Source organism: Thamnophis elegans, chromosome 15 (genome assembly GCF_009769535.1).
Source record: "Thamnophis elegans isolate rThaEle1 chromosome 15, rThaEle1.pri, whole genome shotgun sequence".
Classification (NCBI taxonomy): domain Eukaryota; kingdom Metazoa; phylum Chordata; class Lepidosauria; order Squamata; family Colubridae; genus Thamnophis; species Thamnophis elegans.
The window spans coordinates 45,269,375-45,341,463 of NC_045555.1; the positions used below are offsets into that span (position 1 = coordinate 45,269,375).

At 40.1% G+C, this 72,089-nt stretch overlaps 1 protein-coding gene across 1 annotated transcript; it reads left to right on the top strand.

The window, feature by feature from the left end:
* The first annotated feature begins 1,016 nt into the window (after positions 1–1,016).
* On the top strand, positions 1,017–53,023 carry HECTD2 (HECT domain E3 ubiquitin protein ligase 2). Its single transcript, XM_032231496.1, has 21 exons — positions 1,017–1,660; positions 14,002–14,131; positions 17,152–17,287; positions 20,127–20,229; positions 21,765–21,854; positions 27,337–27,401; positions 28,084–28,129; positions 30,318–30,427; positions 35,466–35,614; positions 37,273–37,396; positions 40,375–40,471; positions 41,440–41,547; positions 42,513–42,645; positions 43,613–43,701; positions 44,987–45,145; positions 46,532–46,606; positions 48,471–48,558; positions 48,735–48,841; positions 49,592–49,707; positions 49,790–49,933; positions 51,925–53,023. The coding sequence occupies exons 1-21, from the start codon at positions 1,400–1,402 to the stop codon at positions 52,043–52,045; spliced, it is 2,451 nt and encodes an 816-aa protein (XP_032087387.1). The 5' UTR covers positions 1,017–1,399; the 3' UTR covers positions 52,046–53,023.
* The last annotated feature ends 19,066 nt before the right edge of the window (positions 53,024–72,089 follow it).

Consider the following 72,089-nt stretch of genomic DNA (forward strand, 5'->3'; position numbering starts at 1 on the left):
GACGGACAAATGAGCGCCATCAAAATCGCTAATTGGTTTTCGACAATAGCGCGGCGACAAATGCGCGACGACAAAATCGCGTCATCAACAAACTATAGACAGCCCAGTGCGTGTGCTGGGCCTTTAACATAGTGGGACGCGTATACGTACGTTATAACCCTAACCCTAAAAAAATTTCGATGTTATTGTGCTTGTCATCGCGCTTTTGTCGACGCGAATTTGTCGTCACGATTTTGTCGTCGTGAATTTGTCGTCACGATTTTGACGTCGCAAATTTGTCGTCACGATTTTGTCATCGTGAATTTGTCGTCACGATTTTGTCATCGTGAATTTGTCGTCACGATTTTGTCATCGTGAATTTGTCGTCACGATTTTGTCATCGTGAATTTGTCGTCACGATTTTGTCATCGTGAATTTGTCATCGCGAATTTGTAGGCGCGATTTTGACGTCGCATTTTAGTCATCGCGCATATGTCTATCGTGCAATTGTCGGGTCACGAAGCCAAAGCAGGTCCCCTATTAAAACCTATGGGGAGAGGATAAAGAAAGAAGAAGAGAAAAGGCAGAAGGATAACTGGTGACCTTATTTAGGTTTCACCTCAGCTGAGGAACCGCGCGCAATCCTCCCTGCTGGAACTAGCAACCTGCCGCCCGCCTTCGCTCCGCGTGACGTCAAACGGTGCCATTCAAATAAAAAATAATAATAATAACCCCTGAATTGCGGCAGTTGCGTAACGAGAGCTCCCTTCCTCTGGCTCCAGCTCGGGAAGCCTCCCCGACAACACGGGGGCGACTCTTTCCCTCACGCCTTTCTCGCCGGCACTCTTTGCCTCACAGAACAACATGGCGGGCTGGGTTTTGGAAGCCCGTTGAAGCGGGGACGGACGCGGGTGAGAGGAACCGCCGCAGCCTGGCAATTCGGCTGGCGGGTCCTCCTCCTCCTCCTCTTCCCTCACCGCCCGGCGGGGGAAGCAATGAGAGAGGGCGGCAAGCGCTCCCCGCCGCTGCCACGTCCCTCCGCTGCTTGACCGCGGCCGCCTCCCCTCAGGGCAGGGAGCGCTTCAGACTGAGGAGAAGAGAGAGAGCGAGGCGCTGAGGGCATCTCCGGGGCGGTTGGGACGGAGCGGCGGCGTCCTCCACTCGGGCGCTTTTGGCGGGGCGGGGAAGAATAAGTGAGGGGGCGTTAAAGCCCCACTCCAGTGGCCGCCGCCTCAGGGCGAGCGCGGAAGGGTTGCCTGAGGTAACCGCCTTCCTGAGGTAACCGCGGCTGAGGGAGGCGGAGGCGAGCTGAGCAGAGACGGTGCCGGAGCGAGGGAGAGGATGGCAGGCAGCCCCAGAGCCGGCTGAGGAGAGAGAGAGAGAGAGAGAAGCCGTGAGGGGAAGAAACCAGAAGGGAACCATGGAGCTTCCCAACCCGCCGCCAACCGCCGCCGCTTCGGATCCCCTGCCCGCGGTGGGCGACAAACGCCTCATGCTGGGTTGCGACGTCAAAGTGGGGAGCGCGGATCCCCCGCCGGCGGAGGAGGCGAAGGGATCCCGGCTGCCGGAAGAAGGGGTAGCAGTTGCGGAGGAGGAGGAGAAAGAAGAAGAAGGGAAGCTCGGAGTGGGAGAAGGCGAGGAACTGCTTCCCCCCCTGCCTGAGTCGAGGTCGGCTTCTGGGGTAAGCATCAGCCCCTGCACCACGAAGGGACCGGAATAGGAGGCTTCCCTCTTTATGTCCCATTATTTGATGAGGGGTGGTGGTGGTGGAGGGAATTATCCTGTTTAAGGGCATTTGGGGGATTGAACCTAAAAGTATCTTTATTAAACCTTGCCGTGAATCCAGTATGATATCATATTCACCCATAAAGTGGCTATACTACTGGGAGGGAAATGGGGTTGTTTTTCCTGACAAGGGGGATGGAGCCAAGTTGGGTCTTTTGCTTGGCAGAGAGTTGAGTCCTTCCTGAGATTTGGATCTCCTGGTCTCTTGCCTTAAGTTTTCCAGTTGACATTAGAAAGGAAGTCTTCCATCACATTCATTTTTTTAAAGGTTGTTGATTAGGCTAGCTTGATTACCGCTTGTGATATTTATGTGGATTTCTCCTATTCATTCTCCCCCCCTCCCCGCCATGGATAAATATCAAGGAAAAGTTATGTAGAAGGGTTGGAGTGAGAGGTTTGATTGATTGATTGATTATATTTCTATGCCGCCCTTTTCCCCGACGGGACTCAGGGCGGCTTACAATCCAAGTGGGGGGGGGGGGTACAAGGTAAGTTGCAGGAATACTTCAAAAACCTACTTAACCATCAAAACTGCTAAACAAGTCTTGGATATTAAATAGGCACCCGTTTATTCCTGATGCAGAGCACACCATGATTCCCATCCGTTTATTCCTGATGCAGAGCACACAATGATTCCCATCACTTCTCCAACAAACAAATGTAACCCGATTCCACAAGTTTATGGGGGTTTGGGGGATTGAACCTAAAAGTATGTTTATTAAACCTTGCCGTGAATTGAGTATGATAACATATTCACTCATAAAGTGGCTATACTACTGGGAAGGAAATGGGGTTGTTTTTCCTGACAAGGGGGATGGAGCCAAGTTGGGGCTTTCGCTTGGCAGAGAGTTGAGTCCTTCCTGAGATTTGGATCTCCTGGTCTCTTGCCTTAAGTTTTCCAGTCCCTTCAGCTGACATTAGAAACAAAGTCTTCCATCACATTTATTTTTTAAAAGGTTGTGGATTAGGCTAGCTTGAGTACCTCTTGTGATATTTATGTGGATTTCTCCTATTCATTCTTTCCCCCCCCCCTCCCATGGATAAATATCAAGGAAAAGTTATGTAGAAGGGTTGGAGTGGGAGGTAAATTGCAGGAATACTTCAAAAACCTACTTAACCATCAAAACTGCTAAACAAGTCTTGGATATTAAATAGGCACCCGTTTATTCCTGATGCAGAGCACACCATGATTCCCATCCGTTTATTCCTGATGCAGAGCATACAACGTTTCCCATCACTTCCCCAACAAACAAATGTAATCCGATTCCACAAGTTTATGGGGGTTTGGAGGATTGAACCTAAAAGTATGTTTATTAAACCTTGCCGTGAATCACGTATGATATCATATTCACCCATAAAGTGGCTATACTGCTGGGAAGGAAATGGGGTTTTTTTTCCTGACAAGTGGATGGGGCCAAGTTGGGCAGAGAGTTGAGTCCTTCCTGAGATTTGGATCTCCTGGTCTCTTGCCTTAAGTTTTCCAGTCCCTTCAGCTGACATTAGAAACGAAGTCTTCCATCACATTCATTTTTTTAAAGGTTGTGGATTACCTCTTGTGATTACCTCTTATCCATTTATGTGGATTTCTCCTATTCATTCTTTTTTTCCCCCCTCCCATGGATAAATATCAAGGAAAAGTTATGTAGAAGGGTTGGAGTGAGAGGTAAATTGCAGGAATACTTCAAAAACCTACTTAACCATCAAAACTGCTAAACAAGTCTTGGATATTAAATAGGCACCCGTTTATTCCTGATGCAGAGCACACCATGATTCCCATCACTTCCCCAACAAACAAATGTAACCCAATTCCACAGGTTTATCTAAATTAGTTTATGGCACCAAACATGGAAGACTGCTATGAAACAAATATTTGCATAAATAACTTATAATTTATGTCTTCTTTTGCAACCTGGTGTCTTCCAGATTTGTGAGTTGAGAACTGTCATCTGCAAGTCACCATAGCAAGTGCCAGGCTAGTGATAGTTCGCTACTATTATGGTGTTAAAAATAATCAGTTTATAATATCCCACGTTGCTTCCTTCAAAATTAATCTAGCCCATTAACAAATCAGTATCCTTTCCGAACTTGCTTTTTGTTCTTTTAATGCAGACCGCAGAAGGTCATGCAAGAATAGGAAACTAGCTTCTGGAACTACTGTGTGTTGCATCATGTGTTAGTTTGATAGTGTATTTGTTTACTTCCCATGGGAAGATTCATGCCTGTCATGAAAAACAGCAGGGGAATTATTACTGCGCTAAAAAAAGTTGAACATGGGCGGTTATTTTCCACCATAATCACTTGTTCTGATTTCTAGCCTGCATTTTTAAAAATAATTTCTCCAAATCAACCAGTCTCTTGCCCAACTATCTCCTTTCTTACAAAAAAAAAGCTACAGCCGAAATAGAAAATTGGAGGGGTACATTATTAATTCCCACCTATTTCCACTTCCATCTGAATTATTCTGAGAAGAAATAGGAAGTATTCAAATTATCAGTGAGGCAACTGCTCAGCAGTTCCTCAGAATAATAACTGTTTGCTGCTCACTGAGGCTTGGATTTAGAAGAGCATTTTTCCTGCTTAACATGATTTGCAGTTGTATTTTCCCTTGGAAAATGTCAGTAAACCATTATAGCTCTTATTTTGAAAAGGAATAGAGGTCCAGGTTACTTCGTTCCATCTCCACAACTGCTGCTCTGATGCCAAGCATCTGTGCTACCTTTTGAACCATAACTGAAAAATTGTTAACAAAATTAAGAATTATAGTAAGAAATGTATGGGAAAGGGAATCCAGGGGTTTCCCTATAACTTGAATGAATCTAGGGGCAAATTGTATTTTGAACACTTATCATATCAGGGCAGGATAGTTACAAACACATATGGTATACATCTGTAATTAAAAATGTTTTAATTTAATTGATGTAATTAAAGTAATCTTATCATATGACTTTAATTTCTCAGCTGCATTTGCTCCTTCAGATTAATTTAAATAACTTTTATTTTTATATGGTCAGATTTTAAGAGTAACTTTTATGAAAAGAATGAGGAATTGGAACTGTTTGCTTATTATTTAAACTGATAATCCACAAATCTCTGTTAGTTATGATGTAAAAGATCCGTTGGACATTTATGGCATCCCTGCCACATTTTAGTGCACACTGTCTTGATTATGGTATATAACAGAAACAGAAAGGGAAATATATATATAGTGTTTTTTTATTTGTACTGATAAATAAATAAAGGGAGACTAGTATAGATCTATTTCAAGCTATTTAGCTCTCATCAGCTAGCCATACCCTTACTGGGATTTGAACTAATGAAATCTAATATATATAATATATATACACACACACACACACACACACACACACATACATACATACATACATACACACATATACATACATACATACACACACATACATACACACACACATACATACATATACTATTGAATACATAGGCTTCAAAAATCTACATTTAGGATACAAAAAATGGAAAACAAGCAATGATGTACAAGGAACATTGTTACAGATGGAAGGAAGAAAGGTACTTACTGTTACTTTTTTAAAAAGATTGCATAAGCATCTCCACAGTGAAAAAAAAAACATTTATACTATAGTGAGGAAAAGCATTCATTCTGTATTCTATGTTAAATGATTAAAAAAACACTTAAGAAGATGAAATTATCAAGTAGAGATCTTCACTAACAGTGTCATAGTCCCTCATATTCACTGTACTGAATATTACAGGCATAGCATAATGGAAAAGCCCTTCAATTATCAGTAATTTAATGTGGTGCTATATTACTAAGAACAAGTAGTTTCTTTATAACAGATGGAAGGTAGAAAGGCATTTTGAACATGCATGATGTATTTGCAAACTCTATTTGCCAGTTCCAACTAGCACAGAAATAAAAGGAAAAAAAACCCCGCTATATTTTAATGGCTATATTAGTTCATGTGTGAGGTTGAATATTTAAAACAACTATCTTCCTTTTTTCTAGATTTGTATGTGAACTGCTTTTTACTTTAAGCCTTTCTCCCAGAAAAATACTCAGTTTGCTATCTGTAAAGGCAGCAGAGAAAGAGAATCACTAGTTATTATTTTATCAAATACTGAACATCCTCAGATGAACTAATATTTCTAACTAATACTAAATCAATTATACTGTGTTTAGAAAATTCCTGAATAAAAAAAAATGTAGACAAAAGTATAGATTTTCTAAATACTGTCTTTTTTCTTTTCTTTTCTTATTCTATATTACTTTTTATTAGGCTTATTTTTCTTGTTAAAACTTTTAATAACATTAAAGTATAATTCGTGTTGAGATAATACGGTTGATATATAACTAATTCAGTGATAAAGTTAGTTGCGCCATTCCAAATTCCAGTATGAAAATCAAATATCAAAGACTAACAGAAACCAATAAACCTAAAATACATGTAAAAAATGTAAAATTCTAAGGGCCAGCTTTGAAAAGACATCAAGATCAGTTCATGGGAGACATTTGTTACACTACATTATGTATTTTTCCATATTCTTTTGGTAGTCACTATTGATATATTGAAATGCAGCATTACATATATGGTACTTCATTTACAGTATTTGCTTCAATATCATGGGATTTCAACAATTTCAGATAGGTGCTTATCCCTACACAAGCATGTTTGATTAGAAAACTTTCTGGTTAGTAAACTATAGGCCAGATCTAAGAGACTGGAATGGGAGGTATATTCTATCTAAACTATTAATTCAGCGCTCCAGCATATGAAAAATTATGAAAGAAAAGGGTCCCATCAAAGCTGATAGTATTGTTCATTAACATTATGAAGAATCAGCCAGCTCTGTTTTCACTAAGAAAGCCAGATTTCATTTAAATAATTTAATTTTGAAGGGAAATGTGCCTATTGGTTAGAAAAGGTAATAAATTAGCAAACAAAAATTGTTTATTTTTCTCTTCACTACATCAGAGAAATGGCTACATGGCTTTTGATAGGAATGCAATTAATAGTTATGGTAGGGTTGTTCTAGTTAAATATTGTGGCAGAATGCACCTACTAGAGGTGATGGCAAGCTTCAACTGGTCCAGAATGCGGCTGCGTGGGTTGTCATGGGGGCACCCAGGTACTCCCATGTTACACCCCTTTTAGGTGGCCTGCACTGGTTGCCGGTTATCTTCCGGGTGCGATTCAAGGTATTAATTATGACCTTTAAAGCGCTCCATGGCTTAGGCCCAGGGTACCTGCGAGACCACCTACTGCCACCGGTAGCCTCCCATCGTCCAGTGCGATCCTACAGAGTCGGCCTCCTCAGGGTGCTGTCGGCCAGACAGTGTTGCCTAGTGACCCCCAGGGGGAGAGCCTTCTCTGTGGGAGCGCCTTCCCTCTGGAATGAGATGCCCCCGGAACTTTGTATAATCCCCGACCTCCGGTCCTTCCGATGCGCCCTAAAAAGTTGGCTTTTCCAGCAAGCCAGCCTGGCCTGAACAAAACAAATCAAATTATTGATTACTGCTAATTTGAATTTGAATTCTTTTTTAAAAAATGTGTCATTGTCAATTTTAATTGGGTTTGGGATATCCTGTTTAATTTCTTCTTAACTTTTGTATTATATGTTTCTTTTAATGTTGTACGCCGCCCTGAGTCCTTGGGAGAAGGGCGGCATATAAATCGAATAAACCTAAACCTAATAAGGCCAGACTGATCAGAATAATAGAAATAACCATGGCAGTGATAATAGTAGTAATAGTAGTAATGCAACATCTTCAATCCTATCCTAGCATTTTTGCACATGAAAAGATTCCAGATTAACCTTCCCTCCAATAGTAAAAAAAGGAAAGCAAGGAAATAATTTCCTCTGTGAGTCCATTCTCTGCCTTATTTAGACAAAAATAGTGTTTTACCAATATCAGAAACTAATAGTGTATATTTGATAGCAATCATTTATTTAATGCTGGTTTGAAGTTATGACGGTGTCAGCACCTCTTCATTGAGTAATTAGGAAAGAAGACCACGAGACTCCATAGGTAGAAATCAAGTGTACTTTTACTAATTATAAATGATTAGAAGCGTAGCAAAGCGAAGACTGATTATTTAGGCGCGAAAGCGATTGATATATAAAATAACCCATTCCCCACCCCTTGGCATCCCAGTTACAGTCCAATCATAATTCTCCTAAGTGTCAGGTGTGAGATAACTTCGAAAGGCATCACCAAGATGGAATGTCGGTGCCGTTAGCCTTGGCAGGAACCTCCTCTGCATGCGTAGTCCGACAGGCAGCAGAACTCCAGAATCTTCCTCCAGCACAATTAGTAACCCCTCCCAAATACCATGCCCTCCCTCCCCGTTTCAATGGCAGCCGAAGCAGCAGCAAAGCAGAGGCTGACAGACGGTGTTGAAAAACTTGTGATCTGTCCTCAAATTTACGACTTGCACCACCTCCAGAACCACATAATCACAATTTGGGTTCTCATTTACACCACTTGCAGAATCCTGTGGTCATGTGATGGCAATTCCTGGTTTTCCCAGCTGATTTCTGACAAGTAAAGTCAGTGGGGGAAGTTGGATTCATTTAATGACCACAGTAAAAATTGTGGTAAAGTCAGATGTGACGACTCACTTAACAATTGCTTAGTGATTGAAGATCTGGCTCCAACTGTGTTTGTAAGTCAAGGACTATCTGTATTGGACAGACTTCTTATTTAAATGCCATCAATTTGATTCAATGCATATTTCAATTTTTATACCGCTTTTCATTTTGCAAATCGTATATCAAGTCAGTAGTCACTTCTTTGGTAAATGCTCAGAAATATATTTGTAACATGAAGAGATACGACACACCAATTTTAAGAGAAGTCTGTTGAAATACTCATCCATACTAAACTTATTTTCTTGAATGGTTTGAGTAGAATTATCAAAAGCAAAAACCATAAAATGTGTAAAAAATTACAACTATGTTAAATAAATGCCTTAGCGTATCCAGGGAGAGGAACAGATGGAGATTCAAGAACACAATGATATTTTGGTAACAAGCGTCAATGCTTATAAAACATATTAAACAAATATAAAAAAAGGAAGTATCGCATCTCATTTACTTCAAATAATTTCTAAAATTCTAAAAATGGAAAAATATTCACTCCGCTACCTTGGCATTCTGCAAGTGGGAGTACTAGCTCAAACAAGTATGATACATGTCCATTACAGTCCATTACAGTCGTAAGTCATCACAGTCACAAAGGGGGTCACACCGTGATTGATCTGATTTTACAACCTTTTTTTGTGGAAGTCATTAAGTGAATACCATGGTAATAAAAAAATGACTTTCTGGTGGTAAAACAAACATTGTAGTCATAAAGTCATGTCCATTGTTTACTATGAGTCATTTTTGCCCAAAACTGCAAAAAGTTCTCGACAATAATGTTGTAAAATATTGTCATGTAAATGCTGGATGCTGCGAACAACTGTAGACGCAGGAACAGTGCCAAGAGTTTAGCATGTGGTCACCTGACTGTTGCAGGGAGCAACCTTTGGTACTTCAGAACCGTGTAATAAGTAGCACAGGAGAGATTCATCATAACTTCAAATGGTCACTAAGTGACCAATCGTAGGTCAAGGACTACCTGTAGGCTTGTATGGGACCAGAGCAGGGGTGGGTTTCAACCGGTTCGCGGCGGTCCCTGCGAACCGGTTGGTCGCCGAACCCAGAAGTAAGTAACTTCCGGGAACGGCGAAGGGCGCGCCCGCCTGCCCGCGGTCCTTACCCAGTTTTGATGAGTTCTGCGCTTCCATGCATGCGCAGGACGCATACAGCACCTGCGCGATCGTCCAGGAGCAGCTGGAGCGTCGCGCAGATGCTAGTACGCATGCGTGCACCACGCGCGTGCACGAGGACGCCGCCGGCCCCGTTCCAACCGAACCGGTTGGAACAGGGCGAGAAACCCACCCCTGGACCACAGGAACAGTGTGGAGTGTTGTGCTATAGTTCTCAGTGAATCTCAGATTTAAGTTCTCTAAGGGGAGATTTCTAGACCTTACTCAAGTTAATTCTTGCTCAAGGTAATTTTTGCCATATTTGGGGCAGTAAAGATAACCAAATCAAAGTTTTTAGTGGCTTAGGAGTTAAAATTGTCCATACTATAACTAGAAAAATCAAAACCTGTTATATAAATAAAAATAAAAATAAATGTTAATAAAACTATTAAATGTTTTTATAATGTAGGTTTTTGTGCCACGAATGTCTGCATTTTATTTTACTTTATTAGGTGTATTTATACAATACTTAGATATAGCTTTTGATCATTTAAACTTATCATTTGTTATAAAAATAGTACTTCCTTGCCCTAGGAATTCATGTCTTCCTAGGGCTGGGTCAATGAATTTTCTATCTCAATTTAATTATGCCAATGTTCAGAGTACTAGGAATTTTTAAACTTTTTCAGGATGTGGAATCCAGAACGCCCTGAATGGGAAGAAAAGCTCTATAGTTTAGTTGTGTTTAAGTGACATTTTAGATTCTCTTACATTTTCATGTATTCCTCGAGTTCCACATATAGTAAAGTTTGAAAATCCCTTGTTAAGAGTGTCTGAATGGTTTCATATTAAACTTTATATTACATATTTATATACGTAATGCCTTATTATGTTTTGGCTAGTCATTGGGGTTCCCAAACTGTAGTTTTTAACATAGTGCAGTATGTGAAGCCAGTAGCAATAGCAATAGCAGTTAGACTTATATACCGCTTCATAGGGCTTTCAGCCCTCTCTAAGCGGTTTACAGAGTCAGCATATCGCCCCCACAGTCTGGGTCCTCATTTCACCCACCTCGGAAGGATGGAAGGCTGAGTCAACCTTGAGCCGGTGAGATTAGAACTGCTGAACTGCAGATAACAGTCAGCTGAAGTGGCCTGCAGTACAGCACCCTAACCACTGCGCGACCTCGGTTCTTGACATAAGTAAAATGTGGCTTATTCAATAAACCATTGTTAACATTTTTTTTATGCAGGTGCTAAGTGAATCATTGCAGTTGTTAAGTTAGTAACACAGTTGTTAGTTAATTTGGATTCCCCATGGAACTTGCTTGTCAGAAAGTCACAAAAGGTGATCGCATAAGTCTGGACACTTGTAGTTCATTCATTATGACTTAAACTGTCATTGGCTGTGTCCCACAGTTACATGATCATGCTTTACAATAGTTTTGCCAAAAACCAATACTTCTTTCTTCCGGTTTTCAGCAATACCAAACAAACCAATGGTTCACTTAATGGCCATGATGATTCACCCAATAACCACAAAAAAAGGTTGTACAATCAAATGGGTCATATGACTTGTTTTACAACCGTTACAACATAAAACGGTAATGGGCAAGTTCCATTACTGTCATATGTTGAGAACTACCTGTATAGCAATAGCAGTTAGACTTATATACCGCTTCACAGGGCTTTCAGCCCTCTCTAAGCGGTTTACAGAGTCAGCATATTGCCCCCAACAACAATCCGGGTCCTCATTTTACCCACCTCAGAAGGATGGAAGGCTGAGTCAACCTTGAGCCAGTGAGATTTGAACCACTGAACTGCAGATAACAGTCAGCTGAAGTGGCCTGCATATGCTAGCCAGATGAATACTGATGGGTGCTGGTAGGCAGAGGCAGAATTTTCTTTCCTTATTTTCCTCCCCCAAAACTAAGGTGCATCTTATACTCCGGAACGTCTTATACTCTGAAAAATGTGATACTTACATCTCCACAATTTTTTATATTTTGCACCAAAGGAATGCGACCCACAACAAAGCTAGACTGTATGCGTAAGGCAACTGTGCCAAATGCAGTATGCTTGGAAAAATGCTTGGAGGAATTTTCATGTCACTGTTTTCCTTTTTAATATAGCATCTGTTTACCATGCCCAGCAATCCTTTGTCCTTCTAATATGAATACAACTATCATCTATGTTTCCTTAACTTTGCAACATACAGACACACACACACACACACACACACACACACACACACACACCTCATCAACAGGACTAAAGGGATCAGGAGTAATGCTTATGAAGATTTGTGGCACGACAAAACCGCGCTCGTCAAAATAGCGGTGATAAAACCACGTCGCTAAAGCCACGACGTCATCACCGCGCGTCATCACCGCCGCGACAACAGCGCGGCAACAGAAGGGCGCTTTAAAACAGCGCGGCGGCAGAAAGCCGATTTAAATTAAGGTTAGGATTAGGTTTAGGGGTTTGCTTTAGGGTTAGGGTTAGGGTTAGGGTTAGGGTTGGGTTTAGGGTGCTGAGTGCTTCGGAAGGCGCGGATTTGCCCTCTGCCCTTATGTCAGAGCGGTAAAGGTCGCATTTGCTTTAGCGATTCGGATGGCGCGGATTAGGGTTCGCGCTTATGTCTCCGTGGATAAGGGCTTCGCGGTATTGTGGTGGAACCATGAAGATTGAGGATCAGGAAGGAAAGAGGGGAAGAATGGATAGCCAATTGACTTTGCTTGTCAGAAGGTTGCGAAAGGTGACCATATGACCCCAGGATACTGCAACTATCATAAATATGAGTCAGTTGCCAAGCATCTGAATTAGAATCACATGACCATGGGGTTGTTGCAACAGTCATAAATGTGAAAAAAATGATCATAAGCCACTTTTTTCAATGCCATTGTAAGCTCGAATGGCCACTAAACCGTTGTAAATTGAAGACTACCTGTATAATGTTCCATATGATGGAATCATTGAGAGACCTCCTGCTGCCAATTACCTCCCACAGACCCATTAGATCTCACAGGGTTGGCCTCCTCCGGGTGCCATCTACCAGCCAATGCCACCTGGCTATTACCCGGGGGAGGGCCTTCTCCGTGGCAGCTCCGGCCTTCTGGAATGAACTCCCCGCAGGGATTCGGACCCTCACCTCTCTCCAGGCCTTCCGAAAAGCCGTCAAAACCTGGCTTTGCCGGCAGGCCTGGGGGTGATGAGTTCCCTCCCCTCTCGACATGTATGGTTGTGCGACTGTTGTTTACTTTTATTATTTGTATTTTGTTTTTTATGTTCCCCTTCTTCCCCCTTGAATTGTTCGCTGCACTGAGTCCTCCCGGAGAAGGGCGGCATACAAATAATAAAATTCTATTCTATTCTATTCTATTCCTTATTCTCTATATTCTGTAAAGAAACAAAGGGAACATGGTATGGGAAATGAGAGAGGTGGAAAATTGGATAAATTTGATAAATGTATTGATGGATGTTACAATGTGTGTGAAAATAATAATGTATATTGATACAGTCTTTGTGTTCACCCTTCACAGTTTTAACATTTATTCAAAAGGCTGCAGACAAAGCAACCTATTACTGTCTCTCCGTTATTTTTCCTATCAGAAACTCTGAAAAATGTTGTTTAAAAATGTATACCTCTTTTTGGCAGGTGGTGTGTAACTCTGCCTTTCCATCATTCATTTCATTCAGTGGAATTTATATGCCATTCCAATCGAGAAGGTCTCCTAACAGTTTACATTTATTTCTCAGAATAATAGAATTAGAATTAAGTCTCCATTCCACCCCATTTCACATTAACTTTAAAACAACCTTCATCATGCATTCTAGTTTTGGATTTATGGCAAGTAACAATAGAGCCCTGGCTCCATATTCATTTTGAAATCAATCAACATTAAATATATAGCACTGACTTACATTTGAATTCTCATTCATCAATGAAATATAGATCCCCTCCTCCTGTATTGTATTCCAAGTTGTATTATTTTTAGGTTCCACCACAAATGTGCGAACGACAAAAGCACGCCTGACTAAACCGCGCCGACAAAACCGCGCCGACAAAACCGCGCCGACGAATGAGTGCTGAAGCACGCCGACAGAAGCTCGCCGACAGAAGGGTGCTGTAACCTAACCCTAAAAATAACCCTAAACCTAACCCTAAACGTAACCCTAAACCTAACCCTAAACCTTACCTTAACTTAAATCGCGCTTCTGTCGGCGCGCTGTTGTCGGCGTGCTGTTGTCGGCGTGCTGTTGTCGGCGCGCTTTTGACATCGCGGTTTTAGCGCCGCGGTTTTGTTGGCGCGCTTTTGACATTCGTGCTTTTGTCAGGTCACGTTATTTTTAAATATGGAAGTTTTTAATGTGTACCTTTTTTCTAAACCATTGCCACTGTGTTACTAATAAGAAAAAGTAATGTTCTATGAACTGGAACCTTGTCAAAGTACAGCGTCAAGCACTTTTTCTTCTTCTTCTAATTTCAGGGAATGGAGAGAGGACACAAACATGATTTTTCTCCTTTCAACAGTTTCATTTCAACTATCAGCCAAAAGAAAGAAGATTCTGTCAACGAAAATTCATCTGAACAATTAGTTATTACTGATATAAAAAATGGTGAGAAAATAAAAGATTTAATTTTTTAGTCATTTCTAGCTGGTATTTGAAGATGTTCTTTTTATTTGTTTTATGACAATGCTTTCGGTACTTTTTGTAGAACTCTCTGTGTGAAGAATTAACATGACACACAGCACAGTAAGAAACAACCTTCTAGTAAGTAGAGTTATAATAGATCAGTAGGGATTATAGGATGCAATAACTGAAATGAATTTTAATACAGATGGTATTCAGTTTGCACATGTAAGTTAATGAATAGTAATAATAGTAACCTGCCATCTGCTTAATTATGTTTTTCAGACAGCATTTGTTCTTCCAAAGATTTTCTAAAACTTTGATTGCAAAAAAGATTTCATAATTGTTAGTATGTTTAGGAAAGTCTTTTCAAAATTACATATAAGAATAACTGGAATTGAATCTGTCTTTATAAGAAGAAGAATTATGAATGAATAAGCAAACATCCGAATATGCCAAATGTTGGAAATTTGTAGTATTTTATTTTATTATTTTATAGCCCATTTACAATGTGGTTTCAGATTCTTATCCTTCGTATACCCTCCTTTAAAGGATTTAACGTTTTATTAAATGGGGACTTTAGTTGCATAGGCTAAATAGGTGAAGCAAAATGTAATCAAAGCAAGTATGAAAGAGCAAAATCGCATCATGACATTGTGAAACATGTTTCATCCATATGGATGCCTATGTTTAACTGCAGAATAGAAATGATCTGAATTCTATATTTGAGGTTGAATATTTAGGCCTTCCTATACATACTGCCACAGTGGTGCAGTGGTTAGAGTGCAGTACTGCAGGCTGCTTCTGCTAATCACTGGCTGCCAGCAGTTCGTCAGATCGAATCTCACCGGCTCAAGGTTGACTCAGTCTTCCATCCTTCCGAGGTGGGTAAAATGAGGACCCGGATTGTTGGGGGCAATAGGATGACTCTGTAAACCGCTTAGAGAGGGCTGCAAAGACTGTGAAGCGGTATAAAAGTCTTAAGTGCTATTGCTACTCCATACACACATCCAAACTGTCTCTGTCAAGACCACGCACTTGTAGTAAAATGAATTCTCTTAGAATCTCTTGAGGAATGTAGGAGGAAAAGTGAGTCTTAAAGCTTATTACAAGTGACAAGTAATTTAAATATTATATATGAAACTCATCACAAAGTTAATGGCTGGAATTAAACATACAATTTTCCTATTTGTAAAGAGAATTAGAAAAAAAATGACAGTTGAGTTTTCACTACACAAAATCTGCTTTTTAAAGTTAGCTGTTTTCCAATCATCTTGTATTTTTACCAGCTTTCCAGGTACATTAGCTGTTTTTGTCAGTAATGTATAGAAATCAAATCATCAGAGTTAGCAGCTACAGGTAGTTCTAGATTAATGACCATTTATAACATTCAAAGTTACGATGTCCTTGGAAAAAGTGATTTATGGCATGTACTCACATTTATGGCCAGCACATCATCCCCATGATCACATAATTATAATTCAGGCATCTAGCAACTGACTTGCATGTATGACCTATTGTAGCATCCTATGCTGATGTGGTATTTGCAGCCTTTTTTTGTTGATTTCAGGAAAAGAATGCACACTGGGAAATCTGGACTTGCTTACCAACATAAAATTGGGTTTGACTCAAATTATAACCACATCTTATGACAGAAATTCCTGTCCATTATAGCTTGTGTGTCAGCACCTCTTCATTGAGTAATTAGGAAAGAAGACCACGAGACTCCATAGGTAGAAATCAAGTGTACTTTTACTAATTATAAATGATTAGAAGCGTAGCAAAGCGAAGACTGATTATTTAGGCGCGGAAGCGATTGATATATAAAATAACCCATTCCCCACCCCTTGGCATCCCAGTCACAGTCCAGTCATAATTCTCCTAAGTGTCAGATGTGAGATAACTTCGAAAGGCATCACCAAGATGGAATGTCGGTGCCGTTAACCTTGGCGGGAACCTCCTCCGCATGCGTAGTCCGACAGGCAGCAGAACTCCAGAACCTTCCTCCAGCACAATTAGTAACCCCTCCCAAATACCATGCCCTCCCTCCCCGTTTCAATGGCAGCCGAAGCAGCAGCAAAGCAGAGGCTGACATTGTGATTCAAGGATTACCTGTGCAGACTCTATTTTGCTATAATGGATTTTTACATTTTGTGTGTGTGTGTGTTGCATTTGTGCTGATAAATAAATAAAGGGAAACTAGTATAGATCTGTTTCAAGCTATTTAGCTCTCATCAGCTAGCCATGCCCTTACTGGGAATTGAATGAGAGCTAAATAATCAGCTTAATCTCAAATTCTACAGAAATTAAATTTTCCTAACAATTCTACAAGGAATTGTGATTAGTTTAAAATTGGGGAAAGTTGCATATTATTGCTCTCTTCTAGTTCTTATTTAAATATAAATAGTTCAATTAGATCTCTAGGCAGCTCAACTCTAAATCATATTGTCTTCTTTCTGCAATGCCAATAAAAATTATTAGAACATTTGTGAATGTATTATTTTAATTAAATGGTATTCCTATAATGGCTTTTTAACAGAGAACTGTTTTGACTTTTAAAACTCTATTAACTTTTTAAACTGTTTATTATGTAAAGATGCTGGTTTTCTTCCCCAGCAGAGTTCTAAACCCATTTCAAAGAAGTTCTGGAATGAAAAAGAATTATGAGGTCACTTAGAGGCTAGGATTAGAAGCAACATCCTCTCATAAGTATCTTTCAGAAGTAAATTTTATAACCTCTTTTTCCTGCCATTCTTCAAATTCAATATGGGTGCAGAAAAATTATCTTTTATGACTTGTAGAAATATGTGGTTTTTTTCCCATCATAATGTAGTTGTAAAATCTTAAATAAGAATTCCAATTTAAAATACATATTTATCTTAATAATATTTACTCAAGTTTGCGCTATTTTGGATAGCTGCATTCACGTGCTATTTACCCGAGTATTGTAATATTGATTTTTGTTTTTTGTTTTGTTTCATTTTTCTCTTTTATTTTTAAATTAGCAAAAGAACAGTCCCTTGGCCTTGGTGTTAGGCAAAAGCAGCGTAATTCAGTGGATATACTTCCAGTAGAAATGAAAGTTTCAATCCCACTGGAACCCTCCCGTCTCACCCAAACAAAACCTATGAAGGAGTTTTGGTAAGTAACGTTGCTACATATTTGCTACAACTAAGTTCAACTTATCAGTGTATGGTCCGCTCAAGGTAATTATTGTTATTATTACTTGGTGACGACTTTGTGAGTAAGAGACCAATTATCGCAGAAATTACTGTAATTTATTTTCACTTTAAAAATATTACATAAAATTTCTGACTAAACCAGTGCTTACTTTTTTCACTTAGGCCCAGAGGGCTTTTAAAAATACTGTACATATTCATGCAAGGCTTGTGGTAAAGAAAGGTGTTTAAAAGTCATTTTTTTCTCAAGGATAAACATATCTAGTTTCCTTAATTCTCATGAGACATAGTTTCCTTTTATTCTTCTTAACTTCTGCATCTGTTTTGTTTCCTCTGAATCCTTTATAAAAACAAATGCCCAGAAACTCAAAATAAGGATTCACCAATACAGAATGCTGTACAGTAGAAGTATTTATGTGTATCCTGCTTTTATTAGTTTTACAAATAATTCAAGGCGGGGAACATACCAAATACACTTTTCTCCTCCCGGTTTCATCAAAACGAGAAAGAGTTTTGGTTTAGGACCTGGCTACCTGAGAGACCGCCTCCTGCCACTTACCTCCCAACGACCAACAAGATCACACAGGTTGGGCCTCCTCCGGGTGCCGTCAGCCGGACAATGCCGGCTGGCGACTCCCTTGGGGGAGGGCCTTCTCTGTTGCTGCGCCGGCCTTGTGGAACGATCTACCTGCAGAGATCCGGACCCTTACCACTCTCCCGGCCTTCCGTAAAGCCGTCAAGACCTGGCGGTTCCGGCAGGCCTGGGGCTGTTGACTGATATCCAGCCCCGCTTAGATGGAATGGGTGACGTGAATTTTAATACTGTATTTTTATTTTTATTTTTATCTCTATTTTTTAAAATTAAATGTTTCTTGTCTGTTGTGAGCCGCCCAGAGTCCCTATGGGAGTGGGCGGCATACACATTCTAATAAACTTGAAACTAGATTGGCCCAAAGTCATTCAGCTGGCTTTCATGGCTGTAGCAGACCTGAAATCACAATCTCCTGCTTTCCAGCCAGGTGCCTTAACCACTAGACTAGATTGGGTTTCTGTGGTTTGCAAGCTAAACTTCTGTCGATACAATCAAAATTGCATCTGCCTTTAGCAATCACATTGGGCTGCTAACTCATATCAGCAGAGTGATCATCTATTGTTCCCATGTGGATACCTGGAGTAATATCGTCAGTTATTTAATCTCATCCCTACAAGATAGTAAGCTTCATAAGCCAGTTAATCTTGCCAAACATTTGTTTTTTGTTTTTTTTTAATCTTCACAGGAGGAAATCATCAACCATTATTTCTCTCCACTTTGTCCTTTGCAGATAATAGTTGCATCCATTCTGTTGTTCAGGGTTTTTGCAGTTGCTATTACTGAAGGTGCGGCTATTCATCCTAGTCACTTATTCCTTTTCCGAAGATTTACAGTCTTCTGCAAAGGCCTAAAAACTATTGTAGAGCTTCAAGGCTGAAGAATATGTATTTACATACCTTGTTTTTGGTCCACTGTTGTTTAAATTTTTTTTCTTTGATTCCCTTATGAAGAACGGCTTTCTCTGACAGCTTCAGTTACAGAGCTTTATTTGGTCGGCTTGAAAACCCGTCTCTCTATCTGTTATAGTTCTTTTAATTAAGAACCACAAAAAGCTTACATTTGCCACAAATTTATGCTAGATTTTTAGGCAGCTGCAAAAACACATCACAGGTATTGTAACTCATAATAACTTCCTGGTTCATGTCAGTGGTGGGTTTCCAAAAATTTTGGAACCTACTCTGTAGGTGTGGCCTCCTTTGTGGGAGTGGCTTGCCAACCATGTGACCTGGTGGGAGTGGCTTCCCGGCCATGTGTTTTCTTTCTCTCTCTCTCCCTCCCTCCCTCTCTCTCCCTCTCTCTCTCTCTCTCTCCTTCCTTTTGTCTCTCTGTCCCTTCTTTTTTTCTTTCAACTCTCTCTCACTCTTTTTCTTTCTTTTTTCTTTTTTTCTTTATTTATTTCTTCCTTTCTCTCTCTGTGTGTGTCAGTCTGTCTGTCTGTCTGCGTGTGTGTGTGTGTGTTTGTGTCAGTGGTGGGTTTCAAAAAATTTTGGAACCTCTTCTGTAGGTGTGGCCTGCTTTCCGGGTCCACTGGTGGGACCTCTTCTAACCGGTTCGGTAGATTTGACGAACCGGTTCTACCGAATAGTTGCGAACTGGTAGGAACCCACCTCTCGTTCATGTCCATTTATCTTCATCTTTACTTCTTACCCTTAGAAAGGTTTTTTATTTCTTTTTGTCCCCATCTCAAGCTCTCAGATTAGCCAAGAGTTCAATTTCATCTTACAGGAACAGTTTTCCAGATTCTTGAACTCCATTGACAAACTATTTTTTAGTTTTTGCTCAGTGAACTTGTCTTTCTGCAATATTTGCTGCAGCCTGTACTTACGAAGAAGCAATCATTCACAATAAGCAATGTGCCATTTTCTGGCTATGCATCTTGCAGGAAAATTGCTGATCATAATCCTTCAAATCCATGCTCAGATTCTGTTTGCTCACCTATCTAATACTAAGCTAATCAACTTCTGTTGTTGTTCCTGGTCATTTGTTTTTGAACAAATTATTTGGAAAGTATTGTATGTTATTCAGCGTTAATAAAAAATGGATACAGGTCTTTGAGGTTAAGGCTTTGTTTGTATTAATGTGATATAAACATAAGGCTTATTGTGTGTGTGTACTTATTGTGTGTCTATGTGTGTATGTGTGTGTGTGTGTGTATATGAAATTCAATAAGAGATTAATTTATAACATGTTGCATTTTGGACTTTCTTAGGGATGACATAGAAAAAGCTAAGTTAACAGGAGATTGGAAGGAAATCTATGACTTTTATTCAAAAACATTTGATTCTTTTCTGGAAGTTAACACTGCATTTAAGGTAAAAACAGCTACGTTTTCACTGCTTTTTCCTTTCTTTTTTCAGTTTGTGACTTTAAAACAGTAATTACCAATAGTGTAAAATATAGGTCGCCAGTAATAATATTATGTAATTAAAACCAAATAAACTAAAGTAGAAAATGGATAGATTAAAGAAAAATATTCTTATTATTTTTATATTGCTTCAGTCATTTTCTCAACTGAAGTTTTGTGTTTTTTGGAAATGTATATTTTGTAAATATTATGAAAACTACAACTGTATCTGTAAATAAATTAAAACCAGAAAGTATGAACTCCAGAAAGAAAAAAACATAGGGAGACTTCCTGCTTAAAGAATAGGTAGAAATTTTGACTGGTGGGACGTCGCCCTGAACTGGTGCACTTCAGAACTGGTCATCCAATTTCTGAAGTGCACCAGTTGCAGTCCTACCTGGACCTTACACATCTCCGTAACTTACACGTCAAGTGAAACTATTGCAACACGCTTTATGCGGGGCTGTCTTTAGACACAACCCTGAATTTTGTACAGCTGGTACAAAATGCAGAATGTAGCACTGACTGTTCAGTTCCACCGTAACGAGTGACACCCATTTTGAGATTGCTGTAGATTTCCAGGCAAAATTCAAAGTGCTGATCATTACATTTAAAGCCCTACATGGCCCAGCACTGGATTATATCAGGCAAGCCTTACCAGAATGGGATCTGCCTTCCCAAAGTGATGATCAAAAAAGAATCCATTGGAGTCCCCTCTATCATCTGAGGTATGTGATATGGACAAGATGGCAGGAGTTCTTGGTTTACCACCAGTTTAGAACAACCATTTTTCCCAGAAACACACATAACTCCCCTTCTTCAGTCTTACTTGAGAGACCGCCTCCTGCCAATTACCTCCCTAAAACCGATCAGATCCCACAGATTAGGCCTCCTCCGAATTCCATCTGCCAGCCAGTGCCGACTGGCAAATCCCCGGGGGAGGGCCTTCTCTGTGGCTGCTCCGGCCCTCTGGAACGATCTCCCCGTGGAGATCCGGACCCTCACCACCCTCCAGGCTTTCCGCAAAGCCACGAAGACCTGGTTGTTCCGGCAGGCCTGGGGCTGATGAATTTCCAGTCCCACTTGAAATGTTGTGACTGTTGTTGTCCTATTTGTATTCCCTCCTCCCCCCCTTTTGGTTGTTAGCCGCCCTGAGTCCCTCGGGAGTAGGGCGGCATACAAATTAAATAAACATTCAAACATTCAACATACATTCAAACATTTTCACAAACACAGGAATTTTATTTCATCGTACCTTTGGCCAAAGCTGAATTGAGGTGCTATGACGCTGTTGTTCATTTGTTTTTCCAATGTAAACTTTTATTATATTAGTTTTTAAGTGTATCATCTCATTGCTGCCCAAAATTCCATTAAGTGAATAAAAACATTTAATTATAATGTTTTTTAAAAAAATAAATAATACTATTCCAAGAATTATAGTCGTGACACAATTTGAAAATACATTAGAGAAGGTTATCTCATGTTTATTATTTCAATTTGCAGAAATGTACTGACACTCCTTATAATTCCATTGAAGATTGTGGAATTGATGCTAAATATGTGAATGAAGTTTATGACACCTTACTTCAAGCTGTAAGTCAATTGTTTGCTTTCTGCTTTCTAATCTTGTACAGAATACTATAATATCTTTATATTACAGTTCAATTTTTTCCCAATTATTATTTTAGATATTGGGTAGCTTCTGGGTTTATACAGTTGTTGTAAGTGTCAATATTTCTGAAGTACACTTTAATAATCATCAGGATTTATAATCTCTTTGAATTTGTCTAATATGTTTTTAAATTATAACTGAAAAGATGGTTGTATGATGCTGTAAACAGCAGAAGGTTTTTTTTAATGGTTATTAAATCTAAACTTACGGTATACAGATAAATATTACATGAATATCCCCACTTGGTCTGAAATATCTTTTTGCCTTTGAAGTAATCACTGTAGAACACTATAAATAATAAATGCTAATTTTATTTTTATATATCATAGTGTAAATTTTCAAAAATAAATTATTTAACTTAGTTGCATAATTTAATCTGTCCACATAAACCTGAACTGAACCATGAAATAAGTTTATATGAGAAAGATAGTGACAATATGAATTTGAACATATATTCATTTTAAACAGAGAACAGATCTAAATAACTTTCCAATAACATTGTATCATAACTAACATATCTAAATAATATTTTCAAACTGAAATGTTTCTGGATTTTAATTAATTTCCACATCCCAAAAATGTTATAGATACTACTGGTTTTAATTGCAGACTATTTATCTGTAAGGGCTGGAAAAAGAATATTGCTTGCTTTTGGGTCTGTGAAATTCTGCATAAATGGACAGAGATATAGATGTTTTACTTGAGATAAAATCATTTCTATAAAAAATTGTATGGGAAAATGAAAAATTATCATCTCTTGGAAGTGGTTGGTAGGGATTATATGTTTTATGTATTTATTTTAAAAAGATTTCAGATTTCAGATTTAGTTTATTTGTATGCCGCCCTTCTCCGGGAGGGACTCAGGGCGGCGAACAACTCAGAAGGGGAAAAGGGGACACAGACACAATACACGTAATTAAAATACACAAGAGTCATACAGCCATACAAGTCGAGAGGGGAGGGGAACTCATCAACCCCAGGCCTGCCGGCACAGCCAGGTTTTGACGGCTTTCCGGAAGGCCTGGAGAGAGGTGAGGGTCCGAATCTCCGCGGGGAGTTCGTTCCAAAGGGCCGGAGCTGCTACAGAGAAGGCCCTCCCCCGGGTGTTACCCAGATGGCATTGGCTGGTAGACAGAACCCGGAGGAGGCCGACCCTGTGCGATCTAACGGGTCTATGGGAGGTAATCGGCAGCAGGCGGTCTCTCAAAAAGAACTGTACGTGCTAATTCACAGTGCTTTGTGAATTCTCTCCCTCTTTCAGCTTCTTTCCAAATACTCCCATGACTACAGAACCTGATCAATGTTGGATGGTTGGCAGCTCTTTTCTAAAAAGGAGCTGCAAAATAAGAGAAGGGAAAAATGCTATGTTAATATAACATATTGAATGAAAATATCAACTGTTGGCTTAAGTTATTTGCTAGCACAGAAAAACAGAGAAAGAAAAACATTTTATATGCAAGAATAAAAATCACATATACTATATATAAATACTCATATGGAAACAGTGCACTGTGTACATATTGAATAATTTCTGAGAAAATACTCATCTGTTTACATGACAAAATAAACCACACACTGTTTTCTTCAGCACTAAATTATTGTTCATAAGTTAGACCCTGAAAATTAGTTGCGGCCGTTTTTACAATGCTCTCTGTACTGTGAGAGAAAAAGAAGCAAGGGGAAAAAAAGATTTCTAGCACATGAATACCAAGCAGGCAAAATTCTTTTGAAATATTCAATGAGATTTCTATTTATTTATAGTAAAATCAAATCTTTGGATTGAGCCAGTTTGATTTTAAAAAGAACATTGTGCACCTCGACGAAAAAGCCAAATAAATTCGGTCTCCATTTTTGTATTTGACACCATAATGCAACTTAGAAAGACAGTTTTGAAATCTGATTTAATTTGGAGATTCAATCTAGTTATACCCCCAAATATCTGAATCACATATTTGTATAGCCCTAAACTCTAGACCCAATAATATAACTAACACAAAAATAATAAAAAGTGTTATCATGCATGAAAATAAAAATGATCTATCTTATAGATACTCAAGGGTAAGACCTAATTTTTGTGGAGCAAAACAGGGTATATAAAAATCTAGAAACATAGTAATTAGTTTGAGAGGAAGATGCTGAAGTGATCAACAAATGCATTGTTGAGTTACAGCCATTTATCTATCTATATAAGAATGGAGAAATTTTGAGTACTCGCTGCCATCCAGCTTCAAAAGTAGATACTATTAGAATGTAACATTTGAAATTATTCTCTTAGGATATTAAATACTTCAGTGATTTATAAATAGGAACATTTAAAAGTAAACTTCCACTAACAATTGTTTACTCCTTAAGAGTGTGTAGAAATCTATGATTATTTTTAAATTACCTCCACTCGACCAATTAGATCCCATAGATTAGGCCTCCTCCGAGTCCCATCTGCCGGTCAATGTCGACTGGCAACCACGCGGAGGAGAGCCTTCTCGGTGGCAGCTCCGACCCTATGGAACGAACTCCCCGTGGAGATTCGTACCCTCACCACCCTCCAGACCTTCCGCACAGCCCTTAAAACCTGGCTGTCCCGACAGGCCTGGGGTTAAAGATATTGACCCCACCCGAATTGTATGAATGTTGTGCTTTTAACGATGTATTGTTTTATGTGTTTAACATGGTTTGTCCTCCCTCCCCCTGAACTGTGAGCCGCCCTGAGTCCCCCCAGGGAAAAGGGCGGCATACAAATAAAATATCTATCTATCTATCTATCTATCTATCTATCTATCTATCTATCTATCTATCTATCTAAATTGCAATATTTAATAGCTCAGTAAGAACATTTCAAAGAAATAGGTATGACTAAAGCCCTATTCATCTATATCATGGAATAAAGTAAAATATATGACTAAATGTGCAGAGGTTGTGCTTCCCGTTGCTCACAATCCATTAATTTAAATGTCATTTAGTCTTACATGCTCTAGCTTTGCCACCAAAAACATAAACAGTCAGAAAAAACATCGGATAATTCTGAAAAGATAAATTACTCTCTTTCTCCATTAGAGGAAAATACACTTTTCCTTTAGTCGTAACTTTCGGTATTATGATTTAGTACAGGGGTGTACTAAAAACTCAAGACCCATTGGGTTGCATCCGGCCCACGGGGGTGCTTAGCCCTGGCCCGCAGAGCCGCCCTGGAAACAGTGGAGGACCGGCTTGTGGTTGTCTCTTCCAGCGAAAATGGAGCTCGGGAGGGCCTTATACCCACCCTGGCCATATCCCCACACTCGCCAAGGTCAAACACATCCCTGATACAGCCCTCAATGAAATTGAGTTTGACACTCCTGATTTAGTATGTTATTGGCTGTTGTGTAGTTAAGTGATACCATAATGAAATTGGTGTTTTACAATGAAATATTGTTCCTAAAATAAATCTAGAAATGGGAAATAGACATTTTGTAAAGTTTTAGATACAAGGGGATTTTTCCATTACAATAAAAGCTGTTATTTTTAAAAAAACTGGAATTGATCATCCATCCACCCACCCATCCATCTATTTATCTATCTAGCTATCTAGCTATTTATTAATCAATCAATCAATCAGTCAATCATCTTTTTTTTCATACTGACCTACCTAACTACCTACCGTATATACTCGAGTATAAGCCGAGTTTTTCAGCCCACTTTTTGGGCTGAAAAAAGCCGCCTCGGCTTATACTCGAGTCTACAACTGGATCCGGCAGTGCTGTTGCCTGTTGGAGGAGGAGGAGGCGAACCAGCCTGCCATCGCCAGCCACCGCTAGCCCTGCTGCTCTTCCCACCCCCTTCCAAGCCCCACAGTCCAGCGGATGGAGCAGCGAAGCCCCGGGGCTTCGCTGCTGCTCCCCGCATTTGCTGCACGGGGATCCCTTGGAGAGGGGATTCCAGCCTGCCATCGCCAGCCACCGCTAGCCCTGCCGCTCTTCCCACCCCCTTCCAAGCCCCACAGTCCAGCGGACGGAGCAGAAGCAGCTCCGGGGCTTCGCTGCTCCATCCGCTGGACTGTGGGGCTTGGAAGGGGGTGGGAAGAGCGGCGGGGCTAGCGGTGGCTGGCGATGGCAGGCTGGAATCCCCTCTCCAAGGGATCCCCGTGCAGCAAATGCGGGGAGCAGCAGCGAAGCCCCCGAGCTGCTTCTGCTCCATCCGCTGGACTGTGGGGCTTGGAAGGGGGTGGGAAGAGCGGCGGGGCTAGCGGTGGCCGGCGATGGCAGGCTGGTACGCCTCCTCCTCCTCCAACAGCACTGCCGGATATCCGCCCAACGCTGCGGGGGCGCCAGCGGGAGCTTTGGCGGCTTCACCTCAGCCGCAGCGCTGGGCAGCAAATGTGCTGGTGCTGTTGGAGGAGGAGGAGGCGGCGGCAGCAATAGCACCTGAGGACAGGACAAGAAGCAATGGAAACTTGTCAGAAGGAGACTCAAGCTGGAAATAACGAGAAATCTGACAGTAAGAACAATTAAAATCCTAGGAAAATGTCCTTTCATGAAAAATTACTTTTTCAGTTAACGCTGCCTGACATTAGTTGGGTGAACAGAAATATTAGTTGGCCAATTCTAAAAGGGAGCACCAGAAAGAACTTAAAATATTTTTTAAGAGAGCTGGGTTTTTCATTTATATTATATGTATGAACAGAATTAACACAAATTGCAGATACCAATCAAACATAAAGAAAAAAAGGATGAAATAATGCTCATTTTAAAAAACTCAGTGAAAATAAAAACAATATACCAAGAAGGTGGCATACTGGTTGTGATTTGATCTCTTCGGGGGATCCCGGGGATCCCCTATACAAGTATTTTAATATTGCAGACTTGCAGTATTATAAGTCATACTGATATTATAGAACACTTTAATTAAGCGGGTCCCTTGAATAAACATAACTTTGAGTTTCAAATAACACTGATTTTTTATTTTTGAAATTTACCGTAGCTGCTGCATTTCCCACCCTAGGCTTATACTCGAGTCAATAACTTTTCCAGCTTTTTGGGGTAAAATTAGGTGCCTCGGCTTATATTCGGGTCGGCTTATACTCGAGTATATACGGTACCTACCTATCTTTATACATATGTGTGGTTGTGTGTGTGGGTGTGTGTATTATCATCATCAGTCTCAGAAGTAACCTTTGAAAATGGTCCTAGCTATTTAAACAATTGCATGAAAGATCACCAATTGATAATTTTGAAAAAAAGTTACACTTTGAGATTCCTTCTGCATTTCAGAATTATGCTTTAAAAATATATATTGTATTTTATGTAAACGTTTTTAAATTCTCATTTTTACAATTGTGATCTGACCACTTCGTAATAATAATTGTTTCAACTGGGCTATTGATAAAAATCTATTTGGGTTGTTATTTCACTCCTTTTTCATTTGTTCTAGCCTCAAGATATCCAGAAGTGTGTCCTAAAAGGAATAATTAATGGTTTATTGCATGAATGGAAAGGGTAAATACAACTAATTTTTATATATGTCTATAACATATGACATTTCAATTTCCACAGAATTTGCATTTTAAATACATAACTTATTAGACATTCGAGCCAGTTTAATGCAGTAGTTAAGGTGTTGGCCTAAGGAGAATGTGAGTTCTACACAATCCCGCCTTAGGCATGAAAACCCTCTAGGTAACTGTGGGCTAGTCTTAGCAAAACCCTGCTTGTGGGGTTGTTGTGGGACAAGAAGAGGAAGGACTGAGTTGAATTGAGTAGTTACATTGTTGATCTTTACATTTTTTGCAATGTCTATTAGCAGAGATCAATATTAGGTCTCTGTACAAAATTGTGGCATATTTCTATTCTCTGCATTTCACAATTTACAAGTTTATTAATATATAATTTTAACACGTGAGTTTGATAAATAAGAACTCACATGAACAAATGCAAAACATCTTTTTCTGATGAAAAATCTCATTCTATTTTATGGCTCCAAAGTGTTACCCATAACTAGGGATAATTTTGTCATACAATCGGAGATTATTAATGTCTATACGGTATGTCTTTATAGTTATTCTTAAACATTTATGCACAGTCTAGCTAGTATAAAATAGCTGTAATTCCTTACAGTTGAGCATGCATTCACACACTTAAGATTGTGCCTTTCATTTTTCACGTATTAATGTTCTTTCAGGCCACAAACAAAAGATGATCTCAGAGCATATTTTGTTCTTCTACAGGTAAGAAGGGGGGGGGGGAGTATTTATATGCCAATTTGTCTTTGTATGCCAATTACTGTTGCAAGTAATGTTATTTTACCTAACACTCATTATGCCAGTCATTGTCACACACTGAGGAAATCAGGAGATTCAGGCGGTTCAAATGAGTATAAAGATGTATTGCAAACTTAAGGTCCCTACAAGAATCTGACCTACTACCAGTGGAAATTAGTGAGAAGTAGAAATAGAAAGGAATTCAGGGTGGGCTGGACTTAGATATTTTGTGGGAGCACAGGGTCTCATGACTGATGATGTGTTTGACCCCTCCCTTGAGCTCAGCCTGGTCATTTCCTACAGGCCTGCCTTTACCATCTTTACCATCCTTATGCACAAAGAGAATTATAACAATAATGAGCATCAAATGCAAAAAAGATCAGTCTCATAGTTTGAAACATCCTAGTACATGTGTTCCCATTTATTTGTGAATGATAATTTATGATTGCAGTTAGCACTTCAGTCTATCTTCCAAAGTGAAATTTATTGAAGGAAGCTTTTATCTTGACGGGATTTTGTTCAGGTACAAAACAAACTTTCTGGCGCAGCTGTGTTTAAAAGATTATTGCTGTGCTGTAATAGTTCACTTCTGAAATCAGTGGATTGGCTTAATGTATGCTTTTATCCCAGTGATATGATTGGAAGAGGGATAGCCTCATCTTATCATGTTTCTAGCTTAATTCCATCATTACTTAACAGCACTGTTGGGCAAGGTTGCTTGTAGAGCCGAGGTGGCGCAGTGGTTAAATGCAGCACTGCAGGCTACTTCAGCTGACTGCAGTTCTGCAGTTCGGCTGTTCAAATCTCACCGGCTCAGGGTTGACTCAGCCTTCCATCCTTCCGAGGTGGATAAAATGAGGACCCGGATTGTTGTTGGGGTCAATATGCTGACTCTGTAAACCGCTTAGAGAGGGCTGAAAGCCCTATGAAGCGGTATATAAGTCTAACTACTATTGCTAAAGCAATTACCGTATTTTTCGGAGTATAAGATGCACCAAGATTTTGAAGAAGCAAATTAAAAAAAAGTTTTTGCACTTTGCAGACCTCCCAAAAATGACCTCTTTTTCGTGAAAACGGGCCCGTTTTTTTGTCAAAAAAAAAGGGCATGCATAACCTTTAGGAGGCTTATAGAGTGCTCCTGGGGGCTGGGGGGGGCAAAAACGAGCAAAAAACAGCATTTTGCCCTCCCCGGCCCACAGGAGCACTCGGGAAACCTCCTAAAAGCTATGCATGGCCATTTTTGCAAAGGGGACAGGGTTTTCGGCAGGCAAAAAATGCTATATTAAGTGTATAAGACGCACCCAGATTTTCACCCTCTTTTTTGAGGGAAAAAGGTGTGTCTTATACTCCGAAAAATACAGTAATCACTGACAGAATCATACAATACTCCATCTATTTTCAATGCAAAGGAAAAGGCAGTCTTTTCACTTCTAGGTGTCTTGCATGGTTACTTCTCTAAATTGAACTCATTGATTCGTGACCCGTCAAAACCGCGGTCCACAAAAGCGCGCTCGCCGAAAGCGCACATTTGACATCATCACAGCGCGAAGAAAAAAATTAAAAATTGAAATAAAAATAAAATTAAAGCAAGCCGATTCACATAAAGGTAAGGGTTAGGTTTAGGGTTAGGGTTAGGTTAAGGGTTAGGGTTAGGTTTAGAGCGTTAGGGTTACGTTTAGCGTTAGGTTAAGGGTTAGCGTTAGGTTTAGCGTTAGGTTAACAGTTAGGTTTATGGTTAGATTTAGGGTTAGGTTAAGGGTTAGGTTTAGGGTTAGGTTTAGGGTTAGGTTTGGGGGGGTTAGGGTAAGGTTTTCGCTTTATTTTTACATTTATTGATCACAGCGCGATGTTTTCATCGCGCTGTGATGATGTCACGTACGCGCTTTCGTCGAGCATGCTTTTGTCTACTGCGGTTTTGTGGTTGAACCCATTGATTAAGTCACCAGGAACTGAGGAAATGTTACTTTTTAAAAGAATCATAAAGCAATCCCTGTGTTGCTCCATAATGAGAAAAATCCACAGTTGGGGTATACTTTATCGGAACCAATCAAAATACCTTACACTTATTTCAGTAATATTATTATAATTTGGAGATAGATAGTTTATTTTGGTTTTTTTTACAATATACTAATGAAGTGTTTTTAATCTTTTTCAGAATCCTCTGTTTAGTAGCACAACAACGTATGTTATTTTTGCTCACTTGCTAAGACAGATTGCTGCCTTACCCGAAGAGGATCATCACTACCTAATTCACTGGTTTAAGAAGTAAGGCTATTTTCTGTTTAAAATTATGGGGTTTATGTTTTCAGTTATTATAAGTGGTTTTTATTTATGTAGGGTAGTCGAAATACCCTGAAGTACTCACAACTATTGAACAAAATCTTGCTAAGACTTATAAACTCCTATGTTTTATATTAAATTAAACTTTATTCATTATTACAACAAAAACTGCCCTGAATGACCCTGACTTTCTCAAACTTCTGGACAAGGAAATTCTGTGCCTAAACCAAAATGTGAAACCCACTGATTTCAATGACATTAATTCACCGATTTATAGTCATAGTTATCTAGTTGCAACTACATGCAGAATTGGCAACAATAAGTTAGAAAAAGTAACTGTTATCTTTCATAGAAAGGGTTAATAATACTGCTGAATGCATTTTCTCTAGAATATTTATTTCTCTTAGTAGGTGGTGGAGACATCATCCAGGTATGGGTGTGACTCCGTCAGGATCCAATACAACTGGGTCTACAAATATTAAAGACACGTCCGCGAGGTTCCTCCCCAGAAATAGACTCAATCGATCCTTCGATTAGCCGTGTCTCCGCATCTCTCCTTGCTAACTAATTCATTTTTCCCTAAAACTTCTCCAAATTTCTACTAAAAAATCTCTAATTGGCCCTCTTTCAAATTGTATTCGATTGGCGCTACTTTTTCGCTCCTATTAAGGCGTTGCAGCCTCTAGGAGGCTCTTGCCTCTCTCCGACTTGGCTGTTTAGGCAGTGGAGAACGTTGGCGGCCAGCCTATGAGGGTTTCCCTCAGGCTCCTTTCATTGCCTCTCTCTGCTGCCGCGCCACTCGAAAGGCTGATCTCTGCAGCCGCGCCACCAAAGGAGCTGATTGCTGCAGCCGCGCCGCCCAACAAGACGATCGCTGCAGCTGTGCTGCAGAGAAGCCGATTCCAATCGCTGAAGCCGCTGGAGCACTGAGCGTTTTGCTCACTGCCGCCTTCTCCTGCCGCCTCAGCAGCGTCCTTCGTACGGCTTCAAATTCCATTCCAGATGCCGGAGCGTTTGGCGGGCAGCTAATTCGCTAGCAATAAGCCACCTGGTCGGCTTGCTACCTCAGCTCTTCCTCAGAGCCCTATCTACCCAGGTAGCCGTTTGATTTAAGCACAAAATCTGTGGTGGCCATTTTGTTTAGGCGGGAAGCCTTCAACGATAACTGTGAGTAATGGCGACCAACGAGACCACGGTTTCTCAGGGGGATGATTCATCCACTCCAGCTGTCCCTTCTATTCCGGTTCCCTCTGAAACTAGAAGCAAAAAGAGAGCCTATAGCTCCAAGTCTTCTACTGCCAAGCCTGCTAAGGCCTCTAGGCCGGCCCCTCCTCAGGAGGCCCAAAATGTGACTACCCCGAGTGCAGTTCTTGACAAGGCCTCTGACCCTGCTCCACAAAAGGCCACTTCTAAGACCAATCATTGTTCTACTCCCATCCCTGCTCCTTGGGTTTCTCCCCCAACAAATTTCAATCCCATGGAGGATCTCTCCGCTGATACCGATGGGGATGTTCCCCCCCCCCATGGCTTCTCCCTTAAACCCAGAGGATGGGATTGGATTTCAAGGGGATTCTGACTCTGAAGGGGATGGTAGCGTCGCCCTGGACATAGACATGGATTCTCCTGCCCCCAGGGCTGTCTCCGTCAACCCTAATGATATGGCTGACATAGCAGCTGCCATCGAATGGGGCATTGCTGCAGGCCTCCAACATCGGCCTCCTGCTGCTGCCACCCCTCATTGCTCCACTTCTAACAAACCAAAGAGGGGGCATTCTAACCATTCTCAAAGGGCAGTTTCTGCAAATGCCTCTCAGCCTTCTGCTTTTGACCCTGAGGAACAGGTCACTCATGATTCCGACCTGTCAGAGGACGAGGACTTGACAACTGCTCCTTCTGCCTTATTGGGCTTATTCAAACCTGCCTGGTTAGAATTCTCTGTTATCTTGATGATATTTTGTTACTATCCAGGTTGCCACATCAGGCCCACCGGGACGTCCAGCTCACCCTTCAGACCCTAGAGGACCATGGCTTTCTGGTCAACTTGAAGAAGAGTCATCTACAACCCACGACTCGTCTCACACACTTGGGGGCAGTGATAGATACTTCTCTGGAACAGGTCTTCTTATCTCCAGAAAGTCAGGTGAGCATTTGCGACCAGGTTTCATCCATCTGCGGCCAGCAAGCAGTTCCTCTCATTCAACTGTCCCAACTACTGGGAAATATGGTGTTGGCTTTCCACATCATTCCGTGGGCCAGATTCCACAGTCGCCAGCTCCAATGGCTGTTGCTCCCGTATCAGAAGACAGACTGCAGTTGCTCGAAACACAGAATTCGCTTGATCTCGGAAGTAAGGCGATCCCTACGCTGGTGGCTCTCCCCTGCTGTGGAACAGGGACCTCTATTTCGCGACCCCCCATGCATCACTCTAACGATGGATGCAAGTCTGCAAGACTGGGGAGTTCACATTCTGTCGCACACAGCCCAAGGCCTTTGGTCATGCTCCGACCAGAGGAACAGTATCAACTGGTTGGAACTAAGAGCCGTGTTTCTCGCCCTGCTTTGGTTTGAATCTCTTGTGGCCAATGAGCACGGGCTCGTCCTTACGGACAATACCACCACCAAAGCACACATAAACCAGCAGGGGGGGACAAAATCTAATGACTCTGTCTTTCCAACTGATATCTTGGGTGGAAACCCACCTGTTGTCTCTCCGGGCCGAGCACATATCAGGGGTCCAAAACACTCAGGCAGACTACCTCAGCCGCATGCACACCGATTCAGTAGAGTGGAGCTTAACATCAGCACATCTTCCAGCAACTGACGGTCAGGTTCGGACTTCTAGTTCTCGACCTCTTTGCCTGTCAGGACAATACTGCGGCTCCAGGGGCAGAGGGCATGGATGCTCTGAGGAGCGAGTGGCCTCTGGGACTTCTGTATGCCTTTCCCCCTACCCCTCTCATTCAATGAGTGGTGCGAAAACTGCTGGTGGAAAGGGCAGAACTAATCTTAATTGCACCCCGGTGGTCCCGCAGGCCCTAATTTGCTGACTTCATGAACCTCTCTGTAGCGCCACCGTGGCAACTGCCTCAATTCCCCTCGCTGCTCCTCCAGGAGTCATTCCAACATCCCGACCTTCCTTGGTTGCGTCTCACCGCTTGGAGGCTGAGCGGGAAGCTCTAAGGACTGCCAACCTGTCCGCCAAGGTCATTCATACAATTCAAGCCTCCAGGCGCTCTTCTACTAACCGCATTTACGATGCCACTTGGAATCAATTCTCTGCTGCCATACAAAGGGCATTGTTCTTCTACAGGCTTCTATTCCTTATATTCTCCAGTTTCTCCAACAGGGGCTGGATCTAGGACTCTCGCCAAATACTCTTCGTCGCCAGGTGGCGGCCCTGTCCTCAGTTCTCTCTCTGACTTCTGCTCAGCCCCTTTCTCATGAACCTCTTATTCGTCGTTTCTCGAGAGGTGCCACAAACATCAAGCCGCCGACAATACACAGATTCCCGACCTGGGATGTCTCCAAAGTCCTGGAATCCTTAACTCAGTCTCCCTTTGAGCCTTTGCATTCTGTGTCTTTACATGATTTGACATTAAAAGTGGTTTTGATTGTAGCCATTAGCTCTGCAAGGCGAGTTTCCAAGTTGGCAGCCTTGTCCGACAAGATTTAGACAAGATTTATGCATCTTTCACCCGGATAAGGTAGTCCTTCGGCTTGATCCGGCCTTTGTACCGAAGGTAAATTCTGTATTCCATAGAACCCAGGAATTGGTGCTTCCCGACTTCTCTCCTCAGCCATCACACAGGCTGGAACGTAAGTGGCACTACCTTGATGTACGACGTGCTTTACGTGTTTATAGTAAATGAACTGCTACTTTCAGGCGATCTGAGGCTCTTTGCGTCAAGTTCCAGCCAGGAGGTAAGAGAGGCTCAAAGGCCTCCTCTTCGGACATTGGTCATCGGGTACGGGCAGCTATTTCTAGGGCATATTCTGCACTGTCTCTGCTTGTTCCACCTCATATCACGGTGCACTCCACACACGGCCACCTCTGCAGCCTGGTCGTCTCAAGCTTCATCGGAGGAGATATGCCGAGCAGCCACATGGACCTCAATTTCTCCGTTCATCCGCCACTACAAGCTCAATAGATACGCCTCAGCAGACGCTTCTTTCAGACGGCGCGTGTTGCAGCATGTGGTTTCTACTTAAGCTTTCTTCTCTTATTTCATTCCCTCCCGATGGGACTATTGGGCTTCGGTATGTCCCATGCCTGGATGATGTCTCCACCTACTAGGAGAATGGGCGTTGGTTCCTACCTGATACGCCCTTTCTCAGGATGGTGGAGACATCATCCAGCCCCACCCCGTTACTTTGACGTCGATTCGATTTTTGATTTTATTGTATTTCTATGCCGCCCTATTCCCAGAGGCACTCAGGGCAGCTCGCAAACCAAGTCGGGGGGGGGGGGGGGGATACAAACAGGAAAAAAAATAACACGGACAAAACAATACCACAATTTAAAAACAGTCAACAGCCACACCATTCGAGCGGGGACAAGAACTCATCAGCCCCAGGCCTGTCGGAACAGCCAGGTTTTAAGGGCTTTGCGGAAAGCCTGGAGGGTAGTGAGGGTCCGAATCTCTACGGGGAGCTCGTTCCAGAGGGACTTACTCCTGGTTTTTCTTCTCTGTTGTTTTCCTTGGGGAGAGATAACATTTATCGTTTCAGATTGCTTACACGGCAGTCTACAAGTCACTCCTTCATCTATTTCTGGGGAGGAGCCTCGTGGGTGTGTCTTTAATACTTGTCGACCCAGTCGTATTGGATCCTAACGGAGTCATACCCATCCCTAGATGATGTCTCCACCGTCCTGAAAAAGGGCGTATCAGGTAGGAACCAACGCCAAATTCCTCATGAAATATTTTGTAGAAACATTTTGTGGAACTGTTATTAAGATGTACGAACTATGAATTCTGTTAGCGCTCATGCTATATTATAAAAACAATATTAATATATTTTATAGGATGTCACTGAAGCGAATCAAGCAAATTATAGATAGAATCTTACAATTTATTTCTTTGCGCCTGTTTCCGGCAAAACTTGAAGATTTGCCTCCTATGGAGAAGTGCACCTGGTGGATTCCATCAGCAACCAAAGTTTTGTCTTTATTTAGTAAGTTTGTTTAGTTGCAATTACTATTTTATGAGTTCTCATAGCTGTAAGGCGTTAAATCATCACAAATTATGTCAGTATGAAATTAGCCTTTTTCTCTTTAAACCAACATATCACATAATAGCAGAAAACTTTCAAATAGAACATGTATGTAACAGTCTTTATATGGTACAGTACTTTATAATTATTTTTAGCCACTTTTAAGAGAAAATATTTAAAGGTTTCCACGTTATAATAGTAGTAGTAATATTTCTAATGGCTTGGAAGATTTGTGATTACAGCTGTTATAAAGAATGTCATTGCACGTTAATATATTGCAGCTATGATATTGTTGCAGTTATCCAAATATATAAAAGTGAGACTTAAAGAATGCTGCGGTAGCTTAAGTGTTCATCTTTACTAACATTTTTAAAAGATCAGAATCACGTATAGTAGTATTTGACATACAACCATTTATCTATCTATCTATCTATCTATCTATCTATCTATCTATCTATCTATCTATCTATCTATCTATCTATTAGACTTATATACCGCTTCATAGTGTTCATCTTTACTAACATTTTAAAAAGATCAGAATCACGTATAGTAGTCTTTGACATACAACCATTTATCTATCTATCTATCTATCTATCTATCTATCTATCTATCTATCTATCTATCTATTTATTTATTAGACTTATATACCGCTTCATAGTGTTCATCTTTACTAACATTTTAAAAAGATCAGAATCACGTATAGTAATCTTTGACATACAACCATTTATTTATTTATTTATCTATCTATCTATCTATCTATCTATCTATCTATTTATTTATTTATTTATTTATTAGACTTATATACCGCTTCATAGTGTTCATCTTTACTAACATTTTAAAAAAGATCAGAATCACGTATAGTAGTCTTTGACATACAACCATTTATTTATTTATTTATTTATTTATTTATTAGACTTATATACCGCTTCATAGGGCTTTCAGCCCTCTCTAAGCGGTTTACAGATTTTTTTAGCAAGTTGAGTCAGCAAATTGCCCCCACAGTCCGGGTCCTCATTTCACCCACCTCGGAAGGATGGAAGGCTGAGTCAACCTTGAGCCGGTGAGATTTGAACCGCTGAACTGCAGATAACAGTCAGCTGAAGTGGCCTGCAGTACTGCACCCTAACCACTGCGCCACCTCGGCTCCTTTGTTTAGTGACTGTTTTGAAGTTACAACATTGCAACATCCCCGTGATCAAAATTCAGCTGCTTGGCAATTACAATATATTTATGACAGTTGCAATGTCCCAGGGTCATGGCACCACTATTTGTAACCTTGTCGTCTGGCTTCCAACAAACAAAATCAGTGTGGGAAATTCTTAACAGCTATGGCAAAAAAAAAGTCATAAAATAAGGCCGCCTCCTAACAACTTAGCAACAGAAATTTTGGGCTCAGATGTGATTGCAAACTGAGGACTACCTTTATGTTACCACCAAAAACTATGTAAAGCTTTCTTGTTCCACTCATACTTTTAAAAGTCTAAACTTATCCCTTCTGTTAGAGAATATTGTTGCATCAAAGAATATTATTGGTTGTTTTTTTTTTGACAAGTCTTAATTTCATTGTTTAAAACAAGGTTGCCAAACAATCTTACTAATAACTAAATATGTCATTGCAGATGCTTCAAATATTCTAGCTAATTCTACTCTTATTCCATATACGGATTTTTATAATTCTACGCTAGATCATATTGATCTCATGGAAGATTATCATAACTGGCAGTGTTATGGAAATTCTCATAGGTAAGTGATTATTTTTTTAAAAAAATAGAGGTTTAGTAGTAATTTTTATTCATAAAATAGCTTTATTAGTGTTGCACAGGTTATCAACCTGGACCAGATTATAGTTTCCTTACAATTTTTCTTCAGTTTTTGGTTCGCAAAAAAATCAGTGTGACATTTCTGACAGCTAAAATGTGCTTTGTTCAAAAAAAATTGCATATCCATTCACAACACAGCTGTAAATGTTTTTTTTCCCAGTATTCAGAATCAGTTTATTCTTAGTATTTGGCACAATCTGAACAATTTTGAAATACAAATGATAAAAGGATTTTTTTCAAAACAACTTTCCAAAAAACTTGGTGTAAAAGCAATATAGACTTTCTTGACATTTCAAATTGTCCTCTTTTTGTGTGTAGCTCGCTAAACATTGAAAGGAGAGAATTAAATGTTAACAATAATGTAATGTTCTTAACACTTCAAAGTGCTGTGTGGAATGTAAAAAGTATTTCAATTTTTGAGTCGAGGTTAGTTGAAGATCAAATATCCAGGATCATTTTTGTGTGTCATTTATAGCAGTTATAGCTGCCTGTAATGCCCTTAAGGCTGACTTATTCTCTATATGGTGTTCTATCAGTAGCTCCTTCAGTGCTCTTTATTAGTCATATCAAGTTATTCTTTAGGCTCTAGATTTTCTCTGTCTAATTTGCTTAATATGTCCTGGTCTACATCATTTATATTTTTCAATGACCATAATTCTGAAACCTCAGTCCGATACACATGGAAGGTACTAAGCCCTGCATGGCTTAGGACCAGCATACCTGCGAGACCGCCTACTGCCACACTCCTCCCAGCGGCCGGTGAGATCCCACAAGGTGGGCCTCCTTCGGATACCGTCAGCCAGACAATGTCGGCTGGCGGGTCCCCGGAGGAGAGCCTTCTCTATGGCTGCTCTGACCCTTTGGAACGAACTACCCCCAGAAATCCGGACCTTACCCACTCTCATGGCCTTCAGAAAAGCTGTCAAGACCTAGCTATTCCGGCAGGCTGTTGACCTCATTGTTGAGGTCCAGCCCCGACTGAAATGAATGTATCTGTGTTGTTTTTAACTTGTCTATTTTATTTTTATTTTCTTTTATTGTTCTTTTCTTTCCCCTCTCTGTAAGCCGCCCGGAGTCCTCCGGGATTGGGCGGCCTATAAATAAAATTAAACTTGAAACTTGAAAAGCTGGTTTAATAATTCTTTTTCATCTCCAGAATATCAATATTCATTTAAGGGAGATTTTATTTTATTTTTGTAGCAGTTAGACTTATATACCGCTTCATAGGGCTTTCAGCCCTCGCTAAGCGGTTTACAGAGTCAGCATATCGCCCCCAACAACAATCCAGGTCCTCATTTTACCCACCTCGGAAGGATGGAAGGCTGAGTCAACCTTGAGCCGGTGAGATTAGAACCGCTGAACTGCAGATAACAGTCAGCTGAAGTGGCCTGCAGTACTGCACCCTAACCACTGCGCCACCTCGGCTCTTGTATAATTTATAGAGTTATGTTCTCTAAGAGGAGGAGGAGGACAAAGATTGCCAGGATCTCTATCATAATTATTAAGTGTTTCTTTGATTGATTTGATTTTGATTTGATTTGATTATATTTATATGCCGCCCTTTTCCCCCGAAGGGGACTCAGGGCGGCTCACAATTCAAATCAGGGAAGAGGGGTATAGACAAAATATAAAAACGAAACATAACAATGCATAAATTTAAAAACACACAACAGTCATACCATTCGAGATGGGGTCAACAGCTCTTTAGCCCCAGGCCTGTTGGAACAGCCAGGTTTTAAGGGCTTTGCGGAAGGCCTGGAGGGTGGTGAGGGTTCGAATCTCCACGGGGAGCTCGTTCCAGAGGGTCGGAGCAACCACAGAGAAGGCTCATAGGTAAACATACAGAGATTCCCCAGATATCCATTTTCTTCTTCATGGCTTCCAACACATTTTCAGTGGTTTTTCAATAGGATATAAGTAAGTTGCCTCTTAACTAGTGTTATTTCAAGTTTCCAAAGTGCAAATGAAGATAAACAGAGACAAAAACAGACAGAGGAATAAGCTGTAGAGGGATAGCAACAGCGATAACAAGATTTCCTATGAAAATGAAATGGAAGACTACATTACTCAGTAAATACAGCACTGGAAATCCGTGTCCCTTGAATTAGCTAAACATGCATACGTTATGAATTGCTAAGCAATTAACTTCTTTTGTAAGTTGCTTTTTTAACACAGGTAATCCTCAACTTAACAACAGTTCATTTAGTAACCATTAGAAATTACAATGGCACTGAAAAAAGTGACTTTTTTTGCACACTTACGACCATTGCAGCATCCCTATGGTCATGTGATCAAAATTCATATGCTTGGCAGCTAATGCATATTTATGATAGCTGCAGTGTCCTGGGGGGTCATGTGATCACCTTCTGTGACCTTCTGACATGCAAAGTCAATGGGCAAGCCAGATTAAGAGCCGAGGTGGCGCAGTGGTTAGGGTGCAGTACTGCAGGCCACTTCAGCTGACTGTTATCTGCAGTTCGGCGGTTCTAATCTCACCGGCTCAAGGTTGACTCAGCCTTCCATCCTTCCAAGGTGGGTGAAATGAGGACCCAGACTGTGGGGGCGATATGCTGACTCTGTAAACCGCTTAGAGAGGGCTGAGAGCCCTATGAAGCGGTATATAAGTCTAACTGCTATTGCTATTGCTATTGCTATTGACTTAACTGTGCTACTAACAACTGCAGTAATTCAATTAACAGCTGTGGCAATAAAGGTCATAAAATGGGGCAAAACTCACTTAACTGTCTGGCTTAGCAACAGAATCAATTAGCAATTATGATCGTAAGTCAAGGATGACCTATATTTACCTACCGTGATTCAGTTTATTGTCTTTATATATTACTTCCATTAGTTTCTTTCAGTATAAATATATACACATGCATGTAATATTTTGTCATTTAGGTTTTCCTTCTGTCAATATCCATTCATTATGTCTATAGCAGCAAAAAAAATTATAATTCAAAAAGATTCAGAACAACAAATGATAAATATTGCACGGGTAAGCATTCTTATCTATTAAATCAATTGCGTATTAAAATTGAAATAATGTCATTTTAGATATTTTGTATTCAATCTCTTCTTTTTTAACTATATTTAGATTTCTGTTATGACACAGTTTAAGTTATGCTTTAAGTTAACTGCAGAATTGCTAGGAGTTGCAATATATCTGATATATATTTAATAAATTATTATCTACAAAAATGTATTAGGGACGGTTTACTCTCTGTATAGAGGGGTGGGAACTCTTCCAGGTATCTTGCAATTCGAAATAATATCTGCTGCTTATTTGCTGACCTAATTCCTACTAAAGCCAACAAGTATGATGAAACACTTGTAATATCAAAGAGGGAAGATATTTATCTAAAATAATTATGGAACAAACTGTAAATGATTATGTTCTTTTTAAATGTCAGGGTTGAATGACTTTACAGGTACTAGAATTGACTTTTACATGTACAGCTAGATGTAACTATTCTTCACTTCACTGTCCCTCTTTCCTACAGTGTATTATAAGATAGGTGGGCGTAAGGATTGTAAGGAGAAGTTAATTGCTAGCAGATTCTGTAAGCTAAGTGTGGAGCATATTTTTAATATCTGTATCAGTATTATAATTGCTGTCAAAACTATCCACAGAAGAAAGATGCCTATGTCACTAAATGCATACATTTATAGTTATTTGGTAATATTTATGTTTCTGTATCAAAAATTATTCCAATCAAAACCTATTGCTTAACCTAACATTGCATTTGATATACCTTTTCTATATGATTGTTAACTATGTAGATTTGATAGAGTATTAGCAATCCATATTTAAGGTCAGGTAGAAACATGTATGATTGGCATTCATATTAGATATTTAGGTTGCAAAAATTAGTTTACAGTATCATAGTATCTTTCATAATTCATAGAGGACTGTATATAACCATTATTTTTTTTCCTTCCACAACCTCTTCGGATTTGGAGTAGCAAAGCCTTGTTGATAAAGTATCTCGGAGGCAGAGACCTGATATGAATATGCTATTCCTAAATGTAAAAGTGAGAAGAATGCACCTAGTTAGTGATTCATTGGATGAGGTATGCAAAATGGTTTCTGTAAGATCTGTTGAAAGAAACAGTCTGATGGGTTCAGATTGATATCCTTGCCATATCCAAGTCATAAATCATTTTGATTTGTCCATAGATCCTAGTTCAGATGAATTGGTCAATTATGCTGAGGACAGAAAATAAATGATGGAGAAGAGACCATGTAAATCACAGTGTCATAGAATCCAAAGGGCACTTCAGGACCTCTTCAGGACATAATGTTTAATGTTTAATAAATTTATATGCCGCCCAATCCCGAAGGACTCCGGGCGGCTTACATAAAAATAATATCCAACTATGTCAAATGCAGAGTTCCAAATTAAAGCATCCTCAGGAAATGGCTGTCTGGCCTCTGTTTGACCAGATCCAGGGAAGGGGAAATCATTACCTTCTCTGGGACCTGTTCCACTTTCTTTAAATCAGATTAGGATTTAAAGATTTTTAGGATTTTTTATCTTAAAGTTTAACTAAAATCTTCCTTCCAATAATATTATGTCACAGACAAAATAATGGAGAACAAGCTTTTTTTTTTGCATGATATTTGTTCAAGCACTTGATGAGCGCAAATATACCCATGCTATCTTTCTCAAAGTTGAACATGCCCCATTCCATTTTTCTCTTTGTAAGGTTATTTTCAATCTATTAAACATATATCCAATTTCTCTGCATTATTTTTATAATATATGTAAAAGGGGTGGTATATGAGCTATGCTGAATTAAGTAAAACTCTTATTTCTACTAATAGAAATAGAAATTGTATAGAAAGGTTAATGACATCCCTAATAGCTGAATCTTCTAAGACAAAAATGTGCTTGTCTTTACATTTGAGTGTTAGTTTGTATTATAAATGTTGGATTCATATTCCCTGTTCTCCAAATGTTCAAATTGTGTTATTATCTTATTTCGTTTTATAAGACAATAGTTTTTTTAACTGTTCACCGTTTTGTTTTCAATAGCTCACAAGGAAGCGAGCAGATTTAAAAAAGAAATTAAAAGTTACATTTGTAGGAGAAGCTGGTCTTGACATGGGTGGCCTAACGAAAGAATGGTTTCTTCTTTTAATTAGGCAAATTTTTCAGCCAGACTATGGTGAGTTTTTAAGTTCTACTTAGTGTTTCACCAAATAAGATAAAAATGAATCCAAACTTGTTTGTTTGTGACGAAGTTTTAAACAAAGACCTTTAAGCAGTGGTGATTTTTTTTTTTACTACCAGTTCTGTGGGTGTGGCTTGGTGGGCGTGGCAGAGGAAGGATACTGCAAAATCCCCATTCCCTCCCCCACTCTGGGGCCAGCCAGATGCGGTATTTGCCAGTTCTCCAAACTACTCAGAATTTCCGCTACCGGTTCTCTGAGTTACTCAAAGTTTCCGCTACCGGTTCTCCAGAACCTGTTAGAACCTGTTAGATTACCTAATTGCTTGTCAATTTTTTGCATTCTTGGATCATTTGTGATAGGCTTAACCTGTATTCTCCCAATAGCAGAGCCTTTTAGTGTCATACAAAGGATATCAGATTCTCTTTCTGGGTAGAGAACTAATTGAAAATTTCTCCTCAATTAATAGGGAGGCTAAAAGAAATTAAGAAATCCAGGAGAGAGTATCTAAAGTATGAAATAGTATTAGTGGGTAATGCTTCTTTGGAATGTTTTAAAGAATTATTACTATACCTATCATTATCCTGGTATGCTTTACATTTAAGGAAATATACTGTATACATCGTATTTTATTCAATATTGATGTTACATTTCAATTTTTTTTAACTATTTTACAAAACTGATATAAGCTCTCAAATAAAAATGAAATTAGAATATGTTTTGTTTCCTCCAGCTGATCTTCCAGTTTTGTTGTATTTCAGTATTTGAAATAAAACCACTAATGCAATTTATGAATAGAGAAATTATTCTCTTACTGTAATGATATAGGTATATATATATTTATTTAAAACCATTACTTGAACATCTTTGAGAGATGAGAATGAAAAATTTAAACATAGTTAACAGTATCTTTTGAGAACATTAATATAATTTCATTACAGAAACATTTATTCTCTCCTACAGGGATGTTTACATACCACAAAGATTCTTACTGTCATTGGTTTAGTAGTTTGAACTGTGATAATTACTCTGAATTCCGATTGGTTGGAGCTGTATCCTTTTCTGTCCACTAGAAGGTGCTGTATACACAACCGATGCCCCATAATAAGACATTTTTACATTTTTAATGTATTTTTTATTTTCATAGCATACATTTGACTATATTTATAGATTTATGTACAGTGGAGACGAACAGTAGTTATGATAGAAAGATTATGTTCATATTTGACAGAATGGTTCAAATATGAAAAATAATAATTTATTCCAACAGAATTAGTTGCTGTTTACTGTCACAACGTATTAATAAAGGAAGATTGTATCATTGGCACAAATTAATATGTTCAAATAGAAGAGTTCTGGATTCAGTATTGAGTCATGATGGCCACATTCTAGACCCAAATACTTTTAAAAAGTTGTTTGCAGGACTTGATTATTATAGAACGAATACATATTAGGTAGTCCTCATTTAGCAGCCACAATTGGGACCAGCAACTCTGTCATTAAGCAGAGCAATCACTGAATGAATCTGCAACTGTGCTTGATTGCACATGATCTTACTTCAAATTTTCTTTGTTTTACAGACCTGTGAAGGTTGTAAATGAGAAGATTGATCACAAACTTACTTTTCCATCTCTGTTGCAGCTGCCAAAAGTCATTACATGAATGACTTTATTTATATCTTAGCTCGAAATGTCTTAATTTAAGAGTGTAAAAATAAAGATCATGTATTTAAATCCCATTTTAAAAAAAAAAACATTATTTCACATAGAAAAAAGGATGCCGCCCTCTTCAGTGCCACATATTGACTTGTCATGATGGGAACTGAACTCACCGAGGAGGAATCTTTTGAATAAAATTTAAATTTTCATGGTTATAATGCTGATATGCCAATATAATAGCCAAAAATGTATTTTTAAAGTAGTTTTTAAGTGCAACAGGTTACACGCTTCGAGTCGATCTTGGCTCCCAGAGACTGTCTGGATAAGTCCCTGCAGTTTTCTTGGTAGCATTTTCAGAAGTGGTTTTGCCATTGCCTTTTTTATTTGTGGGCTATCATATTTTTTGGCAACATTTGGAAATGTCTTGTTGCCTTCTGGGATTATTTTTTTTTAAAGAATTCCTATGCCAGAATGGAATTCCATGGTCTATTAATAAGCTTGTTGGTGGATTATTTTGTTGTAGAAATTGGATTACATTTAGATGCAGTGTCAGTATTCTAAATATGTCATAATTTTATCACCCCTGTTTAATATGTGTATTAAGTCATATAATGTTAGTAAAACTGATAGTATGCCCTAAAATGAGAATATGATTTTAAACTTAACATTCATCATCCAGCTTATGGGACTAGCTGTCTATAATAGTATCACACTGGATATTCGATTTCCGCTCTGCTGTTACAAAAAATTACTTAGTCCTCCCATTGTACCAAGTGACCTGAATACACCTGTAGGAATTGGTAATGTTACTATTGATGACCTGTGCCGGGTTATGCCGGTAGGTATAAGACTTATTTTGAAATGTCAACTTTTTTTCAATACAGTATTGGTGGTTTTACTGCATTTGTGTTTATAGAGCAGAAAATACTATTTGTACTTTATAAAGTTCCTGTTTATCATTAGCAGATTCATATATTATTATTATTACACCATAAAACCTACAAATAGCATATATTTTGCATCAATGATAACAGGTAATGCTTTACCTCTACTTTGTTTATACTGTGTCTGTTGGTGTTATACTTGCTGTATATGTTACGTACATTATCAGCCATATCTGCAAAGTTTTTAGTTCTAAATCAAACAGCCATTTCTATTTCTGTTGCATGATTACAATTATTCATTTTGACAAATATAGCACTATTGTAAATAAGCACAAGGTGCAATCTTTGAAAAAGAAACTCAGTTGTAAGATACTGAGAGCCGAGGTGGCGCAGTGGTTAGGGCGCAGCACTGCAGGCCACTTCAGCTGACTGTTATCTGCAGTTCAGCGGTTCAAATCTCACCGGCTCAAGGTTGACTCAGCCTTCCATCCTTCCGAGGTGGGTGAAATGAGGACCCAGACTGTGGGGGCAATGTGCTGACTCTGTAAACCGCTTAGAGAGGGCTAAAAGCCCTATGAAGCAGTATATAAGTCTAACTGCTATTGCTATTGCTATTGCCATCAGGAATTTGTGCAGCCCAGATCTTCTAGCTCTATGTAACTTGTATCCTCAAAGAAGTATTTGTTATTAAAATAAGGACTTTATAGAGATTCCATTTTTAAAAACAATAAAACATAATGGAAATGTATTTAAATAGGTAATTTAGATACAGAGATATTTCCATTGGGTTTTTTTATTATTATCCCTGTATGATGATGAAGGAAACTCTGTGCATGGGTTGATGTTCAAAACCTCCCTGAGTCGCTGGGAGCTGAGTAGCATATAAATTTAATACATTATGGCTCATCACATAATCAGCCAGATTTTTGAACTGGATTTGGCCTTGTTATCCATCTGCCAAGACCTATGCAAGGAGAGACTAGCAGATGTTTTATGCAGTTTTACTTGGATGATCCTGCGATGATGTCTTTTATACTATTAAACAACAGGTGTCATTTCATTTCTAGATATAGCAGTAGTTGTGTAGGAAGCACCAAATATAGAGTAAGTTTCCCCTTTTTTCCTTTTAAAAAACATTGATCCAGAAAGTAAAAATGGGTAACCCGTTTCAAAAGGAAAAGCAGTGATGTAAATCATATTTGCTGCAGTAAGAGTGTCCATTTGGTATCTGATATGAAACGCTTGTGGCTGCTCGGATGATCTCCTGCATAACATTTCTAGGATTGATAAGGAAAGAAGGGCATTCTGCGTATTTTAATTTTCAAAAACCTTTCTTACAGGAGTTAGCTCATGGATTAAATGAGCTGCTAGCCTATGAAGGGAATGTTGAAGAAGACTTTTATTCAACCTTCCAGGTATTATAATAATAAAATCAGAATGTTTGAGTTGGAAGGAATCTAACAGGTCATAACTATATAATTATATATTGTATAATTGTCTAATCCAGCCCCCTTGCTAAATTCAGGGATCTATTAAATTGTTCCCTCCATTATCCATTATTATTAATTATATTAATATTTTTTAAAACACTTCTCTATCATTTCTGACAACAGCAGCATTTAATTAGTTTAAGAATAAAGATGGAAGTAAAAACCGTCATTCAAAATATACTCCCATTGTCCAAAATTCTGTATTATCCAAATTTTGTTTTTTCCATCTTCCCAAGCGATTTATTACAATCATTTAGAATATTTTGGCTATTAATCTTTCTTTTTAGCTTCTTTCTTTTTATCCTTTCTTTATTGCAGCTGGGGGCTAGACAGCACATCAGTCAAAATTATTTAATAATGTCAGATTTTATTTTAGTCTGGTTGGCTGCATTCAGTTTTCAATTATTCCATCTTTTCAGTAAGCTCTTGAAAGGCATTGTAGCCTCTACTTACTGCAAAGGACAGCTCAGAACACTTTCCCATGAAATAAATGTTACTGCAAATACCATTTGAAGAATTGAAAAATAATTGTAGCTACAGCCAAGGAACACCTTGTTTGCGTGTAAACGAGTTTTAATTTCTCTTAGAATTAATGGAAATGTACACATTTACCAAATCTCATATGATCTGACTGAAAGGCTTAACATTCTGACAGAAGTTCTGAGTAACATTTTTTTTTCTTTATACGTAGGTACAAGTGGTCCTTGACTTACAACCATTCAATTAGTGGCTACTTGAAGTTACAAAGGCATTGAAAAAGTGACTTATGGCTGTTTTTCACACTTATGACCATTATACCACCTCTGTGATCATGTGATCAAAATTTGGATGTTTGGCAACATGCATGTACTTAAAATGGCATGTACTTGTAATACAGTGGTGGGTTTCAAAAATTGTTCGAACCTACTCTGTGGGTGTGGCCTCCTTTGTGGGAGTGGCTTGCCGCCCATGTGACCGGATGGGAGTGGCTTGCCGCCCATGTGACCGGATATGAAGATGCCAACGGCACTTGTCAGAACCACCTTAAATTACCTCACACACAGCGCTGGCATGCATAAGAATAGGATGTAAACTTCTTTTTTAAGAGGCATCTTTGGTTTGCGTTAAAACAACTTCAACAGACGCAATGTTCTGATTGCACCACAAACGCAGTAGTCATCCTTACCTTTCACAGAGGCACTGAGTTTTATAAATAGGAGCATGATAGTGTAGAATAATCATATCCAAGGACCAGTGGTGGGTTTCAAAAATTTTTGGAACCTCTTCTGTAGGTGTGGCCTGCTTTCCGGGTCCACTGGTGGAACCTCTTCTAACCGGTTCGGTAGATTTGACGAACCGGTTCTACCGAAGAGGTGCGAACTGGTAGGAACCCACCTCTGTTATAATAGTTCCAGTGTCACGGGATTATGTGATCCCCTTTTAACCTTCTGACAAACAAAATCAATGGGGAAGCCAGATTCACTTAATGTGTTAACAGCTGCAGAGATTCACATAACAACTATGGCAAGAAAGTTTGTAAAATGGGGCAAAACTTACTTAACAACTGCCTTGCTTAGCAATGGGAATTCGGGGGCTCAATTGTTGTAAACCAAGGACTTCCTGCATTACATTTATATTCTACTTTTTCTTAAGGGGCTCAAGAGACACTATGCTTGATGTCCTCTGATTGCTTTTATCCTCCCAGCAACATTGTGAGGGGGAAAAAGAATAATAAGCAGATTTAATTTCCAATGGGGTGTTCCAATCTTAGTCTGTCGCTGCATCTCACTAGAATATCTTGTCTTGTCAGGTTTTTCAAGAGGAATTTGGTGTCATAAAGTGTTATGATTTAAAGCCTGGTGGTGATAAAATACCAGTTACCAATGAAAATAGAAAAGGTATAGTATAATATAATATAAAAGTCATTTGAATTAATTTGAACTGTTTTCAAAGTTAATTCCGATAATAATACACTAATTTTAAATACTGAATATTAAGAGTTTCAGATTCCACTGCAGTAAACATCTGTGATTAATATTGGCTAAAAGAAAATCTGAACTATTTTCTTTTTCAGAGTATGTGCAGCTTTACGTAGACTTTCTTCTCAATAAATCAATCTACAAACAGTTTGCTGCATTTTATTATGGATTTCACAGTGTCTGTGCTTCCTATGCATTGATGGTAAGAATAAAAAATGTTGAACAGAAAGGTAAAATGTGGCATATTTTGGAGAATACCTATGCACACATATAGTCCTTGACTTATGGCAGGTTGCTTATCAATCATTTGAAGTTTCAAAGGACACCCCTCCCCCCAAAGGTACATACTATCTGGTTCTGACAGACAGGGAAGTTAGTATAAGGTAGTTGAATGTTCAGCTTAGGAAATCTTGGTTAAATTACTGCTGTAAGAAAGATATGCTTACAGGGAAAAAATGAAAAGCTTGTCATTTTGTAAAGTATGATTTTGTTCAGTGTAGATGTTGTTACTTACTCTTGCTCTAACCATAACAATTGCCAAAAGAAAACAAATTGGAGATCAATAATTACAATATATTTATATAACTAAGAAACATAAGATTGTATTTAAGTCTTTAGCAATGAGTGTAACTAACTTAGTTTAAATCTAGCATACTGGAGTTAAAGCTACTGGTAAGATTGCATTGAAGAAATATTATAAGCAACTTTGAATTTGACAAATATTGTATCTTCGTTTAATTAATAATTACTTAATTCATATAACCTGAATTTAAATCTAGTGCTATGAAGTTTTATATTTAGCCTGAACCTTAATTTAATAATGATTTTTGCTGGTGTTATCTATATTTTCCTTGTTTTCCCTGTAATATTTCCTGAAATGAAAGATTAAGAAACCTCAAATACTACAAAGGAAAAATATTCACCAGTTTGTACAATCCATTTTATTTTGCAGCTGCTTCGTCCTGAAGAAGTTGAAATTCTGGTATGTGGAAGTCCTGAGTTGGATATGCATGCTCTCCAGAAACACACACAGTATGATGGCTATCAGAAAACTGATCTTACTATCCGGTATTTTTTTTCTTTAATCTTTAATAGAAAATATCGAAACTGATTTTGAGTTGGAACTGACACTATTTTGTATAACATTCAGGAATTTCTGGGAAGTAGTACTCGAATTTCCTCTTGAACTTCAAAAAAAGCTCCTACATTTTACGACAGGAAGTGACAGAGTGCCCGTAGGAGGAATGGGAGACCTTAGTTTTAAAATTTCGAAGAGTGAAGCATCCACAAACTGGTAAAAACTTTGTCTTATACTGTTATTAATCTGGCTTGTAATCGGACATTACAGAATGAAATTAATGCATGTTAGCCAGTGGAGTGAGTCATTGAAAGTGTTGCTTGCTTGCTTGCTGTCTATCTGGACATCTAAAAGTAGATTTTTGCTTCTTTGAATGGCCCAGTCCCCAGGTCAGATTTATAAAACTTGTCAGCCTCTGCTTTGCTGCTGCTTCGGCTGCCATTGAAACGGGGCGGGGGGGGCATGGTATTTGGGAGGGGATTACTAATTCTGCTGGAGGAAGATTCTGGAGTTTCTGCTGCCTGTCTTACTGCGCATGCGGAGGAGGTTTCCCGCCAAGGCCAACGGCACCGACATTCCATCTTGGTGATGCCTTTCGAAGTTATCTCGCATCTGACACTTGGGAGAATTATGATTGGACTGTGACTGGGATGCCAAGGGGTGGGGAATGGGTTATTCTATATATCATTTGCTTTCGTGCCTAAATAATCAGTCTTCGCTTTGCTACGCTTCTGATCATTTATAATGAGCAAAAGTACATTTGATTTCTATCAATGGAGTCTCGTGGTTTTCTTTCCTAATTATTCAATGGAGGAGTGCTGACAAAACTGTTTGTCAGGAATTCACTAAAAATAAATGAAAGCGAAAAGAGTGTTCAAGAGCCAGGACCCAATCCATTCTGCCCCTCTTTCCCACTCCTCTTTCCACAAATGTGGATAGAGACAGCCATCCCCCTTTTCTCCACCACTGAATCAAAAATAGGGTCAGCACCATCTCAGCAAATGTGATGATGTCAAAACATTGACCTGGACAGGTTACCCCCATAAATGTCACGATTACGCTTGCACAGGTATCCTGTTGCCTGATGCAAGTATAAAAGTCTCAGGACTGCACGATGAAATCGTGCATTTCATTTTTCATTTCATTTACTTTATTTGTATGCCGCCCTTTTCCCTGAGGGGACTCAGGGCGGCTCACAATTCAGGGGGAGGGAAGGACAAACAAGTTACAAACATGAAGACAATACATCATTAAAAAAGCACAACAGTCATACTATTCGAGTGGGGTTGGAATCTTTAGCCCCAGGCCTGTCGGGACAGCCAGGTTTTAAGGGCTACGCGGAAGGTCTGGAGGGTGGTGAGGGTACGAATCTCCACGGGGAGTTCGTTCCACAGGGTCGGAGCAGCCACCGAGAAGGCTCTCCTATCTTGTCCTTTGCTCCCCATTTCAATTGACCATGATTAGGAGATCCATCATAATATTTAGCTATTCCCCGGTATCAGAAGGGTTGAAGTAAAATGATACCAAATGCTAAACATCACACGCTTCAGTGCTGTCAATTTCTGGTAAAGAAATTCTACTTCTCCCTTCTATGAGCATTCTTCCTTTGTTGTGATGGAGGGGATCACTTTGAATTCAAATGAATAGAGCCATCTTATTTGCAGTACAGCAAGTACATATTTGCACATGTCCTAGGCTGGATCAGAGCCATGTTTTAATATAGGCATCTAAATTATTTCTTTTTCTTTTCTTTTTTTTTGGACTTTCAAAATATGTTTTATTTCTTTTAAAAAACACAAATATTTCATCATTTGTCAATCATTAAAACATTGAAGTACAATTTTTTTGTATGCCCCTCCCTCCCTCTACCCCCCCCAACCCCCCTCCTCCTCCCCCCCCCAACTTCCCAGAACCCGTACACGGTATGGATTTTTAACAAACACAGTCTAAAATCTATTGAGAAAAAAGAAATAAAGAAATTAATGACATTCTACATTGACCTTAGCTTCTTCTTACTGAACTAACTTTTAACAGTTTAAATCATTTCTGATCTTAAGCATAGGCTAACTGGAATTTCTTGGTCCCGTATTTATTTTGTATATAGTCAATCCATTTTTTCCAGTCTCGTTTATATCTCTCATTTGAGTGATCTTTAAGATATGAATTATTTCTTATTTAATATGCATGCCTTCTTTTGCTTATTTTAGGTTACCCATTGCCCATACTTGCTTCAACCAGCTCTGCCTGCCTCCCTACAAGACGAAAAAGGAACTGAAGGAGAAGTTGACAATTGGGATTTCAAATGCAGAAGGCTTTGGTTTGGAATAAAACAACTTTTAAAAAGCATAGCGGATGTAGCACCTGCTTTCTACTGTGCCTTGAAAGCTTCTTATGTTTCAATCTCTCAATACTGTGACAGTCTTATTTAGAACTGCGTGAACTGTTGTTGTTTTTTAAGGAGTGCATTCCTTTTTCTGTATAGAAATACGTTTAGTCTTTCTTATAGAAATTTTGTATAAAAGTCTTAATCTTTGCAATATTTGATAGAAACCTGTCAGAATTATCAAATATACGATGCTATACAGTCATCTAATACAAGAAAGACAACTATCAAGAATTAATCTCTTATCACCTCAAGTTGTTTGCACTATACAGGGATGGGGTCCAGAGTAAATTATTATTGCTCACAATTGCTATAGCTCATATGCACTATATGCATATAGGAAGGGCGATATAGAAATTGTATTCTTCGTGATCAGTTAAGCCTATTTTCAGTTAATAACAAATTGCAACTGTTATTTATCTGAGACAAATTGAAACAAGGTTTTAAAGATATTAAATATTATCTTGGTTTTCCTTTTCAGAATAAATTATTAATTTAAGATCATGTAAATAATTGCTCACGGGCCAATATGTTTTTGATAATACCATTTACAGATAAAAGTTTATTTTTACAGGGTTTCCAAAGTGTTAAATATTCAAGATTTTTACAACTGAACAGAATTGATTGTATAAGAATACAGAGGCTGCTATCTTAATCTTACCATCTTAAATTTATCTAGATTTAATGGATCAACTGTAAGTTTTAAATTGCATGAATATGATACCAGATTAATAGATTTGGCTATTATGTGTTTGTAACTCCAATTTAAACAGGAAGATTGAATGTTTAATAATAACAAATTTGGGATTTGTTACTTGATTAAAAACAAATCACTTTGGCACAATGAGAAATTAGTTTTAATATTTTTAAGTTATGCATCTTCACATTACGAACATCATATTGTCTTTTATACAAGATTTAAAATAAAGTAAGCAACTTTTTCTATAAAAATGAATGTAATCAAACTACAGTAAATGCTCTAGCTTTTATTTTATTTCTTACCTTCAAGTGTGATAGCTAATAGCCAAAATGGCTCTTAAAACCTGAGATTCATTTCAAGAGTTGTTGCCATGATCTCCTCCAAGTATCACAAGCTAGAGCTAAGCATTATCTCCAAGATATTCTTTTCATGAATATATTTGGATAACAACTGCTGGGCTGGGAGATGTGGTGGCACAGTGGCTGGAATGCAGTTTTGCAGGCTCAGTAGTTTAGTGCGTGGCACGACATAACCGTGAACGTCAAAAGCACGCCGACAACACCGCGGCGCTAAAACCGCTATGTCAAAAGCGCGCCGACAACAGCGCGCCGACAGAAGCGCGATTTAACTTAAGGTAAGGGTTAGGGTTAGGTTTAAGGGTAGGTTTAGGGTTAGGTTTTGGGTTATTTTTAGGGTTATGTTACAGCGCGCTTCTGTCGGCGCGCTGTTGTCGGCGCGCTGTTGTCGCGCGGTTTTGACAGTGCGGTTTTGTCACCGCGCTTTAGTCACACACGCTTTAGTCTACCGCGGTTTTGTGGTGGAACCGTTTAGTGTCAGCATATTGCTCCCAACAATCTCAGTCCTCATTTTACTGATCACAGAAAGATGAAAGGCTGAGTCAACCTTGAACTGGTCAGAATCGAACTCCTGGCTGTGAGCAGTGTTTGCCTGCAATACTGTCTTATAAACACTGCACCACCATGATTCCTTTTGCTGCTTCTCTGTGTACAAGTCAGTAGTTTGGAGGGAAAAAAATATTATTCCTTTTTCTGCAAGCACTTTTGTTTTATGCAACTTATCAGTTTATAATGATTTCAAGATTATTTTGTTGTGTGTGGTTGTGTTTGCTAATGTCTATTGATTTGGGGCATCTATTAGTAGCAAAGACCATACTTGACAAAAAATGCAATCAATGTTCAAATAATATGTAACCTCTTTAATATGACAATTATCCAACATTAGTCTCCAACCATTGCTGCAGTAAATGAGAAGATTACCAAGTGGTTAAATTCAGACTGAATTCAACAGGCCAGATGTGCTGCTTGTGGTTGGAGAATACAAATACCCAAACTGGAAATAGTAAGAGGAAAATCTAGGCAGAGTTTATGGCCTGGAGTGCCAAAGCAGGAAACTGAAGAAGCCAGTCCAGATGTCAGAACATATTGTGGAAAATTGTTAAGAAGAAAAGAGAAGCCAAGAAAAAAATTCTCTGGAAGGAGCCGAAAGAGTTTCAGAGAGTGGTTGGATGACACAGCAGTTTTGCAGTGTTGAAATGACATTGAAGATGGAAATAGACACAGAGAGAGATTCCCAAAATAAGTTTTTATTCAGAAGAAGATTAAATATCTGGAGATTCTCAATCATCCAGGTCGTGGTTGTCTCAAAGGTGCTTTTTCCAAAGACAACTGGACTATGGTTTTTTTCTAGAGGAAGAAGAAGAAGATGTTCTGCTTCATCAGTTTGGGATGGAACGATTAGTGCTGATAATCCTTCACCACACAACATCCTGTCAGAACTACCGTAACCACACCATCCTTCATAACTAATCCATCCTCCACCATTAGAGCATCCGGCGACTTCAGCTAGTCCAGAATGCAGCCGCGCGAGCGATCGTGGGTGCACCTCGGTTCACCCACATAACACCTATCCTCCGCGAGCTGCGCTGGCTACCTGTTGATCTCCGGGTGCGCTTCAAGGTGCTACTTACCACCCATAAAGCCCTTCATGGTAGTGGATCTAGATACTTGAGAGACCGCCTCCTGCCAATTACCTCCTCGCGACCAATTAGATCACACAGATTAGGCCTCCTCCGGATCCCATCTGCCAGTCAGTGTCGACTGGCGACCACGCGGAGGAGAGCCTTCTCAGTAGTAGCTCCGACCCTTTGGAACGATCCCCCCGTGGAGATTCGTACCCTCACCACCCTCCAGACCTTCCGCGCAGCCCTTAAAATCTGGCTATCCCGTCAGGCCTGGGGCTAAGAGTGTAATCTATCCCCACCAGAATGGTATGAATGTTGTGTTCTTTTTAATTATGTATTGTGCTTATGTGTCATTGTTTGTATCCCCTTTCCCTATGAGTTGTAAGCCGCCCTGAGTCCCCCCAGGGAAAAGGGTGGCCTATAAATAAACTTTTCCAATTTTCCAATTCAGCCAGAACTGATGAAGCTTCTTGGATCAGAAGCAAAACATCTTCTTCGTCAAGGAAAAAACAGTCCAGTTGCCCTTTGAAAACCTCAAACTGGCCCTATGGAACGATCTACCACCAGAGATCTGGACCCTCCCCACTCTCTCAGCCTTCCGAAAGTCTATTAAGACCTCGCTATTCCGGCAGGCCTGGTGGGGCTGTTGACCTCTTGAATGAGGTCCAGCCCCACTAAGGTTGAGTGCATGTTGTGTCTTTTTAACTTGCTTTGTCTTTCTATTTTTAAATTTTTTAGTATTCTTTTAAATTGTTTTTATGTAAGCTGCCTGGAGTCCTTCGGGATTGGGCGGCATATAAATTTATTAAACATTAACATTAACTAAAGGATGGCCAAGGACAAATTGTAACTGATTCATAGATCAAGCGAAATGGAAGGGATACATTGGAATTCTACGCAATAGGGAAGTCAACATCCAAAATACCTTGAAAAATATTTGTTATTTACAAGAACCTATAATATTAGAAGATGAAGCAGGTCAGAGTTCTGGTCATTATCAAGATGGAATGTTACAGAAATCAATATATCTAGAAAAATATGGCAAGATATAAAAGAATAAAAATTGTAGCTAAGCTAGGCCATCCAAAGTGGAACATGACACAGATGTGAATAGTTTGGAAAAGCTCAATCTGCCAATTGCCTCCAATAGACCGATCAGATCCCACAGATTAGGCCTCCTCCGAATTCCATCCGCCGGCCAATGCCGATTGGCGACTACCCGGAGGAGAGCCTTCTCTGTGGCTGCTCCAACCCTCTGGAACGAGCTCCCCGTGGAGGTTCGAACCCTCACCACCCTCCAGGCCTTCCGCAAAGCCCTTAAAACCTGGCTGTTCCGACAGGCCTGGGGCTAAAGAGCTTTGCCCCCCTCCTCGAATGGTATGGTTGTTGTGTGTTTTTAAATTGTGTATTGTTATGTTTCGTCTTTTTATCCCCTGTCTGTACCCCCTTCCCTGACCGAATTGTGAGCCGCCCTGAGTCCCCTTCAGGGAAAAGGGCGGCATATAAATGAAATAAATCCTAAAATCCTAAAATCATGCCAATAAAAATAGGATAGGCCAAGTATATTGACATGTAGCGGAAATACACCAAGGAGCGGAGGAGTGGGAAAGAAGAAAGATGGGCAGAGAGGGATGGGAGAGAGGGTGGGAGGGAAAGGTGAGAAGGAAGGGGGGGAGTGGATGTGGAGAGAGGAGTGGTAGAGGGGGAGGGGAAGTAGGGTAGAGGGGGATGATGGAGGGAAGATAGAAAGTTGGAGGGTGGTGGAAGAAAGAGGTGTATGGAGAGCGGAAGAGTTATATTGGGTTTCTATTTTCTGGGGCATTGTTGACAAGAGGAATTGATGCAATTATTGTTTAATGCTGTATGGCGTTGGCTATGTACAGTATACATATGAAAATGAAAATAAAAAAATATTCAAAAGGTAAAAAACAAAGAAAGGAGAATTAAGACGGTCTGCCAGCTTACACAACATCCTTAATGTCAAAGGCTACCAAAATAATGCCCAGAATCATCTAAGGCAGATTAGATTAAAAGAAAAAGAAATACCAGATGGTCAGGCTGGTTTTAGAAAAGACCAAGGAATAAAAGACATTATTGCTGATACACACTAGATAATTGAGAAAACAAACAAACGAACAACCAATTCCATAAATCTGTGAGGGAGATTGGCACTCCCAAAATGTGTTAAATAAGGGAATAAAAATAAGTCAGTATGTGCTTCAATGATTAGGGAAAGTAATTCATTTGGGTCAACCATGTCAATTTGTGGAATATATTTAGGAAACTGTCATTCCCAGAACATCTCGTTGCCTTCAGGAAAAACCTACACAGGAACATTCAAAGTGGCAAACCAAATTAACTCCAAGTAGGAAAACAAGTTTACCAGATACTCTCACATAATTTATTCAGTTTAAATGCTTAATATATATTGAGGAATGCTGGGTTGGGAGAAGACAAGAATGGCTTTAAAATCAGGAGAAAAAAAACATCAATAATATAATGAAAGCACTACAATTGTGGATACTTTCCACGTTTTGGGAACAACTGTAAACCCTAAAGGAACGCAAAGTCAAAAACTAGCCCTCGGTGTGATAGCAATAATGGCCTTGGGGAAAAAATATTCAGATCCTGTGAGACATCTATGCCTACAAAGACGAGAATGCTGTAGGAATGGATTTCTTTATGTCAATGCCAAAGTTTATTTATTTCTTTATTTATTAATTAGACTTATATACCGCTTCATAGGGCTTTCAGCCCTCTCTAAGCGGTTTACAGAGTCAGCGTATCGCCCCCACAGTCTGGGTCCTCATTTCACCCACCTCGGAAGGATGGAAGGCTGAGTCGACCTTGAGCCGGTGAGATTTGAACCGCTGAACTGCAGATCACAGTCAGCTGAAGTGGCCTGCAGTACTGCACCCTAAACACTGCGCCACCTCGGCTCTAAGTTGGTGCCAGGTGCATAAGATCAGTTCCACAAGTGAAGGTCCAATTAAACTGATGTATTATCAAACTACCTATGCACCGGAATATTCTCTACTAACAGCATCTGTTTAGAATTTGATAAGCACCTAAGGAATTCAAGAGGGTTGGACTCGGTCCACTTGTGGCTACATTAGGATTGTAGGCTAATCAATCTTTTAACTCTGTCCCTCTGCCACTCTTTCTCCTGTAGATGGGCTTGCAATAGAACTTATATACCACTTTACAGTGCTTTCCAGCCCTCTCTAAGCAGTTTTACAGAGTCAACATCTTGCCCCCAACAATCTGGGTTCTTATTTTACCCACCTCAGAAGGATGAAAGGCTGAGTCAACCTTGAGCCTGGTGAGATTTGAACTGCCAAATTGCAGGCAGCCGGCAGCCAGCAGGCAGCAGAAGTAGCCTGCATACCGCACACTATTCCACTGTGGCTCAGAAGAAAAAGAAATAGGATAGAAAATGTATCGATGCATTTGAATTTTGATGTTGGAGAAGACTTCTGAGAATCATACCATGGATAGCCAAAACTACAGACATAAATCATAGAACAAATCAGCGTTCTCACTCAAGATACAAATGACAAGGTTCAAAATACAATGTTTTAGACACCTTATGCAACAGACCCAATACTCTATAATGTTCGGACAGGTGAAAGAAAAGAAAAGGATTACCAGCCATGAAATTGATGGACTCAACCCACCATTGAGAGGCTTGAAGTGCAGATTTAGGGATGGATAATCCTGGAGAAACACTATCAAATGTTGGTCAACACCAACTTGATGGCTCATAAGTCAACAAACAAAACAAGGAGAAACTACATTAAAGATGAGTTCTATCTTTTCTGCCTTTCCCTTCCTTTCCCTCCATTGCTACCAAAATTTGAAGAGTGCACAATTTTTTAAAAAACAAACAAGTCTCATTTGGAGAGCTCTGACACCGCAGTGTTAAATATTTTCTTCCTCCATGTAGATTTATAAGAGAAATTTCAATTGTAGTTTGCTATTGCCTTCTACCTAGTATGACTGAACTCCAGATCACCTAGTTGTCTTTCAACTTATAAAGCCCTTCATGGTATTGGACCTGGGTACTTGAGAGACCGCCTGCTGGCAATTACCTCCCAAAAGCCCATTAGTCCAGAACGCAGCCCCGCGAGCGATTGTGGGTGCACCCAGGTACACCCACGTCACACCTAACCTCTGCGAGCTGCACTGGCTACCCATTAGTCTCCGGACCTGCTTCAAGGTGCTGGTCGTCACCTATAAAGCCCTACATGGCATCGAACCTGGGTACCTGAGAGACCGCCTGCTGCCAATTACCTCCCAAAGCCCCATTAGATCCCACAGATTAGGCCTCCTCCGGGTTCCATCTACCGGCCAATGTCATCTGGCTACTACCCGGAGGAGGGCCTTCTCTGTGGCTGCTCTGGCCCTTTGGAACGAACTCCCCACAGAGATTCGGACCCTCACCTCTCTCCAGGCCTTCCGAAAAGCCCTTAAAACCTGGCTGTGCCGGCAGGCCTGGGGTTGACGAGTTCCCTTCCCCTCTCGAATCGTGTGACTGTTGACTGTCTTTTTAAATTCTCTTGTACCTTCTTTGTTGTATTTCCTTCTTGTTTACCCCCTCCCCCCTTGGGTTTGTTAGCCGCCCTGAGTCCCTCCGGGAATAGGGCGGCATATAAATCAGAGGTGGGTTCCTAACAGTTCGCACCTATTTGGTAGAACCGGTTCGTCAAATCTACCGAACCGGTTAGAAGAGGTTCCACCAGTGGACCCGGAAAGCAGGCTACACCTACAGAAGAGGTTCCAAAAATGTTTGAAACCCACCACTGATATAAATACAATAAACCTTAAACCTTAAACCTCAAGCCTAAAGGACGCTTAGAGCCGAGGTGGCGCAGTGGTTAGGGTGCAGTACTGCAGGCCACTTCAGCTGACTGTTATCTGCAGTTCAGCGGTTCAAATCTCACCGGCTCAAGGTTGACTCAGCCTTCCATCCTTCCGAGGTGGGTGAAATGAGGACCCAGATTGTGGGGGCGATACGCTGACTCTGTAAACCGCTTAGAGAGGGCTGAATGCCCTATGAAGCGGTATATAAGTCTAACTGCTATTGCTATTGCTATTGCTTAGAACTCTGATCTCCCTGATCTCTGTTCAGGGTCTTAACTGTTTAACCAAACGGACTCATCACAATATTTAACCTAAAAAAATAATATTAGGAACTTTCAATCGTCGTCCGCTTTCAACCCATAATATTCCTGCATTGATTGTTTTGCAACCTTTGGTAGAAATTGTTGGTTATAGTTAGGCATAAAAAAAAAACTTTCATCAAGTTGCTATATTTGTTTCATTGGAAAGGGTGCGAGTCTAAATATAAATGGTCAGAAATGACTTCCAACTGTTCCTTGCAAGGAGAGCTGAAGATGATTTAGGGACCACCTGACACCCACAAGAGAAGTACAACGGGGAATCTTTTCCCTCCAGAAACTTGAGTTGCTTCGTTTTCCCACCACCATGCCATGATTTATGCAGGTATTTATTTTCGCTACGATGATCTTCAAGCCAATGAAATTTAATTCTTTCCAGAATTAGCTGCAAAGCTGGGTCACTTTGACCCATAATGAAGCCCTCTATCTGTCATGAAAGGATTTGGAACGTCAAAACTTGGCATTCTCCCAGCTGCCACGAAGTCTTCAAATGACTACAAGATGTCAAAGAGCCCACACCACTCCCCAGTCTGCCATCCCACCCGGGATTTTTGTAAGAATTGTATGATCTCTTTTTAAAAAAAATAAAAAATGAAAATCCTGAGCCTTAAACCCCACACCTTCTGATCTATGCAGTCATTGTATCTTCCTGATTAATGAGGCACAGCTGAACTTAACAGTAGCTGGCTGACTGCCTAGCACCGAATAAATAATTCTATTAATATTTATTTGTACCACCGTAGGAATAATCTGCAGGCAGGAGCGAGCACCGTTAAAAACAGGATCCCTGTCTTGGTTTTCCCTTTTCCACAAAGAGCGTGAAACTAATATTTCTCTCTAGCTCCGCTCTGTCTTTTGACTTCCAGCAACTATGCCAACAGTTGAACAGGAGTAAGAAGAGAGCTGTGGGCTGTGTTCTCTGGCCACTGGCCAGCCCTTTTGCAGCTTTCTCAAGAGTCCTTTCAAAATTTAAAGTCCAAAGTCGGTATCGCTTTTGTAAATCACGGGGGAAATTCTGTGGAAGGGCTGCATAGACAATCTAATGAACCAAAATTCAGACTTCTAGACCAATACAAAATTGTTAGGGCTGCAATTATAGCCTCGCAACTCCAGGCAATCTAATAGTACATTTATCATCCTGAGGAGCCTTTGTTCCACTGCCAGAAAGAGCAACATGTAAAGGAACAATATATTGAGTTCCTCCAGCACACAAGTGCAGTTTCAGAGTTTCGGGTGTGTAGGTGGGGTGGAGGGAGATGGTTGCTTGGAGCAACTTAACAAGACTGTGATCTTAGCCTAACGTTGGCATAACTATGAAAAGAGAAAATACTGGCATGGAATCCACCCTCTAAATTGTTTCAGACTACTGTATGTTCCAGATTAGGAGTTCTTCTTCAATGCTCCTTTATTCTCAATTTCTTGAAAGGTAGCTGGGCTCGCCTTTCTGTGCAATGACACAGAAAGAATCTTGCGGCACTTTTTACAGAGTAGCAATAGCAGTTAGACTTATATACCGCTTCATAGGGCTTTCAGCCCTCTCTAAGCGGTTTACAGAGTCAGCATATTGCCCCCAACAACAATCCGGGTCCTCATTTTACCCACCTCGGAAGGATGGAAGGCTGAGTCAACCCTGAGCCTGGTGAGATTTGAACAGCCGAACTGCAAAACTGCAGTCAGCTGAAGTAGCCTGCAGTGCTGCATTTAACCACTGCGCCACCTCGGCTCAGAAAAGCATTGAACATGATAAATTGGGTTCTAGTGCATAAAAATTCTAAACTAAGCTATAAAAATGTTTTCCCTTAAAAAAAATATGGAACATATTCTTGTCGCCAAACTCTTTGGCTGAGGAAGTCGCTTCTCCCCCGTTTTCTTTCTTATAATTTTGATGTTGCTTTATATTGTTAATACTATACTGTTGTATGTATGCTTTTACAGCTACATAGTCCAACATAATGAAGTAAAAAAAGAAAACTCCAAACCGCAACAGTGCACAATAGTTTTGAAATGTCTGTATTGACAAGTAACAGCATTTAGTTAACATTGTTAATTGAATAATAGCTGTAGCAAAATCATGGGGAGAAGGGAGAGAAAAATGGACTCAGACTATCAAATAAGGAATAGATTCACAGTGTAAACTACAATTGGTCACACTAAGCACGTTATGAGAATTAGTTTGGGGTAGTGGTTAAAATACCAAGGTATATACCGCTTCATAGGGCTTTCAGCCCTCTCTAAGCGGTTTACAGAGTCAGCATATTGCCCCCAACAATCCGGGTCCTCATTTTACCCACCTCGGAAGGATGGAAGGCTGAGTCAACCTTGAGCCGGTGAGATTTGAACCGCTGAACTGCTATTCCCTAGGACAGGAACCATAGCATTCATTGGTCTAAGTCCCTCTATCCAGTATAAAAATATGACCTATAACCTTGACATAGTCAACTTCCTCCCCAGGCTCCATGGGTTCTTTTTTCAAAGATTGGGTAGAGAATTTGTTGGGAGAGGCTGAAGGATCAAAACCATCTCAGTGTTCAAACGCCACTTCATAGTCCCAAACTAGCTGAATTTGAGTCCAAGTTAAACCAAAGCAATTTAGAAAGCACTAAAGAAGGAAAATAATACGGCAAATAACTCTTCAAAGAGCCGAGGTGGCGCAGTGGTTAAATGCAGCACTGCAGGCTACTTCAGCTGACTGCAGTTCTGCAGTTCGGCTGTTCAAATCTCACCGGCTCAGGGTTGACTCAGCCTTCCATCCTTCCGAGGTGGGTAAAATGAGGACCCGGATTGTTGTTGGGGGCAATATGCTGACTCTGTAAACTGCTTAGAGAGGGCTGAAAGCCCTATGAAGCGGTATATAAGTCTAACTGCTATTCCTATTGCTATTGCTATTCATTTTTATTTCATCTCTATTGTTGTTCAACCCATAAGGTATTGATAATGGTGAGCCTACTCAAGCAGCTGAGTAGGATTTTTCTATACTTTAAAAAAAAAATATAAATCTTCAGAAAAGATTCCTCTTTTCCTATTCTGAAAGTAATGGCTCTTCCAACTATCAGGGAATAGAATGCTTTTTATTCATAAGCCAAATTCTTAATGTGTTCCATTATAGTTTAACCAACTTGAAATTCCTGCCCATTTAGTCAATAAATTAATTATTCACATATTTAGTTAAAACCATTACATTCATCAACTTGAGAATCCTTCAATAGGCTGACAAGACTTAATTAAATTTAGAAACTATTACAGTACTTCCTTCACCGCAAGCATCTTTATTACCTTCCAAGTTTTATAAGGAAACAATCCAAATTTCATTTTTTTTAATCTTGTGACTTTATATAATTCTTTCACAACGGTAAGTAAGAAGAAACTTAAATGATGATATTCAGTGAGAAGACCATAGGTATGGAAATCCATATCTCAAAGATTATGCGCCATCAAGTTGTTGCTGACTCTGAGCAGCCACACTAGGTAGATTTTTCTCCTTGTCAATCTGTCCGTCAACCTGGTTTTCAGATCTTCTAATGGTGAACTCATCACCGCTGCAACTCAGTGCATTCGCCTTTCTGCTGGTTCTTTTTCCTTTCCTTCCACCTTTCCCAGCGTAAGAGCCTTCTCCAAACAGCTTATGTAGTTGAGTAGTTTGAATAATCAACTGATATAAACAATGCAGGGATTTTTGAAATGGAAAAACATTACACTTCTGTAGCCTTCAAGGTGCCAGTCGTTACTTTCAAAGCCCTTCATGGTTTAGGACCTGGCTACCTGAGAGACCGCCTCCTGCCACTTACCTCCCAATGACCAACAAGATCGCACAGGTTGGGCCTCCTCCGGACGCCGTCAGCCGGACAATGCCGGCTGGCGACTCTCCGGGGGAGGGCCTTCTCTGTTGCTGCGCCGGCCCTGTGGAACGATCTACCCACAGAGATCCGGACCCTTACCATTCTCCCAGCCTTCCGTAAAGCCGTCAAGACCTGGCTGTTCTGGCAGGCCTGGGGCTGTTGATTGATATCCAGCCCCGTTTAGATGGAATGGGTGACATGAATTTTAATATTGTATTTTTATTTTTTATCTCTATTTTTTAAAATTAAATGTTTCTTGTCTGTTGCGAGCCGCCCAGAGTCCCTACGGGAGTGGGCGGCATACAAATTCTAATAAACTTGAAACTAGCCAGTGATTCCCACCATGTCAAGTTTTTCATCTCTTGGACTTTGAAGAAAGGAGGGAAACTGTAGCAAAATCTGGATAAGTACAACATCCTTACCATGATAAGGTAAAGATATAAACCCAAATCCTGTTCAAATTTCTACCGATTCACTTCTGATAAGACTGATAAGTTCTCTTCCACGGACTAAGTTGAATCAATACATTGATTTGGTATAAACCCAAATCCTGTTCAAATTTCTATCGATTCACTTCTGATAAGACTGATAAGTTCTCTTCCACGGACTAAATTGAATCAATACATTGATTTGGTACAAACCCTAATCATGTTCAAATTTCTACCGATTCACTTCTGATAAGACTGATAAGTTCTCTTCCACGGACTAAGTTGAATCAATACATTGATTTGGTACAAACCCAAATCCTGTTCAAATTTCTACCGATTCACTTCTGATAAGACTGATAAGTTCTCTTCCACGGACTAAGTTGAATCAATACATTGATTTGGTATAAACCCAAATCCTGTTCAAATTTCTACCGATTCACTTCTGATAAGACTGATAAGTTCTCTTCCATGGACTAAGTTGAATCAATACATTGATTTGGTACAAACCCAAATCCTGTTCAAATTTCTACCGATTCACTTCAGTTGAAGAGGTTTGGAAAACGATGCGATTCATGCTGTTCGTGCTTTTTCTCTTCATCCATATTGCTTGAAGACAGAGAAGCTTTACATCTCTTGTTTTAAGCAATGTTATTCTTGGCATGGAAACAGTTTGGAAAGCCCATAGGCACCGTAACAAAGACATGATAAGCGATGCCTGATTAAGATAATTCCAGGTCTGAGTTTCGACCTTAAACAGCTATGCACTGAGCTTCAGCAAAATTGCTTCAAGCAAAAGGCAACTCCTACAATTTCTGCTTATTTTCTTTGAAAAACTAGCAGCTGCCAGAAATTATTGGCTCGTTTACAATATAGAGTCCCCCTTTTTCCTTGTTCAAATTTGGTACTATAGATATTTTAAAGATACCAGTAAATTTACTTTGGCTTTACATGATTGCATTATCCCAAGCAACCTAGTTTCAAGAACTTGTAACTGCCTGTGTTTGGTTTATGAAATACCAGCTTTATTCTTAATGTGCCTTGTTGCCACATCTTATATTACATAAAAAAATAAATTAACTCATTCTCCAGCTCCACTGGGCAGATAGCACTCCCAAGTCATGAATCCATATGGGATCTTTTGGCAATATGAAGCAAGTAATTTCCATAATCAGCATGAACTGGAAATAAAATATTAGTTCCATCGAAGGTCAGTGTAGAGAAATTTTATCCAGCCAGAAAACCATTCCTCTCATCAATTGCTTATTTAATATTTACTCAGATGTCATTCTTATTTAACAAAAAAAAATCTTCCACATTGCTAATTAAAAGCTTCCTCTCTGCAATCCTCTACTTTTTTTTTTCTTGTTCGTCTTTGAGGAGTTAGCAGTTAGACTTATATACCGCTTCATAGGGCTTTCAGCCCTCTCCAAGCGGTTTACAGAGTCAGCATATCCCCCCCACAGTCTGGGTCCTCATTTTACCCACCTCAGAAGGATGGAAGGCTGAGTCAACCTTGAGCCGGTGAGATTAGAACCGCCGAACTGCAGATAACAGTCAGCTGAAGTTGCCTGCAGTGCTGCACCCTAACCACTGCACCACCTCGGCTCTTCAGTGAGATTATAATCAATATCATAATTACTCTTTAATTTCAGTTACTTCTGATTGATGGGGCGGGAGAAAATGTTGAGTTTGCTTTCACAGAAAACATAAAGAACAAAATTAAGATGAATTGCATTTTATTTTTAATAAATAAAAATGAGCTCTTCTTTCTTCTTTCAATACAGATAAAAAGCTTTTGAACAAAGACGGCAAAGACGGCAGCAGGGCTTGTTCAGACTTCAAACAGAAGCATGGAGAAAAAAAGTCTGAGAAGCTGTTCTTTTCTGTCCCCATTCCAGGAAAAAGAAGAAATAAGAAGGGAGAAGTAAGAAAAAGGGAGAAATTTATTTATTTAATATTTATTATCAAAATTTATATGCCGCCCAATCCCGAAGGACTCCGCGCGGCTTACAAAAAAGAGAGGGGGAAAAAAAGAGGGAAAAAAAGACAGTTTAAAATCACAACACCACATGCATTCATTCTAATCGGGGCTGGACCTCAACAATGACAGACAGATCAAGATAAGGCAATTCCCATGCGATCATTTCCATGGGTGATTCCTCTAGGCCTCAAGGCCCTTCAGACAGATAACAAGTGCCTTGGCCCTTGCAGAAAAACACGGAAACTGATTTTGGCACAATGAAATAGAAATTCCACTTGGAATTCCTCAGGAGATTAATCAGAGGAAAACAACAGCCGTCTAGCACTTTGCCTGAACTCTGTACAGTATGACAAGCTCCAGATGCAGAAAGTCTCTCTCTTTTGGTATGCAAGTATGTGAATCTCCTTTCCTTTCCTTATCACTTCTATGGGCACAAACCAGGGGTGGGTTTCAACCGGTTCGCGGCAGTCCCCACGAACCGGTTGGTCGGCGAACCCGGAAGTAAGTAACTTCCGGGAACGGCGAAGGGCCCACCCGCCCGCCCGCGCTCCTTACCCAGTTTTGACGAGTTCTGTGCTTCCACGCATGCGCAGGACACATACAGCGCCTGCGCGATCCTCCAGGAGCAGCTGGAGCATCGCACAGACGCTAGTACGCATGCGTGCACTGCACGCGTGCACGAGAACGCTGCCGGCCCCGAACCGGTTGGAACGGGGTGAGAAACCCACCCCTGGCACAAACCTTCCCTGATACGTTGCTAATATTTCAGCAAAGAGGAGCTGCCCCATTCTCTGTGAGAGCACATGGACATGATCCAATCAAACAAACTCAAACAGGACTCAACTTCGGGCTATTGACTGCAACAAAGGATTTGACTGGATTTCGACATTTTTCACACAGCAGTATGATCCAGACGTTTGGGTAGCAGAAATCTGGATTGCTGCAGCCCAAAAATCGTGGAGCCAGTTTGGTGCAGTGGTTAAGGTGCCAAGCTATAAATTGGGAGGCTGTGAGTTTAAGTCCCACCTTAAGCAAAAAGCCAGCTGGGTGACCTTGGGCTAGCTACTCACGTATTCTCAGCCCTAGGAAAGAGGCATTGGGAAGCCACTTCTGAAATCTTGCCAAGAAAACTGCACAGCCTTGCCCATGTAGTCACCAGGAGTCAATACTGACTCTCCCCCCTCAAAAAAATATGGTAACCATACCATATATAGATACCCTATTGTTAGACTTTGACTAGAAATTAAAAGCACACCTTTATACGCGCTCTACATGGGGCTGCCCTTGAAGAGTGTTCGAAGACTTCAGCTGGTCCAGAACGCAGCTGCGCGAGCGATTGTGGGTGCACCCAGGTACACCCACGTCACACCTATCCTCCGCGAGCTGCACTGGCTGCCCATTGGTCTCCGGACACGCTTCAAGGTGCTGGTCGTTACCTATAAAGCCCTACATGGCATCGGACCTGGGTACCTGAGAGACCGCCTCCTGCCGATCACCTCCCATAGACCGATTAGATCTCACAGGTTAGGCCTTCTCCGGATTCCATCTGCCAGCCAATGTCGGCTGGCGATTCCCCGGGGGAGAGCCTTCTCTGTCGCAGTTCCAGCCCTTTGGAACTACCTCCCTGTGGAGATCCGGACCCTTACTACCCTCCCGGCCTTCCGCAAAGCCGTTAAGTCCTGGCTGCTCCAGCAGGCCGGGGGGCTCTTGAAATATCCAGCCCCACGGAAACTGTGACTGTTGTGTATTTTAAAGTGTTGTTTTGTGTATTTATCCCCTTCCCTTGTTTATTGTAAGCCGCCCGGAGTCCTTCGGGAGTGGGCGGCATACAAGACCAATAAACAACAACAACATCAAACATATCATGTGTGGAAGAGGTCCACAACATATATAACAAATACTGGAGCTCACTTGGTAGGCAGTGTAACTGGACAGAATGAGCTGCAAAATTGGAATTTAAGCTTTTATATAACATTCCTTGTTCCGTGCCAAGAAACAAAGCACTGTTATAAATTTCGCTTCTGCCCAGACATTGCAAAGCACTGGGGAGAGGAATTAAGAGCCGAAAGATGTTTTCTCACAGATTTTTGACCCAGAGCCATAAAAGACTATCCTTCTTGTAAACCAATGACTTTATCCCTTCCTTGGAACTTCTCGGCGCGTTCTCCTTTCACCTCTGCTTCTTGAAAATAAAAAAAAGTCAGTTACCACAGTCATGAGTTGGAAGCTCTTCAACCAGTTACTCAGTTAGGCCTGAGGTAAATGATTTCACAAAGAAGCTTTGCAAAACATGGGGACTGAGGAAGCTTGGAAGGAATGCAAATGAATGATGCGTTTGAGAAGTGAAGCAAAGGGGCAGCAAAACTTTTAAAGTGTTGTAACATCTGAGTTCAGGATTAGACAATGCTATAGGTAATTTAAAGCCCAGTGTGGGCCCATCTGAGTTGTGGCAATGATTGAGTTGTCAGTTTATCTTTGGGGGAGAAAATGCATTAAGATACTCACCGTGAGGAAATTGGTAATAACAGACCCATTTATCTGACAACTTAGCAAGATTGCCATTATCTTTCTACAGAATCCAGTCAAAAAGAATAATGGATATAATTTCCAAATGGATTCTCATTTATCCCCAGATCAACACTAAATGTCTGGTATCATTAACACACTCTGACCAAAAAAATCCCCAACAAATATTCTTCCATCTCTGTCATTTAATGGTTATTGGTAAAAAATATGGTTCACCGACAAATGCGCGCCCGACAAATGCGTGCTGACAAAACCGTGCCGACAAAACCGCGACGTCAAAATCACGCCATCAACAAACAATGAGAAAACGTTATAACCCTTGGCCCTAAGAGCCAAGGTGGCGCAGTGGGTAGAGTGCAGTACTGCAGGCCACTTCAGCTGACTGCTATCTGCACTTCGGCGGTTCAAATCTCACCGGCTCAAGGTTGACTCAGCCTTCCATCCTTCCGAGGTGGGTAAAATGAGGACCCGGATTGTTGTTGGGGGCAATATGCTGACCCTGTAAACCACTTAGAGAGGGCTGAAAGCCCTATGAAGCAGTATATAAGTCTAACTGCTATTGCTATTGCTAACCCTAACCCTAATCGCGCTTTTGTGGGCGTGATTTTGTCGGCACGGTTTTGTCAGGACACGGAAAAATATGCTATGTTAACAAAAGAACTGTGCATGCATACAAAGCTGTTGTGACTCAGCAGCAGTTTGCTGTGAGTTGAGTCGGGATGCAGGAATAACAATGCAGCTGGGGCTTGTGAGTGTCGTCTTCTGGAGATAAAAGGACTGATGGTGCCACGCCCTGGTGGCAGAAGTCAACATTCACTCGTTTGTTCGTGGTTCGTCGTTCATCGGTCGTGGTTTGTTTGTGAGAGGCACTTGGATAAGTGATTTGCTTTCTGTAACCCTGAATCAAAGAGACACTTGGATAAGTGATTTGCTTTCTTTCTGTAAACCTGGTGTTGCTGTAAGAGCTCTTTGTTTTTGCATTCTGCTGCGTAACCTTTTTTGCCAGAGACTTTATTTATGTTTATTTTTGGGCTCGCAGCCAGCGTGAGCCAGGACTGATAAAGTTATTTCCTTTTAAGTCTGTCTGACTGTCGTCTGTGAACAAGCGAGGAAGCGGGGTCAGAACACAAAGCTATCTATAAAAACACAGCCTAGATATGGACAAGACCTCACTGAACTGAAATGTACGAGTGCCCATTAGGGTTGGCCCATCCCACTTAGTCAGCCAACTCGCCACAGACAATTCAGAATCCTTGATCTGCAAAATGATGGCCAAAACATTCTTTTTCAGGATGTAAGGCCTCATGCTTCCTGCCTAGTGAACTTCATTTGCTTTTTTCCCCCCTCTTAATTTGCCCTTAACTCTTAGCTTTCTATTAAATGTGATCTGAAAACCCTGTTCTAGAATTCTTAGCCTACAATCCCTCAGAGCCCAACCAGCAACAATCCTGATTGGATGTTACAGAAGCTTAAGGAAAATATGTGGCAGTTATCAGCATTTTGATCTCAGAATAAGAACCTTGTTTTTTAAAAAATAGATGGGATTTTGACATCTGGACATCAAGGGCTACCAAGCTGACAGTTTTGGTCCCTCGTCCTCCATATTAAGGCACCATCTTGAAGCGCATGAGACGGATATGATTCCCATGCCAAAAATATTTTACAAAATATATTTCCGTTGTGCCAATGGAAAGCTTTGTTTAACTTTTTCAGCTTTTTTAATTGCAAGAGCATTGTGGTAACACCGCATAAGGCAATCAGGCAGATGTATCATTCATTGTTCAGAATATATATTTATTTATTTATTTATTTATTTATTTATTTATTTATTTATTAGACTTATATTCCGCTTCACAGGGCTTCATTCATTGTTCAGAATATTTATTTATTTGTTTGTTTGTTTGTTTGTTTGTTTGTTTGTTTATTTATTTATTTATTTATTTATTTATTTATTATTTATTTATTTATTTCAGCCCTCTCTAAGCAGTTTACAATTTATTTTATTTAGCAAATTGAGTCAGCAACTTGCCCCCAACAATCCGGGTCCTCATTTCACCCACCTCAGAAGGATGGAAGGCTGAGTCGACCTTTGAGCCGGTGAGATTTGAACCGCCGAACTGCAGATCACAGTCAGCTGAAGTGGCCTGCAGTGCTGCACTCTAACCACTGCGCCACCTCGGCTCACCTCAATATATATGCACATTAACAGCTTTAAAGAATAGGGAGAAACAGAAAATGAGGCAGCCCCAAGAAACAAAATTGTAACAAAAACGAGCAACGTAGAAATCATAAAAAGTTAAAGCAAGGCTACTTTGATTTTTAAGATTTAAAGCATTTTTTTTTTAAATGCTATTTGAGAACTTTTGTTTATGCACGCAAGAGCTAAGTCTTATATGTTTGGATTTCACGGAATCAGTATAGCTGAGAAAAAACAATTATTTAATATTTCCAGCTTTGGGGTGTTGAAAGAAATGTCCTTCTGGGTTCAGCTCCAAGTGGGGGAAAAGACACTGGAGACATGGAGGCTGCTTGGAAAGATGGTTTATTGTTGGACAGGACCACGTGGCTTGAGCCCTGAACAGGAAAGGGGATCACATGCTTCAATGTTGGTGGAGAAGAAGAGAAGGGCTGAGGGAGGGGCTTGCTAGGCTTTTCATAACCTGTTCAGTCCCACCTCTCTGTTTCCTGTTCCTGTGTAAGAAATGCATTCTGATTGGTTGTCAGACTCCCATGGTGCCATGTAGGGGCAACTCTCTAGGCTATGTTTTGAATCCAGGTATGGATGACTTCTCAGATGCCATGTAGAGAGTTGAGTAATATCCCTTCCCCCTGCAGCTGCAGTGGGGAAGTCTTTATTATGTAAAGTGGGCTAGCCTGGCCTTCTCAACGGCCTGTTGACAAAGTGGGGATGGGCAGGAAGCTACAGGCAGCTATTCTGTCTTTTAAAACACGTTTCTTTCTTTTCACATCCAGAGAAATATTCTGCCTTTTCAATATTTCCTAGGATATTTCATTTTTCTGGGAGAGGGCTGGATGATAACTTCCCACAGGGGCAACTATAAACGGGAACAGCGATGTATGCATTGGAATTCCCCAAGTACATATATTTGCAGAACAGGCACACATATTTGCCTTCAGCAACGAAAACCACAAGAAATGTAAGAATCCCCCCACCCTCCAATATTTATATAGACCATGTCCAATTTCATTCATGCTTTTAATGATTTGCAGAACCTGGACGAATGGGTAAACTAGACTCAAACTTTCTGTTACACAAGGCTAAACAATTCTTCCTTTTGCACTTTTGTAACCCAAGGCAGCCTAACTAGACCACAGGTTTATAAAAGTAGAAAAGAT

Coding starts and splice junctions, on each gene's coding strand:
- HECTD2 (XM_032231496.1), top strand. CDS start 1,400: ATGGAGCTTCCCAACCCGCCGCCAACCGCCGCCGCTTCGGATCCCCTG. Junction 41,548..42,512: donor TTAGTGATTCATTGGATGAG/GTATGCAAAATG, acceptor TGTTTTCAATAG/CTCACAAGGAAGCGAGCAGA. Junction 43,702..44,986: donor AATTCCGATTGGTTGGAGCT/GTATCCTTTTCT, acceptor TTCATCATCCAG/CTTATGGGACTAGCTGTCTA.